Here is a 72,089-nt window from a genome sequence, read left to right as displayed (position 1 = left end):
CACGGCCAGCTGGGTGTTCACGGCCCAAGAACACTTGGTGTTATTGAGTTTACGACCCAAGTTGGGTGTTCACGGCCCAACAATTTTGAAGAATGATGAACACTTGAAGATCCTAAGCAAGTTCCCTTGAAGATTAAGGGAAGAAGGATGATATTTGAGAGGGAATTGAGAGTTTTCGGTTGAAGATCTAGAGAGAAAAAGCCTTGAGTTTGCGGTTATAAGAGAAGAAGTGAGGTAAAATCAGTCAACACTTATATATAGGGGGAAGTGTTTGCGGTCCGAGGCGAGATCACGGCCGCAAACCGAGGGTTCACGGTCCGAAGCATGATTACGACCCAAGTAGGTTCACGGCCCGAAGGCTCGTTTGCGGCCTATACAGGGTTTGCGGTTCGGACTAGGCTCCCTAATATTTCACTTCTAATTCAAGAAACTCTTCTAATTAAAGGTCTTAAACCAAATTTAGGTTTCAAACCTACTGAAATACGATAGATAAAAATGAGAAGTTTGACTTTTAGTTGACCAAGATTGACTTTTACAAGAATAAAATTTTCGGGTTGTCACAATTGGAGACCCTGAGGGCGGAGAGGCTGTATGCCAATTTCTCCAAGTGTGATTTTTGGTTGCGGGAGGTACAGTTTTTGGGGCACATCATCAATCAGGAGGGTATTTCGGTTGATCCAGCTAAGGTTGAGGCAGTGATGCGGTGGGAAGTACCGAAGAATGCTTCCGAGATCCGTAGCTTCTTGGGTCTAGCAGTCTATTATCGGAGATTCATCCAGGATTTCTCCAAGATTGTTGTGCCCTTGACCTGCTTGACCAAGAAGAATGTGACATTTCGATGGAGTACGGATTAGCAGTTGGCTTTTGAGACCCTGAGACAGAGGTTATGCGAGGCTCCGATTCTAGTACTACCAGAGGGGTTAGAGGATTTGGTGGTGTACTGTGATGCATCGATCTCAAGGTTAGGTGCGGTACTGATGCAGAGGGGGCATGTGATAGCGTACGCCTCGAGGTAGTTGAAGCCTCATGAGGCGAATTACCCTACTCATGACCTGGAATTGGGGGAAGTGGTGTTTTCCCTCAAGATTTGGAGGCACTACTTGTATGGACTGAGGTGCACCATCTATACTGATCACAAGAGTTTGAAGTATTTGATGGATCAGCAGAACCTCAACATGCGACAGAGGAGGTGGTTGGATGTGCTGAAGGACTATGATTGTGAGATCCTATACCATCCCGGGAAGGCCAACGTGGTGGCCGATGCTTTGAGCCACAAGGCGGCAGGTTCCCCGATTGGGAACATTTGTTTGAGGATGACCATGATCTCTCCATTGTTGGATATGATCAAGGAGGCTCAGGTCGAGGGGGTGAAGAAGGAGAATTGGAAGATAGAGCGGATTCAGGGGCAGTATCCTTTGTTTGTTAAGGATAGTCGTGGCCTTTTGTCACACCCCCAACCGTCGGCGGAAACACCGGGTGGTGTAACGTCATTCTTCGTATCACATTTATATAACATACACTTAACAGTACTAAAGAAAATACATACCTTTATTGATGATTGAAAGTTACATTATTGTTTTCATAGTACTTATTACATAATATCCAACTATGGCATACTTCTTAATGAACAGAAAGGTAATAGTAAAACTTCTCCTGTTCGAATACATACCAGCTTTTCAAGTTCCTGAAAACACATGCATTTTAAAATACGTCAACATAAAGTTGGTGAGTTCACAAGTTTTGAATCCATATGAAAATAATACTTTTCCTAAGTTCAAAAGTTTAGTTTTTGAAAGTATCATTTTGACGCTCCAACATTTAGTATATATATATTAGGTATAATAGTCTACTTATCAAATAAGTGTTATACCTAGACGTTCCATGAACCTAGGGTATAAGTAGGGGGAAACTTATACCTAACATTAATACTTGTATACGAAAAAGTATAATGTTTCTAACAATTTGCAACCATGAGCCTGTAACCGCTACTATGACATAATACCTATGAAACAACACACTCATGATTTCCATGAGAAACAACACCGCAAGCTTCATCGACGCCGGAATAATAACAAGTAAAAGGATAGTTCGTCACTCGCTTATGGTTGACTGTATCTAACAATCACAAGTGGGGTTGTCAACCCGTATACTAATTATACACGACTGCCTCGCTCACACGGGATTAACGGTTACAGTTCAGAGGATTTCCGCTAAGATCCCCAATCTTAGTTGATGAATACAATTACTCATGTAGACTCCGACGACTTCCTATAGCTCTAACAACAAAAGCATTTTCATGTCTGAAACCCTAAGTTATTAGACTATGCCTTTAAACATTACTCCTAAGTTCATATTACTTTAGGCAGTACAACAACTATAACTTGAGGAAAAAACCAGGTTTTATCTTAACATAAAACCAACAATAACAATATATAACATACCAAGTTTTATCTTGTCATAAAACCAACAATAACAACCTATAGCACACCAAGTTTTATCTTGACATAAAACCAATTATAGCAACATACTTTTTAACGTATAGAACTTCCGAATATAACTTCGGAACTATATCGCACACAACATATATATAAAATACTAAGTATAACTCAAGATCTACATTAGTACAAGAACATGCTAACAAGTTTATAATAGTTGTATATATTCAAAATATTATATTTAGAACAACTATATCCTGGTTATTATAACTATCTACGTTGATACTAATATACTATCATATAGACATAATAGTAACGTATATACAATATTTAGCATGCGTTTCCCCCCGAAATATTAGAAAGTGGGGCCGTGAAACTCACCCTAGTAGCGTGATTTTATGTAATCTAAGTAGAAACGGTCAGCGGTACGAGGTCGTCGGGCTCGAGATGCAAGAGGGCTTCAGCAAATGAGAGAAAGGGAAGAAGTTCAGGTGTAGGAATAGATGAAGTCGAACTTACTATTTATAGGAAGGTTTTTGGCCTTTCACGTCGTGAATTTATAAAATTCACGTCATGAGTCAAGCCTGCTCACCGCGTAGACTTGGCATTTGCGTCCCTAGCTTCGGAAGGTGGCCATATGACTCCTCACGTCGTGAGAAACTCCTTGTTCACGTCGTGAGTTTGGAACTTATCACTTTGTATCCTCGTCACGCACCTTCTAGGTCCGAAATGTGGCAATTTGACTCCTCACGTCGTGAGTTTCTATGCTCACGTCGTGAGTTCAGTCGGATTAGGGTTTCTGGCAGCTGTATCTTCGGAAGGTCGTAACTTTCGCATACGAACTCCGTTTTTCAAGTTCTTTATATCAACACGTAGGTATTTATGAGTACTACAACTCTAATTTAGACTCCAATAGCTAATTCTAAGTCCATTTTAATTTCCTCTTATTATAGAGATTTATAGTGTTCGGTTATCATAACTTCTTCACGCGAAGTCTGATTCAGACGTTCTCTATATTTTGGAATCGTATGGACGTATACTTTGAGTTGTATCATAAAGAAAGTTCATATTTGTATTAGAATTTATCATGAACAACATAGTAAGTTTATCATATTACTAGTTTAACAACATCACATTACATGATTGGCATAATCACATGTGATTGTCTATTGACCTATTTTGACTGGTGTTACATTCTCCCCTCGTTAGAATAATTTTGTCCCGAAATTTATCTTATGGATGGGGTTTTGTCAAACAGTTGGGGGTATTTTTCTTTCATCTAATCTTCACGTTCCCAAGTAAATTCAGGTCCTCATAAAGATTTCCATCGAACTTTCACTATGGAAATACGTCTTTGCTTTAATCGTTTGACTTCTCGATCCATGATTTCGACAGGTTCTTCTACAAAGTTGAGTTTCGTATTGACTTGTATCTCGTTGAGAGGTATAACAACGGTGTCATCGGATAGACATCTTTTGAGATTTGATACGTGAAAAACATCGTGCACATTACTTAGTTCTTGAGGCAACTTGAGTTGGTATGCGACAGAACCAATTCTTGCTAGAATTTCAAAAGGTCCTATACATATTGGGTTTAGTTTGCCTCGTTTCCCGAATCGGATTACGCCTTTCCATGGAGATACCTTCAACATTACTTTATCTCTAACTTGGAATTCTAAAGGCTTACGTCTTACGTCAGCGTAACTCTTTTGACGATCACGTGCATCCTTTAATCGATCCTTAATTTGCACGATCTTTTCAGTTGTCTCGTGGATTATTTCTGGTCCAGTACGTAAAGTATCACTTGTACGTTCTCTGGCCATCTGCGTATCTCCAACTTCTGCCCAACATAATGGGGAACGACATTTTCGTCCATAAAGAGCCTCAAACGGTGCAACCTTGATGCTGGTGTGATAACTGTTGTTGTAGGAAAACTCAATTAACGGTAAATGAGTATCCCACGCATTTCCAAAGTCTATTACACAGGCTCGGAGCATATCTTCTAAAGTCTGAATGGTTCTCTCACTCTGACCATCAGTCTGTGGATGGTAAGCTATACTCATATCTAGACGTGTTCCTAAGGATTTTTGTAGAGATTGCCAAAATCGTGAAGTGAATCTACTATCTCGGTCAGAAATAATAGAATTTGGAACCCCATGCAATCTGACAATTTCCTTAAGATAAATTCTAGTCAGCTTCTCCATCTTGTCGTTCTCCTTAATTGGTAAGAAATGGGCGGACTTAGTCAATCTATTGACTATTACCCAAATAGTGTCGAACCCACTAGGAGTTTTAGGTAACTTAGTGATGAAGTCCATTGATATCTGCTCCCATTTCCATTCAGGTATTTCCGGTTGTTGGAGTAAACCTAAAGGCTTTTGATGTTCTGCCTTTACTCTAAAACAAGTCAAGCATTTACTCACATAAGTAGCAATTTCAGTCTTCATGTTTGGCCACCAATAATGTACTTTTAAGTCTAAGTACATTTTGTCAGAGCCTGGATGCACGAAATATCTGGACTTGTGGGCTTCTTCTAAGACCAAGTCCCTGACTCCACCGAACTTAGGCGTCCAAATTTGGTTCATAAAGTGTCGCGTTCCGCCATCTTTTTGTATAAGTTGCTTTTCCATTCCTCGAAAAGTTTCGTTCTTGATGTTTTCTTCTTTTAGAGCCTCAAGTTGAGCTTCTCTAATTTGTGCGGTAAAGTCAGAATGGATAGTTATAGTTAATGCTCGTACCCGGCGGGGTTTAATATATTCTTTCCGGCTCAAGGCATCTGCTACCACGTTTGCCTTTCCGGGATGATAACGAATCTCAACCGTAATCATTCAACAATTCGACCCATCTTCGTTGTCTCATATTAAGATCTTTTTGGTTGAAGATGTGCTGGAGACTCTTGTGGTCGGTAAAAATAGTACACTTAGTACCTTATAAGTAATGTCTCCAGATTTTTAGTGCAAAAACTACAGCTCCTAATTCAAGATCACGGGTAGTGTAATTATTCTCATGCACCTTAAGTTGTCATGATGCGTAGGCGATAACTTTTCCTCTTTGCATCAACACACATCCCAATCCTTGATTTGATGCGTCGCAGTATACGACGAAATCTTCTGTCCCATCTGGAAGGGATAGGATTGGTGCACTACACAACATTTGCTTCAGTTTCTGAAAAGCAGCTTCTTGTTTGTCTTCCCAGTTGAACTTCGTATCCTTCTGGGTTAGTGTTGTAAGTGGCTTGGCTATTTTGGAGAAATTCTCTATGAATCTACGGTAATAGCCAGCAAGTCCTAGGAATTGACGCACTTCTGTTGGCGTCTTTGGTGCTTCCCAATTCCTAATTGCTTCAACATTGGATGGGTCAACATGAATTCCTTCGTTGCTAACTACATGACCTAAAAATTGTACTTCTCTATCCAAATCTCACATTGGAGAATTCGGCATACAACTTTTCTTTTCTCAATTGCTCCAAGATTATTTGTAAGTGTTGACCATGTTCTTCCTTGGTTCGTGAATATATCAATATATCATCGATAAATACGATCACAAATTTATCCAAGTATGGTTTGCAAACACGATTCATGAGATCCACAAACACTGCTGGGGCATTGGTCAATCTAAAAGACAAAACTAAGAACTCATAATGACCATAACGAGTTTTAAACGCTGTTTTTGGAATATCATCTTCTTGTACTCTGAGTTGATGGTATCCTGATCTGAGATCTATCTTTGAGTAGTAGCTGGATCCTTGCAGTTGATCGAATAGATCATCAATTCTTGGAAGCGGGTAACGATTCTTGATTGTTAGCTTATTCAGCTCCCGATAATCAATACACATTCGAAAAGATCCGTCCTTCTTCTTGACAAACAAGATTGGTGCTCCCCAAGGTGGAAAACCTGGTCGGATAAAGCCTTTGTCAAGAAGTTCTTGTAGTTGGCTAGACAATTATTGCATTTCGGATGGAGCCAACCGATAAGGAGATTTCGCTACTGGTGCTGCTCCTAGAATTAAGTCGATTCGAAACTGGACTTGTCGGACGGGAGGTATTCCAGGTAGATCTTGAGGAAACACGTCAGGGAAATCACATACTTGAGGTATGTCCTTGATTTCTTTTGTCTTTCTCTTCTTATTTACAATGTGGGCTAAGAATGCGCTACATTTCTTATGTAGATATTTATGGGTCTTGGTAGAAGAGATGACTTGGAGGTTCTTCCCAGATTTATCACCATAGATAATCAGGGCTTCGTCGTTTGGTAAGGGTAGTCGTATAGCTTTCTCATAACATAAAATTTCAGCATGGTGTGAAGATAACCAATCCATGCCAATTATGACATCAAAACTACCGATAGGCATTGGCATGAGGTTGACGTGAAAAATGTAGTTATTAAGAGTAAACAGACAGTTTTCTAGGATTTCATGTGTTTCTCGGTTTGACCGTTAGCGATTTCTACTTCATAGATTTCTTTTAATTTGCTAGACTCATGACTTAACAATTTTCTAAACGTCGGAGTTATAAAACTTCTATCTGCTCCAGAGTCGAAGAGTATGGTAGCATATAAATTATCTATGAGAAACGTACCAGATACGACCGAAGGGTCCTGGATAGCTTCTCTGCTTCCGATCACGAATGCCCTGCCACGCCCTATGCCTCCTTGATTCCTTAACTTTGGACATTCTCTCTTGATGTGTCCAACCTCGCCACACTCAAAACACTTTCTTCCTTCACCATGGCCTGTTCCAGTATTTGTTTGCTGATTGACTATTGCAGGTGTTGTGCTCCCGCAGTAACTAGCAGTACGCCCTTTTTTCTTGCAATTCGTGCAAACAAAACAGTCACCTGGGTGATGACGGTTGCACCGATTGCACCATGTAGACTTTGGTTGAGTGGTTACTGCCATCGTGGCTGCATAATTGGTTGCCACTTCTTGTCGTTTCTCAGATGATTGTCTGGGATTCTTCCTATTAAACTTGCGCTTGTTTGTTCCAGATTTGGGAGACTCAGCCTTTGAGACCACTACTGATCCTTGGATATTTGTGAGGGTTAGCTGATGAGCTATTCTCTTAGTGCTGTCATAGGTTGTAGGCTTTGATGCGATCACCATGCCTTTGATTTGCGATGCTAAACCTCAGATATATCGCTCAATTTTCTTATATTCAGGGGTTACAAGTGATGGACACATTACGGCAAGATCATTAAATCTAGCGGTATAAGCTTTTATCTCTGAACCCTTCATGGTTAGGGTCCAAAATTCGTGTTGCAGCTTATGTATTTCCTCCCTAGGACAATACTCCTCTACTAGCATCATCTTTAGCTCTTCCCATTTCATGGAATTTCAGTATCAATTCCCATTGTATTCACATGGATGTTCCACCATGTAAGTGCTGCATCAGCGAAAGTACATGCTGCAAATTGTACTTTACAATCGTCTGGACAGAAGCTTATTTGAAAGACGGACTCTGTCTTTTCAATCCATCTGGTCAAATTAACAACCCCTTCATTTCCATGAAATCTCTTTGGCCTGCAATTCATAAAGTCTTTGTAGGTACACATTTAGCGGTCCCTACATTGCCTTCATTTCTAACTCCACCTCTTGTTACATTAGATAGAGCCGTAGCGATTCTTTGAGCTATGATTTCTTCAAGTTCTGTTGTACTCATTGGGGGGTTTGGTTCTGGTGGTTGTTGTTGTGGTGCTGATCGTTGGTTAGGGTTTAGCCGAGCACTACTCCTTCTAGGCATCTTGTTTTAGTTCCTATTATAAATAATAAGAATTTTATAAGTTTCATGAAGAATTAGTCATTTACTACACAATGATTACTGTAATATATATGCTTCAAAGTGTAAAACATAATGGATAACACAATGATTACTGTAATATATATGCTTCATATTATTACCAGCGGTTACATCAGTTTATTTAGGCTTATAAGAGAAAAGTTTCTATAAACATTCCAAAATTTGCAAGGTTTTCTACATCCTTGCTATAAACTTTACTCTTATTGCCTTAACTAGTCAGATTTTTTCTATTTACACAACCACTAGTTTTAGCTTATCTACCAGAAACCTAAGTGATGACCTAGCACGTCAGTGACATTAACCACTTGCTCCTCAAGTGCTTGAGTTCTCTGCTCTAGACTTCCTGTGCGTTCTTCATTTCTTGAGGTTTGATTGTATAGCTCTAACTCTGAAATCCTTGCATCGTAAGTAATCATGTCGTTATAAGCGAAATTTATACGATGATGGACATCCATCACCGATTCCTGATCTTGCGTCCTTTGTCCTTCTAGCCTTCGTACTCTTCCGGAGAGATGAGTAGCCCTTCCTTCGATAATTTCCATATTATCTTCAATTTTCACACTTTTCTCAAACAATTGAGATAAAGTGTTAACTTCAGAAGAATGTGGGGGATGTGGTCGAGATGATTGACCAGTCTCATATCTCTTAGCAGCTCTTTCTTCTACCACCCACCTATCAACGGTTTGTGCTATCCGTGCAGGTTCATCTTGAACTCTATGACTTCCTGAAGATGTCGCCTTCTGATTCTTCTTAATCTTTTTCCATATCAGTATGGATTTACGAGCCGTGCGTTTCATCTTTGCTCCTCCTAGAACTTGACGGTAAAGAGTGTTCATTGGTGGTAAAGATGATGCCACCGATTCTGTCTCCTCCATTGGTTCACTCTCTTCCATTGGTTCACTCTCTTCCCATTCGTTGGAAGGTAAAGGTGCTCCATCGTCGGAAGGTATTGGATGAAAGGTGGTTGGATTTATAGGGTAGTACGGATCGCCTACCAACATGGGGAATGAAACTTCCTCTTCTTCATACGTATCCTCAATGATTACCCATTCTCATGAATGTGCCATGTCGAATTCCTATACATTTTGGATCACCAAGAGTTTAGTCTATCAAATATTACTCCCAAATTAAATAGTTCATATGATCTGATCATAATAAGATGTAGTTGCGCACCTACACCTAGTTGTGATAGGATCTACGCACATATAAACTTTAGTTGGAATATTTGATCTAAATCCTTGAGATGAAAAACATTTCGGGTATTAAGGTGTATTCTCATCGCGGGTCTGAGTCTTTATATATGACTTTATATTCTTATTTATTGTATTCATGCTTTAACTATTGTTTGTTACTTCAGGTCTATCTGATAAGGCTCCGGCCAGTCAGGACAGTCAAAAGGGCAGGATCATTTTAGCATATAGCCGTTCTGGAATCCAACAACCCAAATCGACATGTCTATCCTGTCACCGCTCCCGTAAGTAGTCCTTCAGTAGAATAATTAACAATACTTTTTAATGTAGGCTAAGGGATATACCTAAACCTAATAGAGTAAGCCCTAAACTATAGACGTGCTTTCCTAAGAAAGTACTAGTTCACTATAGTTAATAGCTCTGATACCAATCTGTCACACCCCCAGCCGAATACGGAAACACCGGGTGGTGTAACGTCATTCTTCATATCACATCTATATAACATACACTGAACAGTACTAAAGAAAATACATACCTTTATTGATGATTGAAAGTTACATTATTGTTTTCCTAGTACTTATTACATAATATCCGACTATGACATACTTCTTAATGAACATAAAGGTAATAGTAAAACTTCTCCTGTTCGAATACATACCAGCTTTTCAAGTTCCTGAAAACACATGCATTTTAAAATACATCAGCATAAAGTTGGCGAGTTCACAGGTTTTGACTCCATATGAAAATAATACTTTTCCTAAGTTCAAAAGTTTAGTTTTTGAAAGTATCATTTTGATGCTCCAACATTTAGTATATATATATATATATATATATATATATATATATATATATATATATATATATATATATATATATATATATATATATATATATATGTATTAGGTATAATAGTCTACTTATCAAATAAGTGTTATACCTAGACGTTCCTTGAACCTAGGGTATAAGTAGGGGGAAACTTATACTTAACATTAATACTTGTATACGAGAAAGTATAATGTTTTAACAATTTGCTACCATAAGCCTGTAACCGCTGCTATGACATAATACCTCTGATAAAATACACTCATGATTTCCATGAGAAACAACATACTCATGATTTCCATGAGAAACAACACACTCATGATTTCCATGAGAAACAACACCGCATGCATCATCGACGCCGGAACAATAACAAGTAAAAGGATAGTTCGTCACTCGCTTATGGTTGACTGTATCTAACAATCACAAGTGGGGTTGTCAACCTGTATACTAATTATACACGACTGCCTCGCTCACACAGGATTAACGGTTACAGTTCATAGGATTTCCGCTAAGATCCCCAATCTTTGTTGATGAATACAATTACTCATGTAGACTCCGACGGCTTCCTATAGCTCTAACAACAAAAGCATTTTCATGTCTGAAACCCTAAGTTATTAGACTATGCCTTTAAACATTACTCCTAAGTTCATATTACTTTAGGCAGTACAACAACTATAACTTGAGGAAAAAACCAGGTTTTATCTTAACATAAAACCAACAATGACAATATATAACATACCAAGTTTTATCTTGTCATAAAACCAACAATAACAACCTATAGCACACCAAGTTTTATCTTGACATAAAACCAATTATAGCAACATACTTTTTAACATATAGAACTTCCGAATATAACTTCGGAACTATATCGCACACAACATATATATATAGAATACTAAGTATAACTCAAGATCTACATTAGTACAGAACATGCTAACAAGTTTATAATAGTTGTATATATTCAAAATATTATATTTAGAACAACTATATCCTAGTTATTATAAATATCTACGTTGATACTAATATACTATCATATAGACATAATAGTAACGTATATACAATATTTAGCATGCATTTTCCCCCGAAATATTAGAAAGTGGGGCCGTGAAACTCACCCTAGTAGCGTGATTTTATGTAATCTAAGTAGAAACAGTCAGCGGTACGAGGTCGTCGAGCTCGAGATGCAAGAGGGCTTCAGCAAATGAGAGAAAGGGAAGAAGTTCAGGTGTAGGAATAGATGAAGTTGGACTTGCTATTTATAGGAAGGTTTTTGGCCTTTCACGTCGTGAATTTATAAAATTCACATCGTGAGTCAAGCCTGCTGACCTCGTAGACTTGGCATTTGCGTCCCTAGCTTCGGAAGGTGGCCATATGACTCCTCAGGTCGTGAGAAACTCCTTGTTCACGTCGTGAGTTTGGAACTTATCACTTTGTATCCTCGTCACGCACCTTCTAGGTCCGAAATGTGGCAATTTGACTCCTCACGTCGTGAGTTTCTATGCTCACGTCGTGAGTTCAGTCGGATTAGGGTTTCTGGCAGCTGTATCTTCGGAAGGTCGTAACTTTCGCATACGAACTCCGTTTTTGACGTTCTTTATATCCACGCGTAGGTATTTACGAGTACTACAACTCTTTTTTAGACTCCAATATCTAATTATAGGTCTATTTTAAATTCCTTTTATTATAGAGATTTATTGTGTTCGGTTATCATAACTTCTTCACGCGAAGTCAGATTCAGACATTCTCTATATTTTGGAATCGTATGGACGTATACTTTGAGTTGTATCATAAAGAAAGTTCATATTTGTATTAGAATTTATCATGAACTACATATTAAGTTTATCATATTACTAGTTTAACAACATCACATTACATGATTGGCATAATCACATGTGATTGTCTATTGACCTATTTTGACTGGTGTTACACCTTTTGACACAGTGTGGCCGGGTATCGGTACCGGTGACTGTAGGAGTGAGGAAGAAGATATTGGAGGAGGCGCACAAGTCCAAGTTCTCTATACACCAGGGGCTACAAAAATGTATAGGGATTTGAGACTAAGTTACTGGTGGCCCTGCATGAAGCGGGAGATCGCCTGGTTTGTGGAGCGGTGCTTGACCTGCAGGAAGGTCAAGGCCGAGCATCAGCAGCCTCATGGCAAGGTTCAGCTGCTACCCATTCCCATGTGGAAGTGGGAAGAGATCACTATGGATTTCATTACGAAATTACCGAGAACGGCGAGGGGTGTGTACGCCATATGGGTGATTGTGGACAGATTGGCGAAGAGTGCCCTCTTTATTCCGATATCTGAGAGTATTTCCACTGAGAAGTTGGCAGATATTTATGTGCGGGAGGTGGTGGCTAGACACGGGGTGCCGGTATCGGTAGTCTCTGACAGGTATGTTCGGTTTACATCTAGGTTCTGGAAGAAGTTCCACGAGGAACTGGGCACTCAGCTGCATTTTAGTACAACGTATCACCCTCAGACAGATTGCCAGAGCGAGAGGACGATCCAGACACTATAGGAGATGCTGCGAGCATGTGTTTTGGATTTTGGAGGGAGTTGGGATAGGTACCTTCCACTGGCAGAGTTTTCATACAATAACAGTTACCATGCCAGTATCGACCGACCTCCATTTGAGATGTTGTATGGTAGGAGATGCAGGACTCCGGTTTGCTGGGACGAGGTTGGACACCGATACATAGGGAGCACTGAGGTAGTGCTCAAGACTACCAGGCTGATTCAGTAGGTGTGCTACCTGCTGCGGGTCACGCAGAGCCGTTAGAAAAGTTATGCCGACCAGCGGCGATCGGATCTTGAGTTCCAGGTGGGGGATTTTGTGATATTGAAAGTGTCACCCTAGAAGGGGGTCATCAAGTTTCGAAAGAGGGGCAAGTTAGGGCCATGATATATAGGCTCTTTCAGGATTACAACCCGGGTGGGCAAGGTGGTCTATCGCTTGGATCTGTTGGATGAGTTTAGCCAGATTCACAACACCTTCCATGTGTCACAGCTTCGGAAGTGTGTCACCGACGAGGCCGCAGTCTTCACTCTGGACGACATTCAGGTGGATGAGAGCCTGAACTACATTGAGAGGCATGTTGCGATTCTAGATAGGAAGACCAAGGTTCTTTGAAACAAGGAAGTGAAGCTGGTAAAGGTGCAATGGCAGCACCGAAGGGGCTCCAATGGACATGGGAGCCAGAGGATGAGATGCGAGACCACTACCCGGACTTATTTGAGTCACCAGACTTCGAGGACGAAGTCTAGTTCAAGTGGGGAAGATTTGTAACACCTGTTCCAGGTATTATTTAATTTCCTAAGTTTTATGGTTTTTGATGCTCGGACTCGACGAGCTGGGACCTCAGAATCGTCGAGTAGAGAACATTTCGAGGATGCGGGATCTAAAACCTACTCGACGAGTTGGAAGGCCAACTCGACGAGTAGGTGTTGTAAAGGAAAAACCCTAATTTTAGGGTTTGCACCCTATATAATCTCCTTAAGAACCTTGAGGATGACCTTCCATCAGCCTCCAAACCCTAAGAACGTCTGTGCTAAACCCTAATTCCCATTCTCTTTCATTTTGTGAGCTAGAGTGACTTGTGGAGCTTAAGAAGAAGGAGATAGTGAGAAGAAGGAGAAGATCCAGCAAACCAAGCCCTCACTCTTGAGCTTTCCATCTTGTGGACTGTTGTAAGTCTTCAAGATTTGATTTTTATATTAGAATATGGCTAGATCTTGAGTTTACTCTTCATTTCCTATCATTCTTGTTGATTGCATGCATGGGGTTCATAAAGTTTGCAACTTTATGGATCTCCATGGAAAAATGGTCCCAAGGTGGGCTAGATCTAGCTTTTGGACAAGCAAGGATGCCATGCAAGGGTTTTTAGAGTATATTTCCCCTTTTTGGCCATTTTGACTTAAAGACATGCATTGGACATGCATGTCCATAAAGCCTCCATCTTTGGAACGTTCTGAGGACTAGAAACTCTTCTAGAAAGGAGGGATTCCAGATCCCTAGAGTCTTGGACCACATGGCAAAGCTTTTGAGCTTTCCAACCTTTGATAAGGACCTTAGAGCATTCGGAGTGGTTCTAGAGGGTAAAGTTGGAAACTTTATCCTTCTAGACACCTTAGGGTTTCAGACCTAAGCCCTGGAGTCCCTACATTCGGAGTATCATCATAATAAGCAAACAGGGAGGGGGACTCGACGAGTTGTTCTGGCAACTCAACAAGTTGGATCGGGTTCCCCCGTCTACTGGTTATCAAGTGAACTCGTCGAGTTGATGAAACAACTCGGTGAGTTGGCTAGGGTTTGTTCAGGTTTTCTGGACTCTGTAAGAACTCGACGAGTTGCTAGATGCACTCGACGAGTTGGGGTTAACATGGACTGTTGACCTTGACTGTTCACCTTGACTTTGACCAGGGTTGACTAGAGTTAACTTTGGAGGTATTTATGGTATTTAGGAATTTTGATGAGTTAATCTCATAATGATTATAGGCAGTTGAGTTGGAGCAGCACGTGGGACATATCTGATTCTAGCTTGTCAGTTCGGCATTCGAGAGGTGAGTCTCCTCACCACACCAATTGGTCTAATGCACCAAGGCCGACCCATTTTATGATATGTGGCATCCTAGCGGTAGTTGTATTATGTGGCATGTTAGTTGGTTTGAGCTAGGAAGCATTCTAGTGGTATATATGGTATGTATGTGTGGAAGACCATGGGAGAGCCCATGGCACTTGGATGTAAGACCATGTGGAGACCCCATGGCTTTCCTATCAAAGACCATGGGAGAACCCGTGCACTTAGGTGTAAGACCATGTGGGGAGCCCATGGAATCCTGGAGTAAGACCCTAGGGACGAGCCCACGTCATCCCTATTTGTTGTATGCATGGCTTATGTGGTATATATGTAGCTTTTATAGCTAATATGATATGTGTTATGTGGATTGTGTGTGGGGTATGCTCTAGGGAAATCACTAAGCATTAGCTTACAGTTTGTGGATTTGTTTCAGGTACTTCTGAGCCCAAGGTCAAGGGCAAGGCTTGATGGCGCGACGTGCACTCTCTCAGGCATTTTATGGGACACACTGATATTTTGAAATAAAATTGTAATTGATATGTATTTTGAAAACAATTGTATTTAGATTTTGTGGTTGATGAAAATATGTTTTGGTTTATCAAAAATAAAAAATTTCTTTTGAAAAATTGGGTCGTTATACTTAGAAAGATGATTCCATCGGAAATGAGATACAGATTCCTTTTGGAAATAGATTCCTTTGAGAATAAAGAGAATGATTCCTTCGGAAATGAGATTATGTTCCTACGGGGAAAGAGATGATGATCCCTTTGGGGATGTAGATAGATGATTATCGATTTTGGGATGTAGATAAATGGTTCCTGTGGGAATAAATATTATGCATGGTCAGAGAAGGCAGAGATAGGTTCCTTAAGAGGAACATGAGAAGAGACATTTTTTCTAGTAATAATAGATAAATCTGTGAGAGATTAAGAGCAAGGGATCTGCGAGGGATCAAGATGAAAAGTATGAGATGAAGCAAGATGAGTATGAGAAGGCATGCTAAGAGTTATAGATATGAAAGGAATGGAGTAAGATATAGAGGAGATCATGCATAGAGCATCGAGAAGAACAGATAAAGATGAGATGGAATAGAGTATAGAGAGAAATAGAAAGATAAAGAAAAGAGTAGAGAAGAGATGGAGGGAGAGGCAGAGATAGAGTACACGTAACATATGAGATGAGTCTGAGAAGAGGATATGAAAGATAGAACAAATAGATGAATGAGAAGAATATCAATGTATGCTATTAGAGAAGAAAAGTAGAAGATAGAGAATGTGAATAAAAGAACAAAATGCTAAGGCATGAGAAGAGATAGATGAGATGACAAAGAGAACATAGTAGATAAGATGAGAAATGAGAAGAAGGAAAGAGAAAAGAGTAGAAGAGATAGATGTGATGAGATGAGAAAGAATAGTAGTGTATGCTATGAATGAAAGAGATTAGATTGCAGAGTAAGAGAAAGTAGAGAAAAGAAATAAAGAGTAAATGAAACATGAAAAGAGATTCTAATATAACTCACCAGACCTATGGTCTGATGTAGTAGATATGTTTCATGTTTTGCAGGTTCAGGTAGCAGCCGTGGTACGAGAGAAGACTAGAGCACAAGGACCTAGATTTGGAATAGATTTATTTCTTTGTATATTCCTTGTTGCTTATTTAATAGAAAGGACACACTGTCCATTTCTGTAAGGAGCCAGCCCAACAGGTCGTCCCAACCAGAAATACCGGAGTGAGCCGAACATGCTACGTGTATGGGGAAACGGGGCATTTTAGGAGGGAATGCCCAAAAGCCAATAACAAGAATGTTGGGGGTACAGGAAGAGTTTTGACATTAGGGCACGAGGAAGCCCTGAAGGACCCCATGGTGGTTACCGGTACGTTCCTTCTCAATAACTCTTTAGCATGCATACTCTTCGATAGTGATGCGGAGAGAAGTTTCGTTAGCCACAAGTTTCAACACACACTCAACCGAAAACCACAATCACTCAACGAAATATTCACAGTAGAAATGGCAAATGTTAAAACCGAAAGCACTAAAGACGTGTACATAGGGTGCACTCTAACTCTAAACAATCATTCCTTTCAAATCGATTTAATGCCGGTTACAATAAGGAGTTATGACGTTATCATTGTTATGGATTGGTTAAGTCCTCACCACGTCGATATCTTATGTTACGAAAAATCCGTCCGAATCAACTTACCAAATAATTAAATCCTCGTCATCTACGGTGACAAACCTAGCTCAAGTCTCAAAATCATCTCTTGCATCAAGGCTCAGACCTACCTGCGCAAGAAGTACCACACATTCCTAGCACACTTTGTTGACAAGAAGAAGGAGGTAAAGGATATCAAGGATATTCCAAAAGTTTGTAACTTTCCCGATGTATTCCCAGAAGACCTTCGGGGAATACCTCATGTGCGACAAGTTGAGTTCAGACTCGACTTAATTCCTGGAGCCACCCCCATAGCCAAGTCTCCATATCGATTGGTTCCGGAGAAAATGCAAGAACTGTCTAGTCAACCAAACGAACTTCTGGGCAAAGGATTCATCCAACCAAGTTTCTCACCTTGGGGAGCACCAGTTCTGTTCGTTAAGAAGAAAGACAGATCTTTTCGCATGTGCACCGACTATCGTGAGTTGAACAAACTCACCATCAAGAACCAATATCCTCTACCCCGAATCGACGACTTGTTCGACCAACTTCAGGGAGCATGCTACTTCTCAAAAATAGATCTAAGCTCGGGTTACCACCAACTACGAGTCCAGGAGGAAGATGTTCCCAAAACGGCATTTCGAACTCGCTATGTTCATTAAGAGTTCGTGGTGATGCCTTTTGGATTGACAAATGCACACACAGTATTCATGGACCTAATGAATCGTGTATGCCGACCTTACTTAGATAAATTGATGATAGTATTCATCGACGACATCTTGGTCTATTCACGAAGTAAGGAAGACCATAGTCAACATCTACGACAAGTCCTGGAGACGTTGAGGACGGAAAAACTATATGCAAAATTCTCCAAATGAGAATTTTGGATCCGAGAGGTGGACTTCTTGGGTCATGTGGTCAGCAAAGAGGGAATACATGTGGACCCCTCCAAAATCAAGGAAATCGAGAACTGGAAAGCACCAAGAACACCGACGGAGATCCGCCAGTTGTTAGGCCTTGTTGGCTACTAAAGAAGATTCATACAGAACTTCTCCAAGATCGCTAAGCCACTCACTACATTGACTCAAAAAGGAGTGACCTTCATCTGGGAAGATAAACAAGAGGCTGCCTTCCACACACTAAAGCAAGCCCTATGCAGCGCCTCGATCTTGTCTCTCCCAGAATGGACAGAGGACTTTGCGGTCTACTGTGACGCGTCAAAGCAGGGTTTTGGGTGTGTGCTCATGTAATGAGGAAAGGTCATTGTCTATGCCTCAAGACAACTTAAGACTCAAGAAGTTAAATACACCATGCATGACCTCAAGTTAGGAGCAGTGGTGCTTGCTTTAAAATTTTGGAGGCACTATCTTTATGGTACGAAGTGCACAATTTTCACGGACCGTAAGAGTCTCCAGCACATCCTCAACCAAAAGGAGCTCAACATGAGGAAATGACGATGGGTAGAGATACTAAATGACTATGAATGCGAGATTCGTTATCATCCAGGCAAGGCCAACGTAGTAGTCGACGCCCTCAGTCGAAAGGAATACTCGGGCCGCCGAGTAAAATCATTAACCATGACCATCCATTCACACATATCCATGCAGATCAAAGAGGCTCAACTGGAAGCCTTGAAACCTGAGAATGTCACAGGTGATTCCTTGAGAGGAATGGAGAAAAATTTGGAAGTCAAGGGTGACGGAGCCCGTTATCTCATGAATCGGATTTGGACACCGAAGTTCGGTGGGTAGAAAGACGTTGTTATGAACGAGGCTCACAAGACCAAATACTTCGATCATCCCGGTTCAGAAAAGATGTACCTGGACCTCAAGAAATTTTATTGGTGGCCAAAGATGAAGGCAGAAATTGCTACCTATGTGGGCAAGTGCCCGACTTGCGCCAAGGTCAAGGTAGAATACCAAAAGCCCTAGGGTTTACTACAACAACCATAAATACCCGAGTGGAAGTGGGAGCGGATAACCATGGACTTCATCACCAAGTTACCCAAGACGACAGGTGGACTCGACACCATCTGGGTGATCGTTGACAGGTTGACCAAATCCGCTCACTTCCTGCCAACAAAAGAGACCAACAAGATGGAGAAGCTAACCGGAACTTACATTAAAGAGATCATACGATTACATGGTGTACCAATATCCATCATCTCTGAAAGAGATAGTAGATTCACCTCACGGTTCTGGCAGTCACTATAAAAATCCTTGGGAACCAGACTCGACATGAGTACAACGTACCATCCCCATACTAAAAGGAAAAGCAAAGAACCATATAGACACTGGAGGACATGTTGAGAGCTTGTGTGATAGACTTTGGTAAAGCCTGGGATACCCATTTACCACTCATCGAATTGTCATACAATAACAACTATCACACTAGCATCAAAGTTGCGCCATTTGAATCCATCTATGGCCGCAAGTGCAGATCACCTCTGTGCTGGGCGGAAGTGGGTGACATGCAACTAGCAAAGAGGAAAGTTCCCGAAAGCACTCTCACGGGCCCCGAGATCATACGGGAAACTACTAAGAAGATTGTTCAAATCCGTGAACGGCTGAAAGCATCTAAGGACCGGCAAAAGAGTTATGCAGATAAGCGACGCAAACCCTTGGAGTTCCAGGTTGGTGACCGCGTTCTGTTAAAGGTCTCACCCTGGAAGGGAATGATACGTTTTGGAAAATGTGGAAAACTAAATCCAAGGTACATTGGGCCATTCAAGATCCTTGCTATAATCATCCCGGTAGCTTACAAACTTTGACTACCCCAAGAACTTAGTAACGTGCATCCCACCTTCCACGTATCCAATTTAAAGAAGTGTCTGTACGACGAGACTCTTATAATCCCACTCGATGAAATCGAGGTAAATGAGGGTCTCAAATTCATCGAAGAGCCAGTGGAAATCATGGATAGAAAAATCAAAAGAACGAAACAAAGCCGCATACCCATAGTGAAGGTCCGATGGAACGCCAAGCGAGGACCTGAATTCACTTGGGAACGAGAAGACCAGGTGAAACAAAAGTACCCACATCTCTTCCCTAGTTCATGAGTAACCACTCTAGAATTAATTTCGGGACGAAATTCCCTCTAACGGGGGGGTGATGTGACAACTGGAAAATTTTAGAACAAGCAATGTCAAAATTTTAACCGTATACAATTGAATTCACAACGTAACTTGATATATATATATATATATATATATATATATATATATATATATATATATATATATATATATATTAACTTGATATATATATATATATATATATATATATATATATATATATATATATATATATATATATGTTAAAAACATGATGTAATAAACTTTCCCAAGTGAACAATGAATTAAACGAGACAAAGGTCAAAAGAGTAAAACCACAAAAATATGGGATTTCGTTTGGTGTTGGCCGAAATCACCTTTGATTTGGTTAATGCTTGGCCGAAATCCTCCTAAATATGTAGATAAAGTGCCACTTGATTGGTGGATTATTTTCCCTAGGAGATAATTACACAAACTAAGGCGAACATCACTTCACCTTATCCTCCTATTTACCCTATATAATCACGTTTATATAGCCTTCAATACACTTCTCAGTTAAACATCTTCACCATAACTCTCTCAAAGAAAACACCTTCAACATTCATATATTAATCCCCTGTAACAAATTCAAACATTTCAGGAAGTTAATACCATAAGTTGATTTCTTAGGAATTGTTGGAAGTATCTTCTTGTTAATATGGTGTTCTACGTTCTTTAATACTAGTTTCATCTAATTCACACATTATTATGTGTTATAAACTCATAGGATTCGAACATCGTCACGTACTCTAACTTGAAGATCATCGTTTTCACCTCGTTTTCTAGCCGCAAAAACGCATAAGGTAAGTTCATAGCCCTACATTTTTCAAGACTTTTTCTATGTTTTAGGGAGGAGGGGGTATACAAGTAACACACAAAAAAAATTATGTTAAAACGCAAACATTTAAATACGTTTAATTACTATTTTTACGAAAAGTGATAAATACGTGAAATGGCTTTACTACCAACCTCGTATACTTTTACATATAAAGTTTTGATAAAAACGTAAAGATATGAAAAACGAGTACAAAATACACTACACTATTCTTATAAAAATATATATGTAACTATATATATTTTTAGTACAAATCATTTACTACATTAAACTATATAAATATAGTTTGTGAAACCTTACCACCTTTGTAACTCGTTGAGCAAAGGGTGTAATTATATAAAGTACATATATAATTGTTTTATGTCACTTTCTATATTATCCTGGAAAAAAGGGATAATTACATATACAAAATGTTTTCATTACAAAAACCCGTTCACTAGTTGAATAAATTTGTGAGACATTGTCTTCTTCGTACCTAACTGAGGTATACATGTAAGTCCTGTTTTATAACCGAAATCTCCCGTACGAGAGCGTGATACTTATGTATAGATCTATTCGGAACTGATGATCCCACACCCTGACTGTTAGCTACAGTCAGACCGACAGGTTATGAGTGACAAATGTCATAAAAACTTCGACGCCTGAAGAACATTGCGGCAGGAAATTCATTTTTAGCACGGTTATGAAAACTCACATGGGGAAACGACTATACGTATATTTTACACGAAAACACATTTCTTCGAACGGTTTTATACATGAATAAAACTACATATTACTATTTTTAAGTATGGAAAACACTGGTACATTTCGGTCTTGGAACATTAAAGACTACAATTCATTTCTGTGGAAAATATTGGATTTTCTGGAATAAACACCATCATTTTACAAGTGAACGGCTTACATCTCATTTATTAGAAAATATCAGATTTTTGGAAACAAACACGATAACTTTTCACGGAAAGGCTTACTATCTTTCATACAAACTCTTATGAACTCACCAACTTAATTGTTGACACTTTTTCAAAACAACTTGTATTCTCAGGGAATCATTAAAACAGGTAACCACCAGCTTTTGAGGATGGGACGCTAAGGCGCCAAACAAATCTTTTGTCATCCTATTGTAATTGACTTTTGAAACATGTAACACTTACAATGATGTAACTTTTTCAATTATATATATATATATATATATATATATATATATATATATATATATATATATATATATATATATATGATGGTTGTGTTTGCTTTGATAATTTATATTCAATTGTTATGATACTGTACATGAAAGTCACCCACCCCCGGACGTTTCCGCCATCCTGGTTTGGGGGTGTGACAGATGAGGAAAGGTCCTCCTAAACAGAATTGGAAGGGAAAGTCCCAAGCTGGGTCCTCAAGCAAAAGACCCAAAGGAAAGGCCAGTTCTGACGCTCCTCCCGCCTATGATCCTAAAGAGGCTACTTTCTTTTACTGTCATGAGAAAGGGCATTGGAAACGAAGCTGCCCCAAGTACTTGCAAGACGTAAAGGATGGCAAGGTGAAGCCAACCTCGGTAGGTATTTACACTATCTTATCTAAGAACCCATCATATTCTCATTCTTGGGTCCTTTGTACAGGATGTGGTTTTCACATTTGTTTTGATTTGTAGGGGCTAAGAAAAACGCGAGGATGTGGAACATGGGTGTAACGACGTAAATTTTAAAACAAATTTTCATTTTTCAAACATAATAAAGGTCATATAATATTCTCAAAATCTCATATGTATCAACTGTCATCACAATAAAACATATCCCAGAATCTCAAAAAACATAATCCTCTGCCAGTGTGTACAAATCATGACGGCGCCTTCCCGCGATCCTCGCTGGTACCTAAAACACATATCACATAACACGGTAAGCATAAATGCTTAGTGAGTTCCCCAAAATACCACATACATCACATAAGCCACTCGAGGCTACAACTCGATAAGACCCCCTGGTCAATGTGTCTCAGCGGGACCCTCCAGTCTCGTAGCTCGTTTGGACCCTCTAGTCCGGTCTAGCTCGTTGGACGCTCTGGTCCGGTCTAAATCGTTGGACCCTCTGGTCCGGTCTAAATATCAGATAGCATACATAAATCACAATACACATAATCTCAAGTAAACACATAAAACATAAGACCCTCCGGTATGCACATGGATACCACTCTAGGTAATGTATAGTGAGAAGACTCACCTCGGGTAATCTCGGTAAGTCTCGAACTCGAAATACTGCTCTAGCCTCCACCTAATCACGTAAAGTAATTTACCGCTTGTTAACAACGATTCTCAAGGCTAGACTAATCCCTTCCTATAATCTCATAGAAGGGAAAAAGACCATTTTACCCCTCCAATGGTCCAAATGTCCACTTGTTGACCAAACCCTAGAAGTCAACAAAAGTCAACTCCAGTCAACGGTCCAACTTAACCAGACTCGTCGAGTGCACTTGGGTGACTTGGCGAGTCCATGTGTGTCCTCTGAATCCTCATAAGGCCTCACTCGACCTGTCGAGTTAACCTTTTACTCGACGAATTACCACTGATCACGAATCGCGGGGCAACCCGATCCGACTCGTCGAGTCCCCTTATGGACTCGGCGAGTTTCCTCCATGGCAGTACTCATTTGACCTTCTGAGGTCAGGTTTGTTTCTCTAACTAATAGATCTGGCCTTCTAACACCCAAAATTCACGTAAAGGTCTGAACTTGGGGCTCATGCATGGTGTATTTTGCTCTATACACCATTATGACTCCATTGAAGCTTCATAGCTTCAAGGTTCCAAAGTTACTCACTCAAAGCTACTTACTCTCTAGTTCTCTGGACCTCACAAGGTCCAGATCTACAAAACAATTAGAAAAAGGGTTTGGATGCACCCAAAACCCCATCCAAATGGTGATACAAGCCCTAACTCAACAACCAAACGAAATCTATTCAAACACTAGGGAGACAAGATCTTGTACCAGATCTGAAGCTTGAATGAAGATGAAGCTGATCCACCAACTCTCCTCTGAGATCCTTGCAACACTCTTGATCTTCTTCTTCAAAGAAATGACCTCCAATTAGCCTCTTTCCTCTCTAACTCACAATAACTCTAGGGTTTCTCTCAAGGGACGAAGATACTGGTGGGGAGGGCCAAGGAGGCTATAAGTGCCTTTAAATAGGCCCAAGCCCGAAAGAATTAGGGTTTCTGCCAACAGCGCTGACTCGGCGAGTCATCTTGTCGACTCGTCGAGTCCATTCATTTTCCACGTCACCAAGTCGCGATCCTACTCGACGAGTTAAGGCACCAACTCGTCGAGTCACTCCTCATAACTTAGAAAATAATCTCATTTTATCATACCTGGAAATCCGGATGTTACAATGGGAGAATGAACTTGATCATGCGCAATAGGAGATCGTCACCTCTTACCAAGATTGGAGTTTATAACTTAGTGCTTAGTAGTGGGTTGTGTTTAGATTTGAATAATTGGTCCTACTCGTCAGAGATGACACAAAACATCATTTAATTTCATGCTTTATATAAACAAGGTTTTAGATATTCTTTTGATAACGAGAATGGATATATTTTTGCCTTTAAAAATGGTGTATTTTATTTTGAAGCTTTACCTTGTGTTGGCGTGTATGAAACTGTGATGGTTGTAGAAAATTTAGGTAATAGTGTTTTACAAATTGATTCGTCTAATGGTTTAGAAAAACCATGCTTGTGGCAGTGTCGTCTTGGACATGTCAACAAGAAACACATTGCCCAACTCCAAAAGGATGGAGTGTTGGAATCATTTGACTTAAGGTCAGATGATACATGCGAGTCTTGTTTACTTGGAAAGATGACCTTTCACTGGTTCTTGTGAAAGAGGTAAAGGATTGTTGGATCTCATACACACAGATTTTTGTGGGCCCTTTAGATCCACCACAAGGGGTGAAACTCGATTATATGTGACTTTTATTGATGATTATAGCAGATATGGCTATATCTACTTAATCAAGCATAAGTCAGAAACCTTTGAAAAGTTCAAAGAGTTCAAACAAGAAGTCGAGAATCAATTGAGTAGGAAGATCACAATGCTCAGATCCGATAAAGGTGGTGAGTATCTTAGTATGAAATTCCACGACTACCTCAAGGAATGTGGAATAGTTTCACAATTGACACCTCCTAGGACACCACAACTTAATGGTGTGGCTGAGAGTCATAATTGGACCTTGTTGGATGGTTCGTTCCATGATGAGTCGAGCTTCACTTCCAATCTCATTATGGGGGTATGCCTTAGAGACTTCCGCCTATATTCTTAATCTTGTCCCAACTAAGAAGGTTGCCAAAAAACCTCACGGGATGTGAACAGGGAAGGGTCCCTCATTGGCTCATATCAAGGTTTGGGGTTGTGAAGCTTTCGTTAGACGAGAGACTCACGACAAGGTTGAACCTCGAAATAAGAGATGTATTTTGATCGGCTGCCCACAAAATTCCTCTGGATATTTGTTCTACAGATCTAGCGACAACGTGGTCTTTGTAGCACGAAAGGGAGTATTTCGCGAGAGAGAGCTCATATCCAAAGAGGACCGTGGGATTACAATTGATCTTGAAGAAATTCAAGAGTCAAACGATGAAGGAACCTCTGTAAATGCTATGGTTCAACCTGAGGAAGAAATTCTAGTTGAACCAATTGACGAGTCATTACCTCTTAGACATTCCAGCTGAGTTAGAATGCCACCTGAGTTTCATGGTTTCCATATTACTATAGATGGTGATACGTTTATCAGTGATGGTACACTGGTAAATGCGGATGAACCTTCTAACTACAAGGAAGCTATGGCGGGCCCAGAGTCTGCCAAGTGGAAAGAGGCAATGGACAGCGAGATCACGTCCATGTATGACAACCAAGTTTGGAATTTGGTTGACAATGTACCAGGTCGTAACACAGTTGGGTGCAAATGGATCTTCAAGAAGAAGACTAACATGGATGGAAAGGTGCACACTTTCAAGGCTCGACTTGTTGCGAAGGGCTTTACTCAAACCCTAGGGGTTGACTATGATGAGACCTTCTCACCAGTAGCTAAGATTAAATCTATTAGGGTAATGCTAGCCATAATTGCGTTTCATGACTATGAAATTTGGCAGATGGATGTCAAAACCTCTTTCCTTAATGGGAAGTTGGTTGAGGTTGTTTACATGAATCAACCTTAGGGTTTTATGGATGCTAAGTACCCCAATAGAGTCTGTAGGCTTGAGAAATCAATCTATGGATTGAAACAAGCTTCCTGCAGATGGAATCTTTGCTTTGATGAGAAAGTTAAAGAGTTTGGCTTCTCTAGAAGTCATGATGAATATTGTGTATATGTCAAAGCTAGTGGGAGTATAGTAATCTTCTTGGTATTGTATGTTGATGACATACTTCTTATAGGAAACAACATTCCAACTTTGCAAGAATTTAAGTCTTGGCTTGGAAAGTTTTTCGTTATAAAGGATCTGGGAGAGGCTGCCTATATTCTGGAAATAAGAATTTTGAGAAACATGAGTAAAAGACTAATTGGACTTAGTCAAAGTACATATTTGGATAAAGTGTTAAAACGGTTTACCAGGGAGAATTCCAAGAAAGGAGAGTTGCATATCCAGAGCAATACCAAACTGAGTAAGACTCAAAGTCCGAGTACTGATGCAAAGATAGCAGAAATGAGTCGAGTTCCATATGCTTCCGCCGTTGGATCTATCATGTATGCTATGACATGTACTCGCCCTTATGTGGCTTTTTCTTTGAGCATGGTTAGTCGATATCATGGAAATATAGGTAGAGCTCATTGGATAGTAGTCAAGAATATTCTTAAGTATCTGGGATGAACTAAGGACTGGGTCCTTGTGCTTGGTGGTAGTGATAACTTAAGAGTAACTGGGTATAGTGACGCCCATTTTTAGATAGACAGAGACAACTTCCGTTCTCAATTTGGCTGGGTGTTTACCCTTAATGAAGGAGCAGTAACTTGGAAAAGTTCTAAAAAGGAGACCGTGCCTGATTCCACTTGTGAATCAGAGTACATAGTAGCAAGTGAAGCATCGAAGTAGGCTATATGGTTGAAGAACTTCATCGGAGACCTTGGAGTTGTGCCATCCATAAAGGAGCCAATGGAGATTTTTTGTGATAATGAAGGAGCGGTTGCCTTGACAAAGGAACCAAGAGATAATGGCAGATCGATACATATCGACAGAAAATACCATTTTATCAGACATAGAGTAAAAGAAGGACACCTCGTCGTGAAGAGGGTATCATCAGAAGAGAATCCTGCAGATCTTCTCACAAAGGGTCTGAGTAGGGTTAAGCACATTCAGCATGAAAGGAGCATTGGTCTGAAGGATGATATTAGTTTTAGTAGTTAGATATATAATTAGAAACTTGTAACAAAGTAAATGTAATTGACTTTTGATGATTAAATAATAGAGAATTATTTATGAGTATTGTTTACTGTCATTTGTTAATTGTTTATTATTGTGTTTCATTTTGCATGTTTTACTTCCTGAATAATTGGATTATTCATACATCCACAGTCGATCATACTTTTGGAAGTAAGTTATGAATCAAGACTGTCATGAATTGGATTGTAGATTGTCTTAAGAGTTTTAGACATAGCAATGGCTTTGCTGAAATATTCATGAGTACTTTTGAAATGGAGATTTAAGTATTGGATTAACCCATGCTCAGAGAATTACTTCATGTAATTTATCATGAATAATTTTTGAGACGATAATATCTTATAATCTTTAAATGGAGATATATGAGTTGTTGTTTACGAGTTGGTTGTGCATTGATGATACGTAAACGCATCAGTAACTTGATGTTATAAAAAGTATTGTTGTGCATGATTTGATGAGTAAATAGTTCAAGCATATAAGTCAAAGTGTATCTGTTCCTTTTTCCCTAACGGTAAAAGCGATATCTTGGGCCCCTCAATGATTTCGTGTTGACTTATAGTGTCGGGCCCGACAAGGACTAAATTGACGTGTTCGATTAGTAGTTCTTTGTCATTACAAATCGGAAATCGGGAAACAAAGTATTGAACAATGAGATTGATTATGTTCCATGTCGTTTGTCCACATGATATCTTGCAGAACAGAGGATTATATGATCACTTATCTTAGGACACGTAACTGACCGAGTCAGAGTTCGTCAGTGGCTTTGAGAGCTAAAATTTGCTAATCAGTTTTTGAATTTATACTGGCAATTATAGTTATTAGACTTATCCTAGTGAGAGACTGTTGGATTAGGTGTCTAATCCCATAAATATAATTGGTATATACTTGAATTGATAGTAGCACAATCCTTTTGGGTTGCCCTCATAACTAGCAACTTGACATGATGACTTTTGGAGAGAGGTTGAATTTATTATTTGAATAAAAAATTGAAATAAATGATTTATTAATGTATTATGAAAATAATATATTAATTAGAAATCATATTATTTAATTACTATTTAATCAGAAGTTAATTGGAATTAATTTTGGGATTAAAAGAATTAATTAAAAGTGCAGGGGCTGTTTGGCAATTTATTGATAGTTGAGGAAAGAGGCTCTAGAACCTCCCTAGAAAGGCTTGGACGAAAAATTCTAGGAAGGCCCTAGAATTTTCATCTAAGGGCTCTTGGATAGGGGGTCTTGGGCTGCTTAGTCCTTAAGCTAAGGCATTAGGGTTTCCTCCTAAAACCCTAGCTTTGGCTCTAAGCTACCACACTATATAAGGAGCCTAACCCCTTCACATTTTTGGCGGCCTCAAACCCTAAGAGGTGTGACACTTGTGACAATCGCTCTCATAGTTCCCTCCTCCTCTCTCATCCTCTTTCCAAGTTTGGGTGTGATCCACTAGAGGTGTGACACTTGTGACACTCGCTCTCATAGTTCAAGAACACTAGGAATTCATTGTTATTACAATATAACAATTAAGGTATGTATTCTAACCCAAGATTTATGATTTTCGAAAATAGCATATACCTCCTAGGGTTTTCCATTTGATGTTCATTATTTGTATGTTCAATTAGGGAAAACATAGATCCAAGATTAGGGTTGCATGCACACATATGAATTTTGTTTGTTATGCTCAAAACCCATCAAGAGGAAGTGAAGAAACACCCATCAATGTCAGACAACTACCTCATGGCTATGATCGGGTCTTGAACTCCATCAGATGTCGGGGACTTCGTATTTTCGAAGTCCCGATTCTGGAAAACTCTCCCAGTACCAACCCCAACAACGACAACGGTTGCGGTGGCTGCAGCAACATCCTCAGACAAAGCAACATAACGCTCATCAAAATACTCCACCGTGTCAGTCTTAATAGACCCAAACATCTCTGGCAACTATGCTCAAAAGTGAGCCACAACCACCTCCTGAAGAATCTCCTTATTCATGTCCTCGGACATAGCTGGCCCACCCTGGCCACCTGTCCCTTATCCTGATCCAGATCCTGCCCGGAAACATCGCGTCATCACCATACTGAAAATAAACTAGGGAGATATTAGATAACACGCATATGATATTAGGGGAACCAACTCCCAACAAATCCCTAGGGATTGTGACTTCCCTGTTACGAGTACGGGTCCTGTGCTTTCAGTAGTATGGGCCCCTACTACCTTCCACACCTACCCGTATTTGTCTCAATGATCATCACAACAACCTTAACAATACACATTATAAAATTCATACACTCAACCCTCACTCCCTAGAGGAAGGCTAAAAATTGAGAGACTGGTCGGCTGACCTCACACAACTCATCCATGAAACTTCCACTAACCCTACAACACTCACGTATGGTAATCATACATAACATTGGACCCTATAGACAGTCGGATATCTGATCCTACCCTAAGCCCTTCATCAAACAAGAATGGGAAATAAGGCCAAACCAAACATTCTTAGGCTATAGAATATTAGTTATGTATAACCATGATGCATACACTAAGCAACTACAGTAATGAAGTCAATTTCATATAAGGAAGAACCCTAGGCTATCAGACATCATATAATCAGACAATTCTATCATGGAATTCCTGAAGATCTCTAGCCTATCACTAGCATATTGTTCTAACATATCACAAAATCAAATAATAGTGTGGTAATTTGGGGTCTAATTGATGGGTTTTGAGCATTCTAACACTCCTAAGTGTACATGCAACCCTAAATACCTTGGATCTATGTTTTCTCTATTATACATGCAATTATGAACTTTCCAAGGTATTACCCTATCTAGCATACAATACTTGATACTTGGGTAATCAAATGGATAGAATACATACCTTTGTTTGATGTAGCTTGTCTCCATGAAGCTTGAGTGCCTAGTGCCCCAAGTGTGACACCTCAAATGGTTCACACAACACCAAATGCACATGGAATGACTTGAGAGAAATGGAACACTCCTTGAAATCGTCTAGCCCTCATATTCACACATTAGTTCACGATTTCTTGAGCCATGAGATTCTTTTATATGGTGGCTATTAGGGTTACACCATGTAACTCATAACTTTACCCATTCCTTATGCTCCATGGATTTTAACCTCCATGGAGTATCCATGGGTCACCCCATGGACTTAGTCCAACATAAGGAATCTTGGATCACAAGCCCACATATATAAGAATGAATGATTTACACAATCAACCCATATATTTAATTAGTCTCCTTTTGATCACTTAATTAATTCCAAATTAATTCTTGACCAATACTAATTAAATAACCTTATTAATATATTAGAACTTATAATATATTAACCAACCTTAAGTGTTATTTTTCTCATTATAGTCTATCCAAATGCATGATGCCATGCAACCCAAATGGACCATGCCGGGTCGGGTCAAGTCTTACCAATTATAGTTATGGACTTAGACATTAATCCAACACTAATTACTGTCTCCGGCTGATCTTACACATTACATCCTCTTTGATTATTTTGAAAAAAATTTGAAAATAATTTTTAAAATATTTTCCTTAGTTTGAGACTGGATTCACACGAGTGTTCCTCTAATTCACTCAAACCAAGGCTCTGATACCAACTTGTAACACTCATAAAACTCATGATAAATTTAAACTTTTTAAACCCAACCAATGTCACAAATTGTTTACAAAAATAGTTTTCAAAACATGTTCAACATCAGAGTCTCCCAAGATCATAAATCAAAACATGAGGACGTGTACGGTCACGCCTTCGCCATTCCGCGATCATCCGAAGTACCTGAAACATAACCCAAAACTGTAAGTCAATGCTTAGTGAGATCCCCCAAAATACAAACACATAACATAAGCATAAATACAGACAACATGCACACAGAGCCTTCAGCCAGATTGGTACGCCCCACCGGCCTACAGTCTATCTGATACGCTCACAGAACCTTCAGCATGACTGGTACGCCTCACCGGGCCTTCATCCTATCTGGAACGTTCTTTGGGCCTTCGGCCTGACTAGTACGCCTTACCAGCATGCAGTTTATGCAGGATGCCCTGGGTCTCTTGGCCTTCAGTCTACACTGGTCTGCCTCAACCCAACCACACACATAAACCATGTCAACAAATACATTACAGATAAGCATACATATAACCAATCAACTGAAAATCAGATAGATCTTACAAATCACTAAGCATATCATCATCCTATCTATCAGGATACAGATCACTATAACATACCGACATGCGATAAATCATGATAACAATCCAATGAGCCGGCCTTGGTGCCTTTGACCCAAAAGTACAGTGAGGAAAACTCACCTCACAAACTGAACAAAAGTTGATGAGGTCCCGACTCTGAATCTCAGCTCTCTAACCGGCACCTAATCCCACCAACGACCAATTCCATAAAAATCCCAAAATACCCAAAATACCCTCAAGGTCAAACTTGGTCAAAGTCAACTGGTAAAACCCACTAAGTCAACTGAGTCAACCCAATCAAGTCAACCCAGCTGATTCAACTCTTCCGGGTTGACCCAGTATGAGTACGTGGGGCGTACTCCGGAGGTATGTGGAGCGTACTTCAAACCCTCGTAGTTGGTCACCATCGGGGTGGTTGACCTCGTACTCAGGGCGTACTCCGAGTATGCGGGGCATACTCTCGCATCCTTCAAACCCCAATAAGTGCTTAATGGCTTAAGCACTTATGTCCATATTTCAGATCCAAGGCTCAAATACACTCTAGAGTCATAAATTTTCCAACTTTATGAGTTTACATACCCATTAAGTGCTTAACTCAAGGTCTTAATCCATTAAGAACTTCTACAAGATGCATGGAGCAAAACTAACCAATGAGAGTTCATTTTTATGACTTAGGACCCCTCCTAGGGTCCAAAAGGACAACTCAAATCGTCAAGAACATGCCATGCTCAAGGTAAGACATTTGGGACCAAAAAGTATCACTAAAACACCCATTACTAGATCTACATGATTGAAAGATCAAGATGCAAGCTTTATACCTTTTGAAGGGTTGCAAATAAAGAGTAAATCCCCGATCCAAAGTGATTCACTCTCCAAATATGATCTTGGCTTCCTTCCTTCTTCTAAGCACACAAACACACACTTTTAGGCTAGAAATGGCTTCCCAAAGAGAACTAGGGCTTCAAACGCGAACGAGAGGGTGGAGGCTAATAAGGTGAAGGGAAATGAGGCCATAAGGATGCTTAAATACCAGCCAAACCCTATAAATTAGGGTTTCCCTATTCAGGAAGTACGCCCAGCATAAAATGATGTATGCCCAGCGTACACCACGTACGCATGGCGTGCTCCGAAGCCTTAAATTACCAAAATGTCATTAAGGTCCTTTTTGCATACAATTCCTGAAGTTTGGGGCCAAATGCAATATGAATGAATTAAAGGGTTGAAATTTTAAATACCTTAACATCAGGATGTTACATAATCGATAAAAATGTCCACTTTTTATTTCCTTGGGATAACACCTAGAACACTATCAATTGTACCTTGAGTAGAAATACCAACTAATAAGTAGATATAACATTTTCTTTATAAGATTTTTTATGGAAAGGCTTCATCTATATCTTATTGAATGTTTTCTGTATTTAAATAATATGTTGGACTAAAGCTTTTAAACCTAAAATCTACTAGATACATATTTATATAATAATCTAAATGTGGCTAAGATTATTATATGAAAGCCCACCAAGAATAAGTTTTCTTATTCTTTTGATTGCTAAGTTAGTAGAAAGCGAGCTTCTAATGACAAAGCGAGTGGTAGGTACATGGAACTTGAAGCAGCTCAAGAACCATAACCTGATGTAGTTACAGTTGCCACTAGTTGTTAACTAGGTATTGTTAAACTTGAATAATAGCTATTCACAAACACAAAGCGTTTGCATTAGTGGTATAAATCATCTATGACTTGAGAATTGTGGAATCTCTCATTGATGAGCTTTTATTGATGGTTTATGGAAAATCCTTTAAATACCAGGATTCAATGTCAGATCTCGAATCTGATTAACGACTTAGAGTCATGAACATGATATGTAATCCATACATGATAATCAAGTATGTGTTTGATTGAACTTTCTCTCTATTGCAATGCTAGAATGAGCAAGTTATTCTTCTAGAAAGAATAAATACATGGATAACTATACACATTTAAAGCAAGGCTTGTTATAAAAGGATTTTCTCATACTCATGTCGTTGACTATGGTCTGTATCATACTCTTGACATTGACTATTATCAAACATTTATCACAATTAGCTATATTTAGATCAACAAGGATATTATTTACTATAAATTTATTTTCTCAATATGAGATATAGCAAATACATTTCAAGAAAGACCATTTTTCTTGATAGAAATCTACTAGAAGAGATCTATATAGATTAACCTTGAGGTTTTCTTAATCCATGTTATCCTAACAAAATGTGTAGAGCTTAAGATCTACTTGTAGGTATAAAGAAAACATCTCAATGTTGCAATCATCATTTTAATGTAAAACCACAAGGTATGATTTTATATCAAAATGAATATAACTAGTGGGAGCATATTGACACTCTTAATCTTTTATGAGTGGAATATACTTAATCATAAGAAATTACATTCTGACCATGCCAAGCTTTTTCACCTTGACTTAGAATGTGTTTCTAAAATTAAAGACTTAGGAAAAACAAGATACATTCTTGGAATGTAAAATCTAAAGGGATAGATAAAATGAATGTTAAAAGTTTTATATCTTTATGAATATATTGACAATATCTTGAAAGAAATCAAGATAGAAGATTCCTTTGGAGGAACATTAGAATTTTCACATGGCACTAAATTTGATCCAACCTCAATAGGAACCTAGCTCATAGGTTTGAACTAGATGAAATGATTTATATTCGATTTGCTTAGCAAATGAATCCATTATTTATGCCATATTATGAATAAGACCTGGTATATGATTGATAACGTCTATTTTATGCATATATTTATGATGTTTTCTTATTACTTTATACTATGTTTAATGCTATTTAGAACTAAAAGATACTTAATACACTTTGAAATGTTAAATTACAGTTAAAATGGGAGCTGGAATGCAAAAGGAGGAAAAAGGAGCTAAAAAGACGCAAAAAGGATATTGATGGCAGATTGACCCCTCTTCAGTGTTTCGAGTATATCTTATGACTCATAATCCCGATTTGTGAGATTCAATATGTTTTGAAAACTAGACAAAATTTCTTACGATTTATGTGCGAAGGCCTTTTTGCTAATTCGGCATTTAGCTTATCAAAAATCGGCCTTGAAGATGAAGCATAAAAGTTGGACGGAAATTTCCTCCAAGTTACTTATTCCCCAAGCACCACTTACCTTATTTTTAATTGCTTAATCCCTAAGTCACAATTAGTTTCCTTATTCCAATCCAACTCTAATATTCCATATTAATTCCATCTCCATTCAATTATAAATACCCCATATCATTCCACCATTTTCATCATCTATGATATTCCACTTCGACTTGTGCGACAAGAAAACTTCATAGCTACCGTTTTGAGGGTCTAGAAGGCGGCCGGACGGCTATTAAGATGATATAGAGCGAAGATCTGAAGGATTGGAGAGCAGATTCATGTTGGTAATCATATAGTTTGTTAACGTGAACATGTTTAGCATTCCACTATGATTCTATATGCAATTACTTTCTGATTTGGGTGTTAAAACCCTTTGCTTTGTGTTTATGATTAGGTGAAACCTTGATTTATGGATTAATTGCTATTTGGATTGTTTTATTCGTGTTTAATTTATCTTGTTAAGATTGTTAAAAGATATTTATGTGTTAATGATAATTATTTTATGTTAATTATCAAGTTTATTGAGTTGTATGAACATCTTCTTAATTGCTTGAATCATATAGTTTTGTGAAAACAAGATTGTATGCCCAGTATTAGTGAACATGAACCTAGGGTTAACTAGAAAATAAGTAAGTTAATGTGTGAGCATGTGTGATGAACAACCACATATAAGTTGTTTGAATTGACAAATTTAATTAACTAATATTAGAAGTCTTGCTTGATACGAACTGAACACTAGGAAACATGTTAGTTTAACCAACTGATCACTGCTTGAATTGAATTGTTTGCTAAAGTATTAGTAATAGTGAACATGAACCTAATCATATTAGAAATCGGTGAACAAGAATAAATAAATCTGTTTGTGCAATTATCCATGATTTTCAAGATGTAATTTGTCTAAACCAAAGTACCTAAAGAGATTTGTCTTCTGTCAGCTTATCGAGATTTGCTATTTAGTTGTTTGTTTGAGATTTAATTCCATAAAACCATTCTTTACTGCTTTTGTGTATTTTTTGTATAACCTATAATCAAACATTCTAATATTAATTCACTACTGTTCTCCTTGTGTTCGACACCCTTGCTTATCAAAACTATATTATACTCGATCGGGTTCACTGCATATAAGGTGTGGTTTAGATGCGATAAAATAGGAATTATAAATAAAAAATTAGTGCATTAAAAATACACATCAAGTTTTTGGCGTCGTTTCCGGGGAACGGTTTTCAATTAATTTAGTTTGTTTGATTATTCATTATTTGTTTTTAATTTTTGGTTTTATTTTATGTTTAGTTTTATTTTCGTTGGCATCATGTCACTTGTCGGGAAAGTTTTTGTTGATATTTGCAGGAATTCGTGATCATATACATTGCTTGGTTTTACTTTTTGCATGGGTTTCGAGATTACAAGCGATTAGGAAATTCTTGACTTGTTTAGTCTACTACTTTGGTGATTTTTCCAACTCAATCCACGAAGCGTAGTATAGCAAGGCGTATCGAGGGGGTTAAGTGGAAGACCGAGCTCTTGCTGTTCTTGACTAGTTTGGTCAACTCTTGTTCTACTTATTAGTTAACGGTGCAAAGAAAACAAAGGAAATAGTCTAACAGGTCCCGAAAGTTTTGTTTTCACAAACTACCTCTTGCATGCAAGGGATTTAATCAAGAATTGTAGTTTGATTTCGACGAAGACGAGAGATTGTGATATCCTTTTTAGTTATTTTGGTTTGCTATTTTTTTTAGTTATTTTAGTGACTTTTTATTTTATTTTTAGTTTGTTTAAATTATGTTTTCCATGTTGATGCTCTTGATGTTTCAGATCTTTGCAGAATTTTTGTCCTTCGGATGCTTTTAGAAATTTCAACAATTGGGGTCTAATGCTGATTTGTCACACGAAAAAAAGTCGTGAGAGAGTTTGAAGTTGACAATCGAGAGCCATGAATTTCAATAAGTGTGGGGTGCTCGTCGATTTCGTGAGAGATTATTATTTTCAAAGAGTGGCGTTTCTAACTATACATTGATTCCTATGACATGGATGAGCTGTTCCCATGCCATAGAGTTTTATTTCGACGCGAAGCAGAATTATTGTCCCGGCTGTCACGACATGGTTGACACTTTCCTATGTCGTGGGGGAGTTTGTCATCGCAAGAAGGAAGCTGACATTCTAGAAACCACGACGTGGCTAACACTTACCACGTCGTGGCCATGTTATTATTCGCGATATGAATTTTTCATCACTCGACGACACGACGTGGTCGACACTTTCCCATGTCATGGTTACTATACATTGCATTAGTTTGCAATCTTTTGCACCACATTTCAGAATTCGGTGTTCTTGATTTTATTTTCCGGCACATTCAGAAGCAGCAGTTCTAGTTTCCAGTCTTCCAACAAATTTATGGAGCAACTTTTAGCAGCCCCATTCGATCTCGTCACTTCTACCCCAGGGGAATCTGGTCCTTTTTCTCCTCTTTTTACTGCTTTTATGTGCTTAATTAGTTTTATGCATACAATGAGGGCATTGTATGAAATAAGTGTAGGGGGTCGAAAAAGGAATTTAAATTGGAAAATTAAAAATTGCTAGATTAGGAAAATTTAAAAAAATTTAAAAACTTGAAATAATAGTTTAATTTAGAAAAATCTAGTGATAATTTAAATTTTTGCTAATATTGAATGGGATGATCCGATGAGAACCCAAATGTTTACCTGAGCCAACACATGTTATAGTGTATTTGTGGCTTCCCATTTCCTAGTGAAAATCATGATGTATGAAAGGTAATCTGGTACTTTATATGGCATAATATGTTTTGCAGCCTACACCTGAAATCTATCTAGGAAAGCTTATGTAGTCATTGCACTTGGACTAATATCTTAACCAATAAAGGTTGAAGTTAAGCTCCTTTCTTAAGCATGTAGGATATGAGCGAAAAAAGTGAGATATATATAAAAAAAGAGAGAAATTTACCAAAAAGTTGAAAGAATTTTGGAGCAGTCAAGTATGAAATCCAAATATCAAAATTCTAAAGAAATCAAAAAGTTGAAGATACCAAAAGTCAAACAAAAAGGTGGTGAATTCAAAGAAATCAAAACAAATATAAAAGAAGAGATGAATTCCAAGAGCTCCATTATGGTATCAAAGTGTAATTCTTTCTATAGTTTATGTATGCTTGGTAGTTTAACTAAAAATACCTTGAGGTAAAGAAAGATTTTTGAGGATTGATTCGGAGGGTTGCAAAAATGAATGTCGTATAAGCTAAGGGGTGAAGGTTCATAAAGATTGTGAGTATTTAGGAGTGGGAAGTTCGTAGGAATTGTAGACACAAATACATGCATTGCAGTCTTAGGATAATGGTTGGGTTTTAAATGGATTATTCTATGCGATATTGGTGAGATAATAAAATCAGTTTTGTTTGAGGGCAAGCAAAAGACTAGTATGGGGTAGTTTGATAACGTCTATTTTATGCATATATTTATGATGTTTTGTTATTACTTTATACCATGTTTTATGCTATTTAGAACTAAAAGATAATTAATACGCTTTAAAATGTTAAATTGCAGTTAAAAGGGGAGTTGGAATGCAAAAGGAGGAAAAAGGGGCTAAAAAGACGCAAAAAGGATATTGCTGGCAGATTGACCCCTATTTAGTGCTTCGGGTATATATGATGACTCATAATCCCGATTTGTGATATTCAAAATGTTTTGAAAACTAGACGACATTTTTTACGATTTATGTGAGAGGGCCTTTTTGCTAATTCGGCATTTATCTTATCCAAAATCGGCCTTGAAGAATAAGCATAAAAGCTGGACGGAAATTCCCTCCAAGTTACTTATTCCCCAAGCACCACTTACCTTATTTTTAATTGCTTAATCCCTAAGTTACAATTAGTTTCCTTATTCCAATTCAACTCTAATATTCCATATTAATTCCATCTCCATTCAACTATAAATACCACATATAATTCCACCATTTTTAGCATCTATGATATTTCACTTCGACTTGTGCGACAAGAAAACATCATAGCTGCCGTTTTGAGGGTCTAGAAGGCGGACGGACGGCCGTTAAGCTGATATAGAGCGAAGATCTGAAGGATTGGAGAGCAGATTCATGTTGGTAATCATGTAGTTTGTTAACGTGAACATGATTAGCATTCCATTATGATTCTATATGCAATTACTTTCTGATTTGGGTGTTAAAACCCTTTGCTTTGTGTTTATGATTAGATGAAACCTTGATTTATGGATTAATTGCTATTTGGATTGTTTTATTCGTGTTTAATTTATCTTGTTAAGCTTGTTAAAAGATATTTATGTGTTAATGATAATTATTTTATGTTAATTATCAAGTTTATTGAGTTGTATGAACATCTTCTTAATTGCTTGAATCATATAGTTTTGTGAAAATAAGATTGTATGCCTAGTATTAGTGAACATGAACCTAGGGTTAACTAGAAAATAAGTAAGTTAATGTGTGAGCATGTGTGATGAACAACCACATATAAGTTGTTTGAATTGAAAATTTTAATTAACTAATATTACAAGTCTTGCTTGATACGAACTGAACACTAGGAAACCTGTTAGTTTAACCAACTGATCACTGCTTGAATTGACTTGTTTGCTAAAGGATTAGTAATAGTGAACATGAACCTAATCATATTAGAAATCGGTGAAAAAGAATAAATAAATTTGTTTGTGCAATTATCCATGATTTTCAATATGTAATTTGTCTAAACCAAAGTACCTAAAGAGATTTGTCTTCGGTCGGCTTATCGAGATTTGCTATTTAGTTGTTTGTTTGAGATTTAATTCCATAAAACCATTCTTTACTGCTTTTGTGTGTTTTTTGTATAACCTATAATCAAACATTCTAATATTAATTCACTATTGTTCCCCTTGTGTTCGACACCCTTGCTTATCAAAACTATACTATACTCGATTGGGTTCACTGCCTGTAAGGTGTGGTTTAGATGCGATAAAATAGGAATTATAAATAAAAAATTAGTGCATTAAAAATACACATCATGTTTTTGGCGTCGTTGCCGGGGAACGGTTTTCAATTAATTTAGTTTGTTTGATTATTCATTATTTGTTTTTAATTTTTGGTTTTATTTTATGTTTTGTTTTATTTTCGTTGGCATCATGTCACTTGTCGGGAAGGTTTTTGTTGTTATTTGCAGGAATTCGTGATCATATACATTGCTTGGTTTTACTTTTTGCATGGGTTTCGAGATTACAAGCGATTAGGAAATTCTTGACTAGTTTAGTCTACTACTTTGGTGATTTGTCCAACTCAATCCACGAAGCGTAGTATAGCAAGGCGTATCGAGGGGGTTAAGTGGAAGACCGAGCACTTGCTGTTCTTGACTAGTTTGGTCAACTCTTGTTCTACTTATTAGTTAATGGTGCAAAGAAAACAAAGGAAATAGTATGACCTGTCCCGAAAGTTTTTGTTTTCAACAACCACCTCTTGCATGCAAGGGATTTAATCAACAATTGTAGCTTAATCTCGACGAAGATGAGTGATTGTGATATCCTTTTTAGTTATTTTGGTTTGCTATTTTTTTAGTTATTTTAGTGACTTTTTATTTTATTTTTAGTTTGTTTAAATTATGTTTTCCATGTTGATGTTCTTGATGTTTCAGATCTTTGCAGAATTTTTGTCCTTCAGATGCTTTTAGAAATTTCAACAATTGGGGTCTAATGCTGATTTGTCACACGAAAAAAAAGCCGTGAGAGAGTTTGAAGTTGACAATCGAGAGCCATGAATTTCAATAAGTGTGGGGTGCTCGTCGATTTCGTGAAAGATTATTATTTTCAAAGAGTGGCCTTTCTAACTATACATTGATTCCTATGACATGGATGAGCTGTTCCCATGCCATAGAGTTTTATTTCGACGCGAAGCAGAATTATTGTCCCGGCTGTCACAACATGGTTGACACTTTCCTATGTCGTGGGGGAGTTTGTCATCGCAAGAAGGAAGCTGACATTCTAGATACCATGACGTGGCTAACACTTACCACGTCGTGGCCATGTTATTATTCGCGATATGAATTTTTCATCACTTGACGACACGACGTGGTCGACACTTTCCCATGTCATGGTTACTATACATTGCATTAGTTTGCAATCTTTTGCACCACATTTCAGAATTCGGTGTTCTTGATTTTATTTTCCGGCACATTCAGAAGCAGCAGTTCTAGTTTCCAGTCTTCCAACAAATTTATGGAGCAACTTTTAGCAGCCCCATTCGATCTCGTCACTACTACCCCAGGAGAGTCTGTTCCTTTTTCTCCTAGTTTTACTGCTTTTATGTGCTTAATTAGTTTTATGCATATAATGAGGGCATTGTATGAAATAAGTGTAGGGGGTCGAAAAAGGAATTTAAATTGGAAAATTAAAAATTGCTAGATTAGGAAAATTTAAAAAAATTTAAAAACTTGAAATAATAGTTTAATTTAGGAAAATCTAGTGATAATTTAAATTTTTGCTAATATTGCATGGGATGATCCGATGAGAATCCAAATGTTTACCTGAGCCAACACGTGTTATAGTGTATTTGTGGCTTCCCATTTCCTAGTGAAAATCAGGATGTATGAAAGGTAATCTGGTAGTTTATATGGCATAATATGTTTTGCAGCCTAAACCTGAAATCTATCCAGGAAAGCTTATGTAGTCATTGCACTTGGACTAATATCTTAACCAATAGAGGTTGAAGTTAAGCTCCTTGCTTAAGCATGTAGGATATGAGCGAAAAAAGTGAGATATATATAAAAAAAGAGAGAAATTTACCAAAAAGTTGAAAGAATTTTGGAGCAGTCAAGTATGAAATCCAAATATCAAAATTCTAAAGAAATCAAAAAGTTGAAGATACCAAAAGTCAAACAAAAAGGTGGTGTATTCAAAGAAATCAAAACAAATATAAAAGAAGAGATAAATTCCAAGAGCTCCATTATGGTATCAAAGTGTAATTTTTCTATAGTTTATGTATGCTTGATAGTTTAACTAAAAATACCTTGAGGTAAAGAAAGATTTTTGAGGATTGATTCGGAGGGTTGCAAAAATGAATGTCGTATAAGCTAAGGGGTGAAGGTTCATAAAGATTGTGAGTATTTAGGAGTGGGAAGTTCGTAGGAATTGTAGACACAAATACATGCATTGCAGTCTTGGGATAATGGTTGGGTTTGAAATGGATTATTCTATGCGATATTTGTGAGATAATAAAATCAGTTTTGCTTGAGGGCAAGCAAAAGACTAGTATGGGGTAGTTTGATAACGTCTATTTTATACATATATTTATGATGTTTTCTTATTACTTTATACTATGTTTTATGCTATTTAGAACTAAAAGATAATTAATACGCTTTGAAATGTTAAATTACAATTAAAATGGGAGTTGGAATGCAAAAGGAGGAAAAAGGGGCTAAAAAGACGCAAAAAGGATATTGCTGGCAGATTGACCCCTATTCAGTGCTTCGGGTATATCCGATGACTCATAATCCCGATTTGTGAGATTCAAAATGTTTTGAAAACTAGACGGCATTTTCTACGATTTATGTGAGAGGGCCTTTTCGCTAATTCGGCATTTATCTTATCTAAAATCGGCCTTGAAGATGAAGCATAAAAGCTGGACGGAAATTCCCTCCAAGTTACTTATTCCCCAAGCACCACTTACCTTAATTTTAATTGCTTAATCCCTAAGTCACAATTAGTTTCCTTATTCCAATTCAACTCTAATATTCCATATTAATTCCATCTCCATTCGACTATAAATACCCCATATCATTCCACCATTTTCAGCATCTATGATATTTCACTTCGACTTGTGCGACAAGAAAACATCATAGCTGCCGTTTTGAGGGTCTAGAAGGCGGACGGACGGCCGTTAAGCTGATATAGAGCGAAGATCTGAAGGATTGGAGAGCAGATTCATGTTGGTAATCATGTAGTTTGTTAACGTGAACATGTTTAGCATTCCATTATGATTCTATATGCAATTACTTTCTGATTTGGGTGTTAAAACCCTTTGCTTTGTGTTTATGATTAGATGAAACCTTGATTTATGGATTAATTGCTATTTGGATTGTTTTATTCGTGTTTAATTTATCTTCTTAAGCTTGTTAAAAGATATTTATGTGTTAATGATAATTATTTTATGTTAATTATCAAGTTTATTGAGTTGTATGAACATCTTCTTAATTGCTTGAATCATATAGTTTTGTGAAAACAAGATTGTATGCCTAGTATTAGTGAACATGAACCTAGCGTTAACTAGAAAATAAGTAAGTTAATGTGTGAGCATGTGTGATGAAAAACCACATATAAGTTGTTTGAATTGACAAATTTAATTAACTAATATTACAAGTCTTGCTTGATACGAACTGAACACTAGGAAACCTGTTAGTTTAACCAACTGATCACTGCTTGAATTGACTTGTTTGCTAAAGGATTAGTAATAGTGAGCATGAACCTAATCATATTATAAATCGGTGAACAAGAATAAATAAATTTGTTTGAGCAATTATCCATGATTTTCAAGATGTAATTTGTCTAAATCAAAGTATCTAAAGAGATTTGTCTTCTGTCAGCTTATCGAGATTTGCTATTTAGTTGTTTGTTTGAGATTTAATTCCATAAAACCATTCTTTACTGCTTTTGTGTGCTTTTTGTATAACTTATAATCAAACATTCTAATATTAATTCACTACTCTTCCCCTTGTGTTCGACACCCTTGCTTATCAAAACTATACTATACTCGATCGGGTTCATTGCCTGTAAGGTGTGGTTTGGATGCGATAAAATAGGAATTATAAATAAAAAATTAGTGCATTAAAAATACACATCAATGATCATGCTATGAGCATATGATAATATACCAATTGAATACATGGTTAAGTCACTGGATGACTATAGGAATATTCTATGAGTACTTTAGAAGAACTAAGAGAATGTATACGAGACAATTAGTTTAGAATAAAATCTTCATGTAAAGAGCTCCATAAGATTCTGATTTCTAAGAAAATATAGATAATTATGAATTATAATTGGATTATGACTTCATTGTGGGATGAAGAGGAAGTTTAGTTGGAATGAGGTCCAAGCAGAATAAAATGACACAATCTATTACAAAATAAAAATACACTACTTTAGAAGTTGAAATATAATATGATCGTATGAATGAGATCATAGAAAAACTATGTTGATTTCTGCTATTCAAGGATTACAAAGAAATATTTATGACTTCGATAGTATACTTAATCAAGCTAAGAGACTCTATGTAACGAAAGAACACCAATCATATACTCCAACATATTTAACTATTCCTAGAGTAAATTTATATATGGAGATGATAGTACTCACAAAATTCATGAAAATGAAGTTTAGTTGAACCTATTAATAAATCAAGCTAAGAGATTCTATGTCACGAAAGAACACCAATCATATACTCCAAGATATTTAACTATACCTAGAGTAAAGTTAAATATGGCGATGATAGTACTCACAGAATTCATGAAAATGAAGTTTAGTCGAACCTATTAATAAAGTCCTTCTTCTGAGCTAAGTATGAATGTTCACACATGGTTGACACTTTCCTATGTCACAACATGGTTGACACTTTCCTATGTCGTGGGGGAGTGTTTCAGCGCAAGAAGGAAGCTGACATTCTAGATACCACGACGTGGCTAACACTTACCACGTCGTGGCCATGTTATTATTCGCGATATGAATTTTTCATCACTCGACGACACGAAGTGGTCGACACTTTCCCATGTCATGGTTACTATACATTATATTAGTTTGCAATCTTTTGCACCACATTTCAGAATTCGGTGTTCTTGATTTTATTTTCCGGCACATTCAGAAGCAGCAGTTCTAGTTTCCAGTCTTCCAACAAATTTATGGAGGAACTTTTAGCAGCCCCATTCGATCTCGCCACTACTACCCCAGGGGAGTCTGTTCCTTTTTCTCCTCTTTTTACTGCTTTTATGTGCTTAATTAGTTTTATACATACAATGAGGGCATTGTATGAAATAAGTGTGGGGTAGGGGGTCGAAAAAGGAATTTAAATTGGAAAATTAAAAATTGCTAGATTAGGAAAATTTATAAAAATTTAAAAACTTGAAATAATAGATTAATTTAGGAAAATCTAGTGATAATTTAAATTTTTGCTAATATTGCATGGGATGATCCGATGAGAACCCAAATGTTTACCTGAGCCAACATATGTTATAGTGTATTTGTGGCTTCCCATTTCCTAGTGAAAATCATGATGTATGAAAGGTAATCTGGTACTTTATATGGCATAATATGTTTTGCAGCCTAAACCTGAAATCTATTCAGGAAAGCTTATGTAGTCATTGCACTTAGACTAATATCTTAACCAATAGAGGTTGAACTTAAGCTCATTGCTTAAGCATGTAGGATATGAGCGAAAAAAGTGAGATATATATATAAAAAAAGAGAGAAAATTACCAAAAAGTTGAAAGAATTTTGGAGCAGTCAAGTATGAAATCCAAAGATCAAAATTCTAAAGAAATCAAAAAGTTGAAGTGTAACGCCCGTGTTTCAGGGCTAAGCATTTTTAGACGATGTAATAGTCTAGGTCAACTATTGTAACTCTTTTTGATGTAATAAAGATGAAATATTTGAGTACTATGTGAATTATGTGTATTTGTGTGCTTATTATTTAATTATAAATGTATAATTAATAAAGAATAAAAATAAGCGTCAAAATTAAAGTGTGAGATATGCCCGATATATTTACCTAAAGTTGTAGTGGTCGAAACAAGGATTCCGGGGATATAAAGAACGCCGAAATCCGAGTTATAACGAAGAAGTTACGACACGACGAAGTTTCGCAATGGAACCGGCACGATACCAGAAAACGTAGATAGTGAATTTACGATAAAGCGATTTTTAGCCCTAGCGATCTAAACAAAAGTCGTAGAAAACGTTAAACCGAGAGCGTCCATAAAAAGAACGCCCAAATCTGACTTCGTATGAGGAAGTTATGATTTTTCGAAGTTTCGGCTTAGCAGTGTACAGCTCGAAGTTCGAATATTAGATCGAACGGTTTTTAGCCGACACAACCTAAACGAGAATCGAAGATCTCGTTAATAGTAGCATAACGATAAAAAGACAGACGAAAACGGACGTCGGATGAAGAAGTTATGAATTTTTAACGGACCAATCATGTCCCGGCCTGTTAAAAATATAACTTTTAAAATAAAGTCAAAATTAGCTGACGGAGTCTAAACGAAAGCTGTAGAGTACTTTCCTGCCTACGCGTGGATATAAAGAACGTCGAAAACGGAGCTCGTATGTGAAAGTTACGAATTTTTAAAGTCGAGAGTGCAATTTGCGAAATCTGATGCAAGACGCGATGACGTGGCTCAATCCCAGCCTTCCCTTGCTCTCCATGGTCTCGCATCCGATGAACGCCACGTCGCTTCGCACTACGCCCCGCGTACGAGGTCCGGTACGCCCCGCGTACCTTCGGTCTTATCCGGGTCTTGTCCGAGTGCGAGCTAGCTGGAACACGCCCGACAACCCTATCCGAGACTATGCCCAGCGTAACTGCTGGACGCGCAGCGTAGTCCAAGGCTGCTGGAGGCTATAAATAGCATGCGAGCCTTTCTGAAATTTTCACACCTTTCTTCATTTCTTCTCACACTACTTTCTCTCTCAAGGGTTTTGAACCCTCCCTAAAGTCTAGGTGAATCCCTAGCACCCGAAGGAAGCCCCGAGACTCCCGGAGTCCCGAGAAAAAGGGTCTTTCGGTTTCGGAAACGCTGCTCCGAGCAAAGCCCGGTTTTCTTTAAAATCCGCTGTAAGTGAGCTACGCCTATGCAATTTTTAATATAGCTTTTAAATAATTATAGTAATGTTATTAGGTCCTTAAAATAATTATTTGGGCTATTATTATGAATTATATTGAGTGTTATTTAACGCTTATATAATAATAATAATAGCTAGGCTATTAATTAGTCGCGGTTAACGTTAGACTAAACCCTAGTGGTATTGATACTAGGTTTTGTGGAGGGAAATTTTTTTAAGAAGTAACGAAGCGCTGTTCGAGTGCAGAGTCACCACCTCCAGGTGAGTGCATAGTTACTTCCATCTTACACATAGATATGAAGTATTTTATACAAACTACGTGCTATGTGTGCATATTATCTGAGTACTTGCTGTCTATGCTGGATGAACGATTTTATACATGTTTTAAATAATTTAAACTGTATATATATATATATATATATATATATATATATATATCTACGATAATATGTTGGGTAAAACATGGGTAGATGAATGATGAGGGTTGAAAGATGATGTGAGTGAACATTGGCAGCTATAGACTTAGTGCCTAAATAATATCGGCAGTTATGAACTTAGTACCTGATGGATAAATGTTGGTAGCTATGGACTTAGTACCTGATAAACGTTGGTAGCTATGGACTTAGTACCTATTAGATGAACACTGGTAGCTATGGATTTAGTACCCGATGAATGAACTTTAGCAGCTATGGATTTAGTGCTTTACGAACGAGCATTGGCAGCTATGGACTTAGTGCCTGTCTTATAACCCTGGAGGCAAGGGACTTCGGAATGAACGAATAGATGACTCTTAGGGTAGACCCTTGAGAGTAAGGAAGATAATGGGGATTGGTAATTGGGTTGATTGTTTGATGTTTAAACATAATAATTATATTATTGTTGGTTGAAAACCCTATGTACTCACCAGGTTTCCCAACCTGACCCACTCAAGCTTATTTGTATCACAGGTGTTGTGACAACCCGAAATTTTCATTTGTATAATTTCTACAGTCAAACACTTCAAATAATAGTCAAAAACATTTCAGTACATTTTTGGCCGGATTTAAGTCCGTTTGGGTGTTTTATTTTATTTTCGTCAAACGATTTAATAAAAGGAAGTGTCGTTATTAGTGATGTGTAACAAACAAAACAAACAACACCTTAGCAAGGTGTTTACAGCCAAACAAGAGGTGTTTGGGCCGTAAACACCATTTCTCCAAGAACTCATGCATATAGCATGAGTTTACCCACTATTTCCCTCATTTTACACTTCCCACCTCAAGAACACCAACCTTTTTCTCTCAAGTATCATAAGTTCATTTCTTCAAATCCGCCAAAATGTAAGTGTTTCCTTCCTAGATTCGTTCATATAACACTTAATCTAGTGTTTATACATCATTTCATCCATGGATTCTTGATTTTTACTTAGATCTTCAAGTGTTCTTCATAACACCAAGAACACACACTAGTGTTTTTGGGTCCTAAACACTCTTACAAGCTTCATATAAGTAAGTATACTCCTCCTAGCTAGTTATTTGCATAGTATACTTGTTAATCCATGGGAAAATCATCAAAATCCCCAAGAACATATGTGTTTACGGTTTGGGGATCTCCCAAAACCGTAAACACCCCCAAATGGTGTTTTGATGCCCCTAACACCTTCTATGGCTTGAATAAGAGACTAGAACCTTGCATGCATAAACTAGAAACCACCAAAAACGAAATGGAAGAAGTGGTCATGAGTTTACGGCCGTAAACTCATGGGTTTACGACCGTAAACTCCCAAGGAGTGGTCTTTGATTCAACCCTAGGGCACTTCTTTGTGAAGCATAAGACCTTAAAACACTCAAATGCACCATTACCATGAGTTTACGGCCGTAAACTCATGGGGGGAAATGGTCCATCAACCGTAAACACATGTAGGGTGACCATTTGAGGAGTAAACTCCAATGTGAAGCCATACTCTCCTTAGATGCAACCCTTAGCACTCCTAGCACTTGAAACAAAGTGTTTTCACATATTAGAGTGTCTTTACTTGCTTAATTAGTGATTAAATAACTAATTAGATACATTTATGTATCACTACATGTTACATAGGATCCGTGTGTGTGTTCAAGTCCTCACTTGACACCTAGCATCCTCCCCGGCACTTCCATCCAATCCACTCACTACAGGTGAGTTCATACCCCTTAATTAACCTTTTAAATGATTTTAAATGCTTTTATGGGGGGGGGGATACAAGTTGAATATTTCTAGTTAATGCTTTAATCATATGTGATTAATAACTAGAACAGACTACAAGATTTGCTTCTGCTTTCAAATTACCATCCAACTTTGGATTTTCAAGTGTTTCAAACCTTTTATCAAACTCTTTAAATGCCAAAAATGTTTTCAAACTCTTTTAAACTTGCTTTATTTTCAAAACCATATCTATACTAATATATTTATATAAGTAAGACTTGAAGGACTTAGGACTGATAGCTCACCTTATTTCATGTTCCTTGTTTGGTTGTGGACTTAGGGTATTCTGTTTTTGTCCGATTGTCGTTGAATTCTTAGTTATATATCCTATATATTGGTGTTAGATATAAAAGTCTTCACTTCAGTTCAGTACCTTGTGTATCAAAGGCATGCAACCAACATTACTATTTAACTATAATAGGTATAGTTAAGGATTATTACGCATTACTACTATTACAATGACGCCTACCAGAGTCAGTACGGTTATGAGTCAATACATGCTAAATACTATACAAAGAGAATACTATATACTATGCAAGGGAACACTCTATACATTATACCAAAAAATACATTATACAATATACAAGAGAATATACTATAATTAGAATGTGACATACTACTTCTCGATACGACACTTCACAGTGGTATCACCGTGTAACCAGAGTCTCCTGGAGGGAGAGCGGGCATTGTGTGTATAGATCTATACGGGACAGACACTGCCACATCTTGACTGCTAGCTACAGTCCCAGCCGAAAGGCCAAGGGGTGACAAAATGTCACATCACTATATATGACTCGGAGGGTCATAAGTTATTCGATCGTCAATCAGCATGGTTACATACGAGTTCACATTCAAACCTTTAATTACACATTAAGAATTAAAGGCCAAACAGGCTCCCTGAGGTGTATTCTACATTTAATACTACCTGGAGTCTGCATTTTATTTCATTTAGCCGGCAGTGCCACTGTTGGGGTAAAACCTTATTTTCCCAATTACTTTACATGAATAAAGTCTAAAACTATATTTTCTTACTGATAGCTTCACTGGGGAAAACTTTTACATTTTCAAAGGATCAAACATGCAAACAAACGGGTCTTGGTAGAAGACTACTTTTACTGGAAAATACAGGATTTTCTAGGGAGTATACTATTGTCAAACATTGATATCAGCTATTATACTACATCGTTGTAAACATTTATATACAAGTAAAGACACTAAATACTTATGAACTCACCAGCTTTATGATGATACTCGCTTTTAAAATAACTTGTATTCTCAGGTCATCAGTAGACAGGTACAGATGAAGCTTTTGAGAAGATGGAGCATATACAAGACTCCTCTTTTATTTTGATTATAATTTTGGTGTCTTACAAAATATACAGAACACGCTTGTATTACAATTATTATATTAATGCAATGGATGTTGTTGCTTGTCTTTACTATTATGCATTGTTATGATACTGTACATGACGTCCTCCACCCCAGAACGTATTCCGCCGTTCTCGGCGGTGTTCTGATGCAACGAGGTAAGGTCATCGCCTACGCCTCAAGACAGTTGAAGGCACACGAGGTCAACTACACCACGCACGACCTTGAATTAGGAGCGGTTGTGTTCGCCCTAAAAATCTAGAGACACTACCTGTATGGTACGAAGAGCACCATCTATACCGACCACAAAAGCCTCCAACACATCTTCAACCAGAAAGAGCTCAACATGAGGCAACGACGGTGGGTCGAGCTACTCAATGACTACGAATGCGAAATTCGTTATCATCCGGGTAAAGCCAACGTAGTAGCAGACGCCCTACGTCGGAAAGAATATTCTGGCCGAAGAGTCAAGTCACTAACAATGACTATCCATTCGCATCTATCCGCACAAATTAAGGAGGCTCAGCTCGAAGCTTTGAAACCTGAAAATATAGCGGGAGAATCCCTGCGAGGAATGGATAAGAACTTGGAAACCAAGGGTGACGGAGCCTTATATCTCATGGACCGGATCTGGACACCGAGACACGGTGGCTTCAGAGACTTGGTCATGAAGGAAGCGCACAACACTCGATATTCCGTCCACCCAGGTTCAGATAAGATGTATCTGGATCTCAAAAAGTCATACTGGTGGCCTAACATGAAAGCAGAGATTGCTACCTTCGTGAGTAAATGCCTTACCTGTGCCAAGGTCAAGGTCGAATACCAGAAACCATCAGGTCTACTCCAGCAACCGGAGGTACCTGAATGGAAGTGGGAGCGGATCACTATGGACTTCATAACCAAGCTACCCAAGACAACGGGTGGACTTGATACCATATGGGTCATCGTCGACAGATTGACCAAGTCCGCACACTTCCTACCCATCAAAGAAACCGACAAGATGGAGAAACTCACAAGAACATACATTAGGGAGATCGTACGACTGCATGGTGTCCCTATATCTATTATCTCCGATAGGGATAACAGATTCACTTCGAGGTTCTGGCAGTCATTACAAAGCTCCCTAGGAACGAGGCTGAGCATGAGTACAGCCTACCATCCACAGACCGACGGACAAAGTGAGAGAACCATCCAGACTCTGGAAGATATGTTGCGAGCCTGTGTGATCGACTTTTGTAAGGCATGGGATACCCACTTACCTCTCGTCGAATTCTCTTACAACAACAGTTATCACACGAGCATCAAGGCTGCCCCATTTGAAGCCCTCTACGGCCGGAAGTGCAGATCCCCTCTGTGTTGGGCTGAGGTGGGTGACACTCAATTAGCTAAAGGATGAATTCCTGACAGCACTCTCACGGGTCCGGAGATCATTCGGGAAACGACAGAAAAGATCGTTCAGATTCGTGAACGATTGAAAGCCTCTAGAGACCGACAGAAAAGCTACGCAGACAAACGAAGGAAACCTTTGGAATTCCAGGTAGGAGACCGAGTCCTTTTTAAAGTCTCACCCTGGAAAGGCTTGATACGCTTCGGAAAGCATGGAAAGCTAAATCCAAGATACGTAGGGCCTTTTGAGATTCTCGCTAGAATCGGCCCCGTAGCTTACAAACTCAATCTACCCCGTGAGCTTAGTAACGTACACCCTACCTTCCATGTCTCAAACTTGAAAAAGTGCCTATCTGACGAGACTCTCGTAATCCCACTCGACGAGATCGAGATCAACGAGAGCCTCAACTTCGTGGAAGAACCTGTAGAGATTATGGACCGAGAGGTCAAACGAACGAAACAAAGCCGTATCCCGATAGTGAAGGTTCGCTGGAACGCCTAGCGAGGACCAGAATTCACTTGGGAGCGCAAGGATCAAATGAAACTTAAATATCCTCACCTCTTTGCTTAGTTATGTTGTAAAAAACTTAGCTGTTTAAACTCTAATTTCGGGACGAAATTCCCTCTAACGGGGGGATGATGTGACAACCCGAAATTTTCATTTATATAATTTCTACAGTCAAACACTTCAAATAATAGTCAAAAACATTTCAGTACATTTTTGGCCGGATTTAAGTCCGTTTGGGTGTTTTATTTTATTTTCGTCAAACGATTTAATAAAAGGAAGTGTCGTTATTAGTGATGTGTAACAAACAAAACAAACAACACCTTAGCAAGGTGTTTACAGCCAAACAAGAGGTGTTTGGGCCATAAACACCATTTCTCCAAGAACTCATGCATATAGCATGAGTTTACCCACTATTTCCCTCATTTTACACTTCCCACCTCAAGAACACCAACCTTTTTCTCTCAAGTATCATCAGTTCATTTCTTCAAATCCGCCAAAATGTAAGTGTTTCCTTCCTAGATTCGTTCATATAACACTTAATCTAGTGTTTATACATCATTTCATCCATGGATTCTTGATTTTTACTTAGATCTTCAAGTGTTCTTCAGAACACCAAGAACACACACTAGTGTTTTTGGGTCCTAAACACTCTTACAAGCTTCATATAAGTAAGTATACTCCTCCTAGTTAGTTATTTGCATAGTATACTTGTTAATCCATGGGAAAATCATCAAAATCCCCAAGAACATATGTGTTTACGGTTTGGGGATCTCCCAAAACCGTAAACACCCCCAAATGGTGTTTTGATGCCCCTAACACCTTCCATGGCTTGAATAAGAGACTAGAACCTTGCATGCATGAACTAGAAACCACCAAAAACGAAATGGAAGAAGTGTTCATGATTTTACGGCCGTAAACTCATGGGTTTACGACCGTAAACTCCCAAGGAGTGGTCCAAGGACCGTAAACTCCAAAAGTGTGCCATTTCGAGCCCTAACCACTTCATAAGCCTTTGATTCAACCCTAGGGCACTTCTTTGTGAAGCATAAGACCTTAAAACACTCAAATGCACCATTACCATGAGTTTACGGCCGTAAACTCATGGGGGGAAATGGTCCATCAACCGTAAACACATGTAGGGTGACCATTTGAGGAGTAAACTCCAATGTGAAGCCATACTCTCCTTAGATGCAACCCTTAGCACTCCTAGCACTTGAAACAAAGTGTTTTCACATATTAGAGTGTCTTTACTTGCTTAATTAGTGATTAAATAACTAATTAGATACATTTATGTATCACTACATGTTACATAGGATCCGTGTGTGTGTTCAAGTCCTCACTTGACACCTAGCATCCTACCCGGCACTTCCATCCAATCCACTCACTACATGTGAGTTCATACCCCTTAATTAACCTTTTAAATGATTTTAAATGCTTTTATGGGGGGGGGGGGGGAATACAAGTTGAATATTTCTAGTTATTGCTTTAATCATATGTGATTAATAACTAGAACAGACTACAAGATTTGCTTATGCTTTCAAATTACCATCCAACTTTGGATTTTCAAGTGTTTCAAACCTTTTATCAAACTCTTTAAATGCCAAAACTGTTTTCAAACTCTTTTAAACTTGCTTTATTTTCAAAACCATATCTATACTAATATATTTATATAAGTAAGACTTGAAGGACTTAGGACTGATAGCTCACCTTATTTCATGTTCCTTGTTTGGTTGTGGACTTAGGGTATTCTGTTATTTGTCCGATTGTCGTTGAATTCTTAGTTATATATCATATATATTGGTGTTGGATATAAAATTCTTCACTTCAGTTCAGTACCTTGTGTATCAAAGGCATGCAACCAACATTACTATTTAACTATAATAGGTATAGTTAAGGATTATTACGCATTATTACTATTACAATGACGCCTACCAAAGTCAGTACGGTTATGAGTCAATACATGCTAAATACTATACAAAGAGAATACTATATACTATGCAAGGGAACACTCTATACACTATACCAGAAAATACATTATACAATATACAAGAGAATATACTATAATTAGAATGTGACATACTACTTCTCGATACGACACTTCACAGTGGTATCACCGTGTAACCAGAGTCTCCTGGAGGGAGAGCGGGCATTGTGTGTATAGATCTATATGGGACAGACACTCCCACATCCTGACTTCTAGCTACAGTCCCAGCCGAAAGGCCAAGGGGTGACAAAATGTCACATCACTACATATGACTCGGAGGGTCATCAGTTATTCGATCGTCAATCAGCATGGTTACAGACGAGTTCACATTCAAACCTTTAATTACACATTAAGAATTAAAGGCCAAACAGGCTCCCCGAGGTGTATTGTACATTTAATACTACCTGGAGTCTGCATTTTATTTCATTTAGCCGGCAGTGCCACTGCTGGGGTAAAACCTTATTTTCCTAATTACTTTACATGAATAAAGTCTAAAACTATATTTTCTTACTGATAGCTTCACTGGGGAAAACTTTTACATTTTCAAAGGATCAAACATGCAAACAAACGGGTCTTGGTAGAAGACTACTTTTACTGGAAAATATAGGATTTTCTAGGGAGTATACTATTGTCAAACATTGATATCAGCTATTATACTACATCGTTGTAAACATTTATATACAAGTAAAGACACTAAATACTTATGAACTCACCAGCTTTATGCTGATACTCGCTTTCAAAATAACTTGTATTCTCAGGTCATCAGTAGACAGGTACAGATGAAGCTTTTGAGAAGATGGAGCATATACAAGACTCCTCTTTTATTTTGATTATAATTTTGGTGTCTTACAAACTATACAGGACACGCTTGTATTACAATTATTATATTAATGCAATGGATGTTGTTGCTTGTCTTTACTATTATGCATTGTTATGATACTGTACATGACGTCCTCCACCCCAGAACGTATTCCACCGTTCTCGGTTTTGGGGTGTGACAGGTGTCGATACGAAGCTACTTTACACTGAGAGATTTAAAAGAGATGTAGTTCACTAGTGTAAATAATGTAAGTTCTGTTTATGCTTATGTTTCTATATTAACAATGACATCCCAATGTTTTGAAAATGAATAATAATACATTTCCTCGGAAATGCTTTGATAACCTATTTATCATGTTTTCTGGGAACAAATTCCGCAACATTTTTGTTAAAAGAAGTACTCTGATTTTTATAAAGCATAAACAAAATCGGTCTTTTCTGGCTGTGAAAATGGGGATGTCACAGTTGGTATCAGAGCATTAGTTTAAGCGAACTAGGAATTTGTAGGATTTCTAGACTTAAACTTAGAATGCTAAGAAATGATTGTGAGGTGTGAGCACTAGCTTATTTTAGGAATTATGCCTAAAATGCTTTTACGTGCTAAATGATTTGTGCCTGATATGCTGTTATTTGTTCGGATCTATGGTCTGTTGCCGACCGGATCTGGAAACCTTATGTGTTTAGGATTCTAAACGTACGACTACGATATTAGAACTAACATGTAAATGTTTCGGAGTGATAAGGATGGTTTAAACGACTATCCTAAATAAAGATCTAAATTCACCTTATTCTGTGTATAGATCAAGATGGCAAGGACCCGTATCGGAAACGTGAATGCAAATTGGAACCGAGATCAACCCCCAGTGATACAGAAAATACCAGTCGTAGTAGAAGTTGCACCTGAGCCAATCACCATGGCTGGAGTACAAGCCATGATGCGAGCTATGTTAGCTTAACAAAGGGAAGAAATGAGGCAAATGATGCAAGAGAATAGGGACGAAGCCACCGTGCCCATTGTGCAACAAGAGATGATTCCCGAGCAATTGCAAGAAGGTAACTATAGCCACCATGTGAGTCAAGTTGGGACTCAAGGAGAACGAAGGAATGACCCGGAGAGGGGAAACGACAAGGATGGGCGGATGTATAAGAATTTCTTGGGTGCCAAGCCACCAAGTCTCTCAAGAAGCCCAAAGCCTGTTGAGATTATGGACTGGATCTCTGAAATGGAGATGGTGTTTGAAAGTTGTGACTGTAGCGACAGGCAGAAAACCGTCTTTGCAGTCAGACAATTAAATTATGGAGTACTAAGCTGGTGGAAGCTACTAGCTAACACAATGCCCAAGGGAGAAGCAAGAAAGATGTCTTGGGAAGATTTCCTGGTGCAACTGAAAATGCAGTATTGCTCTGAGCAGGATCTTCTGGAGATCAACAATGAGTTCCAGAATCTGAAGAAGGGGAGGATGAGTGTCACCGAGTATGCTGCAAGTTTTACGGAAAAGATGAAGCTTGTCCCCTACCTAGTTCCAACGGAACTTTCCAAGGTCAACAAGTTTGCCAATGGATTACCAGCGGACCTTGGTCCAATGGTCAAACAAGCAACCACTTTGAAAGCCGCCATCTGGGCAGCCAAGAATGTTGAGACCCAAATAAGGGAAAAGGGTCTGGAGAAAGCTGAAGTTGGCGAGAAAAGGAAGCTTGAAGGATCCTCAAGACCTGATAATAAGGGAAAGTTCTCAAAGTCTAACCTGGATGGCCAAAGGTATGGAGCCAAGTGGTGTGAAAAGTGTAAGAAGAAACACTTTGGAAGATGCAACGAAGAGGTAACCTGTTACAAATGTGGAAGGATCGGCCACTATTCCAAGGATTGTACACAAAATGATAAGGTATGCTTCGGATGTGGAGGCAAGGGGAACATGTCTAGAGACTGCCCGAAGAAAAATGAAGTAGCAAGGCTAAAAGCACCGCCAAAGCCAAGGGCATTCCACATGATCCTCGACGAAGCAGACAATAACGCGAGGAATCAAGGATAAGGAATTCATATCCGAAGATCGAGTTATGAAGTAGCCAAGGGGATAGAATCATACGATGTAGCCTATTAGAGGCATAGACTAGGGTGAACTTGAACACCTATGTAATAGTTTCAAGAAATAATAAAGCCTTCGTTTTATTATCTGATGTGATAAACTGTTATGTGATTTTCTTGATGACTTGGGGACTGCGAGACAATACTTGGGACGAGTATGAGTAGGTGTGAAAGGTAGTAGATGCATATACTACCGGAAGCACATGACTCACACTTGGATCAGGGAAAGTCACAAGGTTACCAAGAAACTAGTAATTGATTCCGTTTTATTCAAACATGTTGTTACCATCGATTCGGTAATGACTAAGAAGATTGTTGTTATTTCGACCCTAGTGGTCATATCGAAATGAGTCCGACTACGGTGGGTATGTTCAGAGAACCAAGTTCGATGTAGCATTTGACTTAAGCCGGAAGATTGAAATGAAAGATAATCAAAGCGATAAGTACAGGTATCACGACAGTTGCTTGTAGCTAGAAATGCTACCTTTTAAGATGTGATAAGAACATGAAGGAAGGTATAGTCTGTTCTGGAATTTGACTCTAAGAGACCTGAGTCTAAGTGTTGCAACATACGACGAGAGGTCGTTAGAACGAGGCACGCCAATCTATTATAGAAATCAAAGAATTTATTCTTAAGTTTGTCAAGAAGAAGAAGGAGTCTCCAGTAAGAATCAAGATTGTGACTTGAAGGTCATAATTTGGAGTCTAATGAGAGATAGGGAGCAGGTGCAAGATCGAGCACCGCCTGTAGTCAAGGAGTCTAAGAGTTAGATACTCGTTCGAAGAAACATCAAAGTTATGGTTATCACTTAGGATGAAGAGATAACGGATGGAGTCATCATGTGAGCCCTGTTTCGTTGATGATTCCGGGACGAAATCATCCTAAGGGGGAGAGAATTGTAACGCCCGTGTTTCAGGGCTAAGTATTTTTAGACGATGTAATAGTCTAGGTCAACTATTGTAACTCTTTTTGATGTAATAAAGATGAAATATTTGAGTACTATGTGAATTATGTGTATTTGTGTGCTTATTATCTAATTATAAATGTATAATTAATAAAGAATAAAAATAAGCGACAAAATTAAAGTGTGAGATAAGCCTAATATCTTTACATAAAGTTGTAGTGGTCGAAACAAGGATTCCGGGGATATAAAGAACGCCGAAATCCGAGTTATAACGAAGAAGTTATGACCCGTCGAAGTTTCGCAATGGAACCAGCACGATACCGGGAAACGTAAATAGTGAATTTACGATAAAGCGATTTTTAGCCTTAGCGATCTAAACGAAAGTCGTAGAAAATGTTAAACCGAGAGCGTCCATAAAAAGAACGCCCAAATCTGACTTCGTATGAGAAAGTTATGATTTTTCGAAGTTTCGGCTTAGCAATGTACAGCCCGAAGTTCGAATATTAGATCGAGCGGTTTTTAGCCGACACAACCTAAACGAGAATCGAAGATCTCGTTAATAGTAGCATAACGATAAAAAGACAGACGAAAACGGACGTCGGATGAAGAAATTATGAATTTTTAACGGACCAATCATGTCCCGGCCTGTTAAAAATATAACTTTTAAAATAAAGTCAAAATTAGCTGACGGAGTCTAAACGAAAGTTGTAGAGTACTTTCCTGCCTACGCGTGGATATAAAGAACGTCGAAAACGGAGCTCGTATGTGAAAGTTACGGATTTTTAAAGTCGAGAGTGCAATTTGCGAAATCTGATGCAAGACGCGATGATGTGGCTCAATCCCAGCCTCCCTTGCTCTCCACGGTCTCGCATCCGATGAACGCCACGTTGCTTCGCACTACGCCCCGCGTACGAGGTCCGGTACGCCCCGCGTACCTTCGGTCTTATCCGGGTCTTGTCCGAGTGCGAGCTAGCTGGAACACGCCTGGCAACCCTATCCGAGACTATGCCCAGCGTAGCTGCTGGACGCGCAGCGTAGTCCGAGGCTGCTGGAGGCTATAAATAGCATGCGAGCCTTTCTGAAATTTTCACACCTTTCTTCATTTCTTCTCACACTACTTTCTCTCTCAAGGGTTTTGAACCCTCCCTAAAGTCTAGGTGAATCCCTAGCACCCGAAGGAAGCCCCGAGACTCCCGGAGTCCCGAGAAAAAGGGTCGTTCGGTTTCGGAAACGCTGCTCCGAGCAAAGCCCGATTTTCTTTAAAATCCGTTGTAAGTGAGCTACGCCTATGCAATTTTTAATATAGCTTTTAAATAATTATAGTAATGTTATTAGGTCCTTAAAATAATTATTTGGGCTATTATTATGAATTATATTGAGTGTTATTTAACACTTATATAATAACAATAATAGCTAGGGTATTAATTAGTCGCGGTTAACGTTAGACTAAACCCTAGTGGTATTGATACTAGGTTTTGTCGAGGGAAATTGTTTTAAGAAGTAACGAAGCGTTGTTCGAGTGCAGAGTCACCACCTCCAGGTGAGTGCATAGTTACTTCCATCTTACATATAGATATGAAGTATTTTATATAAACTACGTGCTATGTGTGCATATTATCTGAGTACTTGCTATCTATGCTGGATGAACGATTTTATACATGTTTTAAATAATTTAAACTGTATATATATATATATATATATATATATATATATATATATATATATATATATATATATATATATCTACGATAATATGTTGGGTAAAACATGGGTAGATGAATGATGAGGGATGAAAGATGATGTGAGTGAACATTGGCAACTATATACTTAGTGCCTAAATAATATCGGCAGTTATGAACTTAGTACCTGATGGATAAACGTTGGTAGCTATGGACTTAGTACCTGATAAATGTTGGTAGCTATGGACTTAGTACCTATTAGATGAACACTGGTAGCTATGGATTTAGTACCCGGTGAATGAACTTTAGCAGCTATGGATTTAGTGCTTTACGAACGAGCATTGGCAGCTATGGACTTAGTGCCTGTCTTATAACCCTGGAGGCAAGGGACTTCGGAATGAACGAATAGATGACTCTTAGGGTAGACCCTTGAGAGTAAGGAAGATAATGGGGATGGGTAATTGGGTTGATTGTTTGATGTTTAAACATAATAATTATATTATTGTGGGTTGAAAACCCTATGTACTCACCAGGTTTCCCAACCTGACCCACTCAAGCTTATTTGTATCACAGGTGTCGATACGAAGCTACTTTACACTGAGAGATTTAAAAGAGATGTAGTTCACTAGTATAAATAATGTAAGTTCTGTTTATGCTTATTTTTCTGTATTGACAATGACATCCCAATGTTTTGAAAATGAATAATAATACATTTCCTCGGAAATGCTTTGATAACCTATTTATCATGTTTTCTGGGAACAAATTCCGCAACATTTTTGTTAAAAGAAGTACTCTAATTTTTATAAAGCATAAACAAAATCGATCTTTTCTGGCCGTGAAAATGGGGATGTCACATGAAGATACCAAAAGTCAAACAAAATGGTGGTGAATTCAAAGAAATCAAAACAAATATCAAAGAAGAGATGAATTCCAAGAGCTCCATTATGGTACCAAAGTGTAATTCTTTCTAGAGTTTATGTAAGCTTGGTATTTTAACCAAAAATTCCTTGAGGTAAAGAAAGATTTTTGAGGATTGATTCGGAGGGTTGCAAAAATGAATGTCGTATAAGCTAAGGAGTGAAGGTTCATAAAGATTGTGAGTATTTAGGAGAGTGGAAAGTTCGTAGGAATTGTAGACACAAATACATGCATTGCAGTCTTGGGATAATGGTTGGGTTTGAAATGGATTATTCTATGCGATATTGGTGAGATAATAAAATCAGTTTTGCTTGAGGGCAAGCAAAAGGCTAGTATGGGGTAGTTTGATAACGTCTATTTTATGCATATATTTATGATGTTTTCTTATGACTTTATACTATGTTTTATGCTACTTAGAACTAAAAGATACTTAATACGCTTTGAAATGTTAAATTACAGTTAAAATGGGAGCTGGAATGCAAAAGGAGGAAAAAGGGGCTAAAAAGACGCAAAAAGGATATTGCTGGCAGATTGACCCCTATTCAGTGCTTCGGGTATATCTAATAACTCATAATCCCGATTTGTGAGATTCAAAATGTTTTGAAAACTAGAAGACATTTTCTACAATTTATGTGAGAGGGCCTTTTTTCTAATTCAACATTTATCTTATCCAAAATCGGCCTTGAAGATGAAGCATAAAAGTTGGACGGAAATTCCCTCCAAGTTAGTTATTCCCCAAGCACCACTTACCTTATTTTTAATTGCTTAATCCCTAAGTCACAATTAGTTTCCTTATTCCATTTCAACTCTAATATTCCATATTAATTCCATCTCCATTCATCTATAAATACCCCATATCATTCCACCATTTTCATCATCTATGATATTTCACTTCGACTTGTGCGACAAGAAAACTTCATAGCTGCCGTTTTGAGGGTCTAGAAGGCTGACGGACGGCCGTTAAGCTGATATAGAGCGAAGATCTGAAGGATTGGAGAGCAGATTCATGTTGGTAATCATGTAGTTTGTTAACGTGAACATGTCTAGCATTCCATTATGATTCTATATGCAATTACTTTCTGATTTGGGTGTTAACACCCTTTGCTTTGTGTTTATGATTAGATGAAACCTTGATTTATGGATTAATTGTTATTTGGATTGTTTTATTCGTGTTTAATTTATCTTGTTAAGCTTGTTAAAAGATATTTATGTGTTAATGATAATTATTTTATGTTAATTATCAAGTTTATTAAGTTGTATGAACATCTTCTTAATTGCTTGAATCATATAGTTTTGTGAAAACAAGATTGTATGCCTAGTATTAGTGAACATGAACCTAGGGTTAACTAGAAAATAAGTAAGTTAATGTGTGATCTTGTGTGATGAACAACCACATATAAGTTGTTTGAATTGACAAATTTAATTAACTAATATTACAAGTCTTGCTTGATACGAACTGAACACTAGGAAACCTGTTAGTTTAACCAACTGATCACTGCTTAAATTGACTTGCTTTCTAAAGGATTAGTAATAGTGAACATGAACCTAATCATATTAGAAATCGGTGAACAAGAATAAATAAATTTGTTTGTGCAATTATCCATGATTTTCAAGATGTAATTTGTCTAAACCAAAGTACCTAAAGAGATTTGTCTTCTGTCAGCTTATCGAGATTTGCTATTTAGTTGTTTGTTTGAGATTTAATTCCATAAAACCATTCTTTACTACTTTTGTGTGTTTTTTGTATAACCTATAATCAAACATTCTAATATTAATTCACTACTCTTCCCCTTGTGTTCGACACCCTTGCTTATCAAAACTATACTATACTCGATCGGGTTCACTGCCTGTAAGGTGTGGTTTAGATGCGATAAAATAGGAATTATAAATAAAAAATTAGTGCATTAAAAATACACATCATGTTTTTGGCGTCGTTGCCGGGGAACGGTTTTCAATTAATTTAGTTTGTTTGATTATTCATTATTTGTTTTTAATTTTTGGTTTTATTTTATGTTTAGTTTTATTTTCGTTGGCATCATGTCACTTGTCGGGAAGGTTTTTGTTGTTATTTGCAGGAATTCGTGATCATATACATTGCTTGGTTTTACTTTTTGCATGGGTTTCGAGATTACAAGCGATTAGGAAATTCTTGACTTGTTTAGTCTACTACTTTGGTGATTTGTCCAACTCAATCCACGAAGCGTAGTATAGCAAGGCGTATCGAGGGGGTTAAGTGGAAGACCGAGCTCTTGCTGTTCTTGACTAGTTTGGTCAACTCTTGTTCTACTTATTAGTTAATGGTGAAAAGAAAACAAAGGAAATATCCTGACCTGTCCCGAAAGTTTTTGTTTTCACAAACCACCTCTTGCATGCAAGGGATTTAATCAACAATTGTAGCTTAATTTTGACGAAGATGAGTGATTGTGATATCCTTTTTAGTTATTTTGGTTTGCTATTTTTTTAGTTATTTTAGTGACTTTTTATTTTATTTTTAGTTTGTTTAAATTATGTTTTCCATGTTGATGTTCTTGATGTTTCAGATCTTTGCAGAATTTTTGTCCTTCGGATGCTTTTAGAAATTTCAACAATTGGGGTCTAATGCTGATTTGTCACACGAAAAAAAGTCGCGAGAGAGTTTGAAGTTGACAATCGATAGCCATGAATTTCAATAAGTGTGGGGTGCTCGTCGATTTCGTGAAAGATTTTTATTTTCAAAGAGTGGCGTTTCTAACTATACATTGTTTCCTATGACATGGATGAGCTGTTCCCATGCCATAGAGTTTTATTTCGACGCGAAGCAGAATTATTGTCCCGGCTGTCACAACATGGTTGACACTTTCCTATGTCGTGGGGGAGTTTGTCATCGCAAGAAGGAAGCTGACATTCTAGATACCACGACGTGGCTAACACTTACCACGTCGTGGCCATGTTATTATTCGCGATATGAATTTTTCATCACTCGACGACACGACGTGGTCGACACTTTCCCATGTCATGGTTACTATACATTGCATTAGTTTGCAATCTTTTGTACCACATTTCAGAATTCGGTGTTCTTGATTTTATTTTCCGGCACATTCAGAAGCAGCAGTTCTAGTTTCCAGTCTTCCAACAAATTTATGGAGCAACTTTTAGCAGCCTCATTCGATCTCGTCACTACTACCCCAGGAGAGTCTGTTCCTTTTTCTCCTCTTTTTACTGCTTTTATGTGCTTAATTAGTTTTATGCATACAATGAGGGCATTGTATGAAATAAGTGTAGGGGGTCGAAAAAGGAATTTAAATTGGAAAATTAAAAATTGCTAGATTAGGAAAATTTAAAAAAATTTAAAAACTTGAAATAATAGTTTAATTTAGGAAAATCTAGTGATAATTTAAATTTTTGCTAATATTGCATGGGATGATCCGATGAGAACCCAAATGTTTACCTGAGCCAACAAATGTTATAGTGTATTTGTGGCTTCCCATTTCCTAGTGAAAATCATGATGTATGAAAGGTAATCTGGTACTTTATATGGCATAATATGTTTTGCAGCCTACACCTGAAATCTATCCAGGAAAGCTTATGTAGTCATTGCACTTGGACTAATATCTTAACCAATAAAGGTTGAAGTTAAGCTCCTTGCTTAAGCATGTAGGATATGAGCGAAAAAAGTGAGATATGTATATAAAAAAGAGAGAAATTTACCAAAAAGTTGAAAGAATTTTGGAGCAGTCAAGTATGAAATCCAAATATCAAAATTCTAAAGAAATCAAAAAGTTGAAGATACCAAAAGTCAAACAAAAAGGTGGTGAATTCAAAGAAATCAAAACAAATATAAAAGAAGAGATGAATTCCAAGAGCTCCATTATGGTATCAAAGTGTAATCTTTCTATAGTTTATGTATGCTTGATAGTTTAACTAAAAATACCTTGAGGTAAAGAAAGATTTTTGAGGATTGATTCGGAGGGTTGCAAAAATGAATGTCGTATAAGCTAAGGGGTGAAGGTTCATAAAGATTGTGAGTATTTAGGAGTGGGAAGTTCGTAGGAATTGTAGACACAAATACATGCATTGCAGTCTTGGGATAATGGTTGGGTTTGAAATGGATTATTCTATGCGATATTGGTGAGATAATAAAATCAGTTTTGCTTGAGGGCAAGCAAAAGACTAGTATGGGGTAGTTTGATAACGTCTATTTTATGCATATATTTATGATGTTTTCTTATTACTTTATACTATGTTTTATGCTATTTAGAACTAAAAGATAATTAATACGCTTTGAAATGTTAAATTACAATTAAAATGGGAGTTGGAATGCAAAAGGAGGAAAAAGGGGCTAAAAAGACGCAAAAAGGATATTGCTGGCAGATTGACCCCTATTCAGTGCTTCGGGTATATATGATGACTCATAATCCCGATTTGTGAGATTCAAAATGTTTTGAAAACTAGACGACATTTTCTACGATTTATGTGAGAGTGCTTTTTGCTAATTCGGCATTTAGCTTATCCAAAATCGGCCTTGAAGATGAAGCATAAAAGCTGGACGGAAATTCCCTCCAAGTTACTTATTCCCCAAGCACCACTTACCTTAATTTTAATTGCTTAATCCCTAAGTCACAATTAGTTTCCTTATTCCAATTCAACTCTAATATTCCATATTAATTCCATCTCCATTCGACTATAAATACCCCATATCATTCCACCATTTTCAGCATCTATGATATTTCACTTCGACTTGTGCGACAAGAAAACATCATAGCTGCCGTTTTGAGGGTCTAGAAGGCGGACGGACGGCCGTTAAGTTGATATAGAGCGAAGATCTGAAGGATTGGAGAGCAGATTCATGTTGGTAATCATGTAGTTTGTTAACGTGAACATGTTTAGCATTCCATTATGATTCTATATGCAATTACTTTCTGATTTGGGTGTTAAAACCCTTTGCTTTGTGTTTATGATTAGATGAAACCTTGATTTATGGATTAATTGCTATTTGGATTGTTTTATTCGTGTTTAATTTATCTTGTTAAGCTTGTTAAAAGATATTTATGTGTTAATGATAATTATTTTATGTTAATTATCAAGTTTATTGAGTTGTATGAACATCTTCTTAATTGCTTGAATCATATAGTTTTGTGAAAACAAGATTGTATGCCTAGTATTAGTGAACATGAACTTAGGGTTAACTAGAAAATAAGTAAGTTAATGTGTGAGCATGTGTGATGAAAAACCACATATAAGTTGTTTGAATTGACAAATTTAATTAACTAATATTACAAGTCTTGCTTGATACGAACTGAACACTAGGAAACCTGTTAGTTTAACCAACTGATCACTGCTTGAATTGACTTGTTTGCTAAAGGATTAGTAATAGTGAACATGAACCTAATCATATTATAAATCGGTGAACAAGAATAAATAAATTTGTTTGAACAATTATCCATGATTTTCAAGATGTAATTTGTCTAAACCAAAGTATCTAAAGAGATTTGTCTTCTGTCAGCTTATCGAGATTTGCTATTTAGTTGTTTGTTTGAGATTTAATTCCATAAAACCATTCTTTACTGCTTTTGTGTGCTTTTTGTATAACCTATAATCAAACATTCTAATATTAATTCACTACTGTTCCTCTTGTGTTCGACACCCTTGCTTATCAAAACTATACTATACTCGATCGGGTTCATTGCCTGTAAGGTGTGGTTTAGATGCGATAAAATAGGAATTATAAATAAAAAATTAGTGCATTAAAAATACACATCAATGATCATGCTATGAGCATATGATAATATACCAATTGAATACATGGTTAAGTCACTGGATGACTATAGGAATATTCTATGAGTACTTTAGAAGAACTAAGAGAATGTATACGAGACAATTAGTTTAGAATAAAATCTTCATGTAAAGAGCTCCATAAGATTCTGATTTCTAAGAAAATATAGATAATTATGAATTATAATTGGATTATGACTTCATTGTGGGATGAAGAGGAAGTTTAGTTGGAATGAGGTCCAAGCAGAATAAAATGACACAATCTATTACAAAATAAAAATACACTACTTTAGAAGTTGAAATATAATATGATCGTATGAATGAGATCATAGAAAAATTATGTTGATTTCTGCTATTCAAGGATTACAAAGAAATATTTATGACTTCGATAGTATACTTAATCAAGCTAAGAGACTCTATGTCACGAAAGAACACCAATCATATACTCCAACATAGTTAACTATTCCTAGAGTAAATTTATATATGGAGATGATAGTACTCACAAAATTCATGAAAATGAAGTTTAGTCGAACCTATTAATAAATCAAGCTAAGAGATTATATGTCACGAAAGAACACCAATCATATACTCCAAGATATTTAACTATACCTAGAGTAAAGTTAAATATGGCGATGATAGTACTCACATAATTCATGAAAATGAAGTTTAGTCGAACCTATTAATAAAGTCCTCCTTCTGAGCTAAGTATGAATGTTCACACGTCAGCTATAAGACTTTATTATTCTACAAATGCGATTTTGATTTAGATTTAGTGTTTGGATATTGGAACACTGTGACAACAACTATTATATAATGTTTTGATATACTGGGATATGATTATAACATCAATACTTCTTATGTTCTATATTAACATGTTTAATCCATGAATAATCTTATTATTCTAAAGGTTCATATTCGGTTATAATTGTGGGATCAATTATGAAGTATGACTAATATGAATTGGATTGGTTGACTTTCACCAGATGAAGTTAGGAGATGGGTTGTAACCAAGTTTCATAGGTACTTGTCAATGAACTAGTATTAAACTTACTAGCATCAAGATCATCTCATGAATTGCTATCATGAATGATACTTGATTAAAAGGTACTATCTTTGTATCCTTTAAAACATGAGATACATAGTGGGACTTAAGTGTAGGAAGTATGGTGCTTTGATATGGTCAAATGTTGGTCCTTAACTGGACAGTTATAAAAGCCAAGTCCAGGTATGGTGTGAACTATGCAAGAGGCTTATGTAGTCAATATGGGATTTGTTCTTCTTATGTGTTGAGAATTAGACATCTAAGGCGCCTTACCAAAAGTTGAACACCATATGAGATTGATTGCGATCAGTATGTCATGTTCAACATGATGTCTGTAACAAAGGGATAACTGATAAACTTACCTTACACACCAATTTTAGCTTTGAGCTTTATGGGAATTAGGCCTTTATAGAATGGCACAAAGTTGTATGTTGATGGGGCAGTGAAATGTTACTAGATGTTCACCACTTTCTATATCAGTCTAATATGAATCTAGCGCAAGTGGGAGACTTAAAGATCTAGTATGCTCAAGAATCATATTAAAGTGATATTGCTAATTAACATATGATACTAATAGGTCACACTAAAAACAACTTGATATAATTAATTATTGATTAGAAATTTATTTTAATAAATATTCAATAAACTCTTATAATTAATTGTAAATTGTTTATTTCATGGAAATAATAATTTTCATTAGCAAGTAACATAATATATCATATGATATAATTTATTAAGTCATGTACATTATTTTGGACTAAAAATACTTTTGTCTTTTAGCCAAAAGCCAAAGTTCATATTTTATAAAACAAGTTTATAAAATTTATAAACTTTTGTCTTCTTTTATATCTTTATAAGAATGAATAAAAGAAGCATAACCTTTTGATTATTTAAATCAAAAGTAACACATGTATTAAATCATGGGGAACACTTAGATTTTAGGGACATGATGTGCCTAAAGTGCTAAGGACTTAAGGACAAAGAATTAGCTTTATGAAGGCATGAAAGACTTTCATTTTTCCAAGACAAAAACCGTGAATTGCCTCTTCTCCTATCATCTTCACTCTAGCAAAAAGGTGATGAAATACTTGCATGCATTTTACTCTCTTTAAGTTCATACTTTGGTTATGAACTTAAAGCTTAAGAGTTTAAGAGTTTTACTAGAATAGCATCTTACATCAAGTCGGTTTCATGTTGGTGTCTCAAAGGTTCATACATTCTTCATCAACTTCAAAGCCTCCCAAAAGGACCCAAAGAACTACAAAGGTTGTTATTTCTTCATCTTCTTCTTTGGTGCTTGTTTTCTTTCCAAACTTTGCAAGAATACCCATGGTTGGTTATAAACTTGTTTTATATTTTTCAAAATCAAAGTCTTCCGTTGTTAAATCTTATGTTTTTGAAACTAATTTTTGAATAAAAACCCAACATAGACAATTAAGTTGAGGTATGAGTCAAGGATTACGCAAGGTATAATGTGAATGGCCAATTGTAAGTAGGGAAGCAAAAATTGAAGATTCGAGGTTATCTCGTTTGAGGACATGAAGCAGCGATAGTGGCATTTGTCAAATATGTGATTAGGTTCAGGTTGAGGGTTATATTAGAGCCTCTCTGCCCATTCTTATCTGCTAAAGGCTTTGGGGTTCGAAGCATGAACCGAACACCTGATTTGGGTATAGTCGGATGAGATTTCGACTCATGTTGATTATGGCTTGGTATAGTCGATGAATGGCAAGACCATGTGTTGGGCCCATGGCTGTTATGGAAGTGTTGTAAGACTACGGGTAGTCGTAGCATTCACAAGGTTGATAGATTGTCGTGGAAGTGTTGTAAGTCCATGATGAGAGTCGTAGAATTCACCAGGAAGAGATGGGCTATCGCAGGAGTGGTTGTTGGATTGTAGGAGGATCATAGTCCACACTTGGGTCAAGTCAGACCAATAATGATGATTTACCACTCCTTGTTGGGAATGAGGATTGTTGGAGCTATGTTGATGTTTGGAATTTGTATAGCTCTCAGATGCGAGAGACCCATGGGCGAGGCCCGTTTAGCTATGATAGATTAAGTGAGATCTGTAGGCGAGGCCCGGTTGGTTATGACAATAGGGGTGAGACTTGTGGGCAAGACCCGATTGGTTACGTTAACTAGGGTTAGCAGACCATTAGACATTCAAGGATGTGCATAGGGAAGGAAGTGATAGTTGTAAGCGTCCAGACCAGTGACAGAATGATGGCGAGATCAGGGTGATCTGCAAGCTTGAGCGTCCTAGCGGATTAGATAGAATCACGGTCGATCGTGAAGCGGTAAGTGCAAGACTCCTGAGGGTCGGAACCAGTAGTAATTGGCTTCGTTAAATAGTTAGATCACGTTTAGATTAGGGAGACTTTGTGATCAACGGATTGAATCTGTGTGATAATTAGGCTAGGGTAGCCTTTATCAGTTAGACTCTTGAGCGGAGTCTAATTTGCGACCAGACGCGAGATTGTTGGTCTCAGCGGGCAGTTAGGGAATCTGCATCCCAACTTAGTAGAAGGTCAACATGGATGTAGGAGATCTCGTATTGATCGAATATATAGGCCTTGATTATCAGGATACGGGTGAAATTCGGATTTGGTACCTATGGGCGATACTCACGTTGGAAGTCGCTTTTGTTTTCAGATGAAATGTTTTAGCCACGAGGAAAGATCATGGATTTTTTGTTAGCAGTTTTCAGCAAGATAATCCATGAATGGAAACGTTTCGCTTGGTTTGTGTTGCGAATTATAGTCTGTATAAATATGGGATGAAATAGTTATGTTTGTTGGTAAGTCAGACATTGTTTAGGATTTTCAGCTTTTGGGAAAGACAGTCGAAATCATCCGTAGTTGGTCAAGGGCGGAGGATTAGGGTTCAGTTTTTCTTCTGGCTGTGTGATCTCTGCTAAGTTGGGGCCTTTGATGGCAGAATTAGAAGGCAATTGTCCGCACGAGAGGACTTCTTAGTCCAAATGGGTATCCAAAAAGTTCTGGCAGGATTGTCGGGTGTTGCAGAGTGGGCCGGAATCTAATTTAAGTGGGGGAGAGTTGTAACACCCGTGTTCCAGACTGGTTTAACTTTTTATTCTCAAGAGCTAAAGATGGAATTTTTGGGAAAAAAAATTTTGTGCCACGGCGCGGAGCAAGGATGCCCACGACGTGGCATTGAATAAAAGGCATGCGTATTTTATTGAACCACCACGACTTGGAAACTGTTCTGGACCAAGACCATGATTCTTTAGGGTAACCTTCATATTTAAACTCCTCTAAGCCACTTCTAGGGTTCATAACCAACCTCCAACACCCTTATACCTCATAGAAACCCTAGCCAGCATTCCCTTTGGTGATTTGTGGCATTTGGAGCCTTTGATAGCTTGGAGAAGAAGAGAAGAAGTAGAAGAAGGTGCTCTATTGGTGGATCTTGCAAGGAAACAATACCATAAACACCTCACATTGCTTCTGTACCCTTGTAAGTGTCAAAGGCTCAAACTTTATTGCTTAAAGTGGTTAGATCTAGGATATTGTCCCATGTTCTTCATGTTTAAGCAAGTTTGAAAGAATGAAACACATAAAGTTGGCAACTTTATGAGTTTCCTGAGTCCTGTGAGCAACATATGTTGTAGATCTAGATTTTGGTTGGAGTTCTTGTCATTTGCATGAGTTCTGGTCATTTATAGCTCATTTTGACCCAAAATGGATTCTAGACATGTAATGGACATGCATATCTATAACGCTTTCACCTTTATGATAGATCTGGTATTAGAAACCCTTCTAGAGTGGGTGGGTTAAGGACTTTTTCAAATTAAGGTCTTAATGATTAAAACAATGTGGTATTTGGCTTTATTTAAACCTAGGGTCGGAGATCTTGATCTCTTTGGGTGTCTTAATGGATAAAGTTGGAAAATTATCCATTTAGACCATAGAATGGACCATATATGAGCTTTGGGGCTCTTAGAATCGAGGAAAACAGCTTAATCCATTAAGCTGTTGGAAATCCAGCGCCCACGGCGTGGCCATAGGTTGCCATAGCATGGCGACTGGGAAATTCCCGTTTGTTTGATCGTATGAGGGCCACAACGTGGACAAGGAAGGCCACAACGTAGTAGTTGACTAAGTCAACATTAACTGTCGACTTTGACCATTTACTTTTGACTTGGGTTGACTTTTAGTCAAGATGGTTGGTTTTAGTGTGTAGACTAAGGTTGGACCTTGTATGATGTGATATGCATGTTGTAGCAGTGGTTGCGAGGCTTTGAGCTACGGATTAGCTGATTCATGAATCAGGTGAGTCTCTTCACTGTACTCGGGGGTCCAAGACACCAGTGTCGGCGCACTGGATTATGTTTATAGGATGATAGTAGTCTTTGTGACACTTGCTGATATGCCTATATGTGTTTGTTGTCTTTATAACTCTTGGTGATATGACTGTATGCCTAGATATAACGCAGAAATAGACCGTACAGGTTGAAAGATATCGCAGGAGTTGAAATAGACTTGTACTGGTTGAAAGATACAGAAAGAGTTGAAATAGACTCCAGGGTGAAAGAGACATGTACTGGTTGAAAGACACCGAAGGAGTTAAAATAGACTCGGGGGTGAAATAGACCCGTACCGGTTGAAAGATACCGAAGGAGTTGAAATAGACTCGATGGTGAAATAGACCCAACTTAGCTTCGTACTTATGGTTTTATGTATAGCATCCCCCAAAGATTTTTCCACATTGACTATTTTTTATTTCACTCTGATGTTTAAATGATATATTCACTCTAATTGGTTTTGAAACAACTCGCTTGTATGGTTTATTGTTTTTAAAATGAAAATTTTACTATAAATTTTTGGGACGTTACACACTGGATTATATACTAAAAACTCACCTTCTTTATTGTTTAATTTTTTTAGGTCATGT

Source organism: Lactuca virosa, chromosome 5, assembly GCF_052849685.1.
Source record: "Lactuca virosa cultivar CGN04683 chromosome 5, Lactuca_virosa_CGN04683_v6, whole genome shotgun sequence".
Lineage (NCBI taxonomy): Eukaryota > Viridiplantae > Streptophyta > Magnoliopsida > Asterales > Asteraceae > Lactuca > Lactuca virosa.
This window is presented reverse-complemented; position numbering follows the sequence as displayed.